The sequence below is a fragment of the Grus americana genome, chromosome 13 (genome assembly GCF_028858705.1).
Source record: "Grus americana isolate bGruAme1 chromosome 13, bGruAme1.mat, whole genome shotgun sequence".
In the NCBI taxonomy this organism is placed as follows: Eukaryota; Metazoa; Chordata; class Aves; order Gruiformes; family Gruidae; genus Grus; species Grus americana.
In genome coordinates, this window is record NC_072864.1 from 4,185,388 (window position 1) to 4,257,476 (window position 72,089).

The window sequence follows — 72,089 nt, forward strand, 5'->3', positions numbered from 1 at the left end:
ACTCTGGCCAAAAAGCAGCACTGAGGACTGCCAATATTTATGTGATTCTCTTATTTCATTCAGACAGCAAGAACAACCAGCCAAAAAGTCTTGGAGCACCCTGAACATAACAAGACAGCAAGAGCACTCCTTTCTCCTTTTCTGTTGAATAATCAAGCTTATACTACTTTTGGAAGTTCTCCTCTTCCAAGACGTGGTGGGTAACTCAAGCAGCTTCTAAGCTGAAGAAGGCTCTGCACAGAGCTTAGCCCTGCCAAAATTTATGCATAGGAATTGTCCCAAGGAACTGTATTTGCATGACTGAGTCTCCTGAGATAGCAGCAAAGCAGGTCTAGAGGAACAAGTACGAATGGAGGTTTTTCCTCAGGAAACCTGTGGGTTTGCCTGTAAGAAATTACTCCAATTTCCACAGCTCACTGGCTGACACAGATACGGTTTCCTCTTTCTTTCCATTCATGCCTTTTGTGCTGCGTGAGGGCAGTCCTTTCTTTATTTATAGGCTTTAGGAAGATCAGTAAATACACTGTGCCATGGCAGACAGTTTTTAAGCTAACATCTCCCCAGCTGTGACCTGCAGGTGCATGTCTGAGGAGTTAAGTATATCATTGAACACTGCATTGGCCTCCCTCCCAATACAGTCACTCGGTGTACTTTTACTGACTGAAGAAAATTATTGAAGAAGCATCCTAACATACATGCCAAATGTCCAGATGAGTGTAACTGAATCTGCAGGAACACTGCTTTGGTGTTGAGCCAATACTAAGACATTTTCTCCCACTCTTCCAGTCCATCAAGGAAGTGGAACACACATGGACAGATGATGTGCTCTCTCTTCAGGGGCTGCGTTCCAGCTCTGTTCCAGTGAGATCTGAGCCTAAGACCAGGGGCCAAACAGGACCCCTACAGTCAAGTCACTGTGCTGGTCCCCTTCTTATTTAAGATCTTCTCTGTTTTGGTACTGCCTTCTGAGACAAATGCTTTGTATTATCACAAGACAGCTTTAAGATACACTTCTAATGCTGTTAGATAAATTGTAACGCTAAGTTGAAAAAAGGAAAATGCTCCAGTTATTCAGCTCATTGTGTCTCTGGGACCTTCCATCTCTTCAACATATGAACTACCAAATCAGAGTTCACTTAACCTGACACACAGACACTGGTGGCTCATAGAGATGCCTCCAGCCTATGAAACACCATAGCAGACCATGAACACCCTGCCTCTGAATGATGCCAATGACTTCCAAGCCAAAACATGAGTTCATTTATAATTAACAGTAACAACTTGCATCATACAAACACGATTCAGCATGATTAAGTCTCTCCCCCCACCCTCCAAAAACTTCCTGATAGTTAAGACCCCACCTCAAAACCACTTTGTAGAGACTCTGCATTGAATCCCCATCTGCCCTGGACGCTCTCCAGAGGTCCTCACACCTTCTGTCTGACAGCCATCTAGTGGTACCTGCACCACCTAGCAGGGTAAAGGCGCAGCCAGCTCAGTGCTCGGACAGATGGGTCCTCTCCTGTTAGAGCAAGAAGCTGTTCAGGGAAGATGGAATGTATATCCTATACTTACATCACTTTATTTGCCATTATCCTATAAAAAATTACTGTGTATTTCTATACATTAGACACATTACCACAATGCTGTTTGTGGCTGCCAAGTTTTTATGGCTGCCAATGCGCCCTGCCTCTGAGGCAAGATAACAGGACTGGCACAGCCTCTTCCTTCAAACAAATGCTGGTGCAAGACCTCCCTCCTTCCTGCAACCAGGTGTCTCTTCCTCTCTATGGGGAAACTAAGTGTGGGGTATTCCTGCCTTCTTCCTGGGCTGCTGCCCAACAGATGATTACTCCAGGACGTATACAAGGTGTTCAAGTGGTTCAGCCACAGACACTGAAGGTACCACTCTAGTCTCTCCGAAAGCCTTGCCAAAAGGTTTTCGTTATGAAACACACACAGCAGGGATTCTAGTGGCTGCCTTTAGCTGCTGCCTACTCCTCCTCAGTGCCCCTCTTATCCCTCTCTCCTGCTTTCACGCATGCATCTTGTGCAACTCAAAGTTGTCAGGTTCCTTCAGCAGACTAAATTCCTTGCCACAGTAATTTCCAGTTGACTCAAAGCACATCCTGCCCACTGTAACAAATACAACCTGAGCTCTTCTAATTTCTTCCTCCATTCCCAACTGCATCCTTTGGTATTCTAAATGCTCAGATTTACGCCACCTGCCTAGAATCACCTGGAGATCTTTGTCATGCTTTTTGTCTTCACAGATCCCCTTCTGTAATCTCCTTTTACCTTAACCTCGGTCTGCATTGTCCCCAGCAGAAGCAATGAGAGCTAGAACAAATCTACAAGATACTTTGCACGTCAAAGTAACAGAAACCCATGTAATGCTGAGCACATTTCTAAGCTCAGTAGACCATTGCACTCATTTCTAACTATAGACATCGTTCACCAGGCTTGAGACTTCACAGGTGCTGCATTGCCTCGAGGTTCTGAGAACTGTGAAATTAACAGTAAAATATCTTGGGTAGTTTAGCATGAAGGCAAGAAGATTGCAAATTAACATTAAGTTTTATTCAGGTTTACCCAGAGGGCAGGAATGTATTCTAGTATTAAGGGAAGAAAAAAAAAAAGGAAAAAAGATTTAAAGAGTCAGCATGAGTATTCAGAGTCAGGTATGATTATTCCATATATTACAAGCAACCCAAAGAAAACCAACTGCCTCTGGTGTTTGCCTTTAGCTGTACGTGCAGGGGTTAGCTGATAGACTGACACAGTTCAGGGGAACACCTCATTGCCAGAAGCATGATTTGACCCCAGAATACAGTAGCTAGTCAAACTACCATCCAAGTGGCATCAGGCAGCTTACTCAGCCCAGGGCTCCTACTAGAAAGAAATGTTGTAATTAGGATTTGAAGGAACATTGAATTCTGGTCTGCTACAAAGATAGAGATATCAGCAGATCTCAGCATACTGGACTTCAAGCTTGCTTTTCCTCTACCTTCAATACATTCAAGCCCTAAGTTAATTATACCCCTCAGCTTATCTCAGCAGAGATGCTTCACAGAGAAATTGTATGCAATGTTTTCCTCCAGCACTCAGAAGAGATACATGAAACCCTACAACAAATAAATAATGCAAGAGAAACTAGTTCTCCCTTTAAAGATTGACAGAGAAAACCTCCCTTATTCCCTCCAGCCTGAATTCTCTACAGAAAAGAGGATACCTTTCCTTCTGGCTGCCAGCATGCTGACCCCCAAGCTGCCTGAACTTTCCATGAGGCCCAAACTGCTGCTGTTCCTGGCAATTTATAATGATCCCAGCTGGCCCTCATCCCCCAGCCTGATTAATTAACACAGAGATGTTTCTTCACTTGCTGTGGCTCTATCTCTCTTTGTAAAGTCCTGCTAGCCACCAAAAGGAAGAAGAGAAAGGGAAAAGCTGTAGCTGGCGCTCATCCAAACACACATCTTTATGTGGAAGATAATATCCTTAGGGAGGAAAAGTGACACAATAAGTTTCCCAGGACACGGTACAGCAAAAGAATGCTGTCTTATGCACTCTCAGAGAAATTCACTTTCAGCTTTTTTGCCGCTATTAAAAAAGGCAGCAGGTTTTGTCATAGACTTTATAGTAGCTCCTTTCACAGTTCAGAGGCCTCGATCACAGAGAAGTCTCAGGACCGGCCCTCCTTCCCAGAGAATTCTCACTGAACGAAGTTAAAGAGACCTGATTACTGATGGGTACCTTTCCAGAATGGAAGCTCCAACTAATAGCTCAAAAGCTACCTGGGAGCTCCTGGTGAAACAGATGACTTCTTTTTAATTTATCAGAGCGAGTGGAAGTATTAAAAACCAGGCTAGTATTTTGTAATTTACACATGCAAATACAATGTGTGCATACAGAAAGGCAAACAAATTACTCCCTACCCCTCTGAAACTTGAAAAGGTGGGTGGGAAGAAAACACAACAAAACTAATTGATCCTTAGACCTCGGCCTTTTCTCTGCAGATAAATCTCTGTTGAAATTAAACACAAGTAAACCAGCTTAAAAAAATCTAACCACAAAACCAAGAGCATTCATGTTAGTAATGTAAAAGCAATAGGACAATAGGGAATATTGAAAATGAACTCACATCTTTATATTGGCAAAATATTGAATGCCATGTTTAAAAGTTTTAAATTCCTTCATCATGTTTTTATATTTCATTAAATTTATTTAATCTGTAACTGCCATATTTTTGATAATGGTTGTTTTTACACCAAGTAGTGATATCCAATGCTATTTGAAGTACAGCATAAAATTCTTAAAACAATTATTCTTGAACATGGTGGTTATTACTGTACCACGTTATATTGACAAGCACCTACAAATGTGGTTCCATTGAACTGGAAACCCAAAAATGTGATTTTGATCACCCAGTCTGGCCTATAGACTTTTCCTTCACATGAATCGAAGTCTGACACAGGGTTACTCATCGCTAATTGTCTGCAGGTCCAGCAACGTTGTATACCGAGTGTATTACCTGTAGAGAGATATAAGATGTCTGCTCAAAAGAGTTCGCAGTGGATGCAAAAGGTAAAGGAGGGAGAGTGATTGATTGTACACATTTTCCATGTGTCTTAGTGGTTCAACATTTTTAGGTAATGTTCTTATTTTCAGCCATCTATTTTTATAACATCTCAGAAGGATGTGCTAGTGAGTGAGTCAGGGGAAGATCTGAAGGAGGCAAATTAAAAAGAGAAAAATGAAGCAGAGTGGACAAGGTTAAGAAGGCAAGTCCATGCACAGGTTCCTGGGCTGGAACACGTACAGTGGAGGAGAGCTGTCTCACTGTCATAAAAGCACATTTTGAAATGTGGCTTTAATTGTAGTCCTAAAGCTTGTCATCACCAGGTCTCACTGATTTTCACGGTACCACTGACCTGGCTGTGAAGTACTGTCAAGCCTGTATTTTGTGTGGCAGGCCCCCAACAATAAAAATGTGACTTTCCTCTCCCACAAGACAGCAGTAAATATGCAGTAAGGTTAACATTAGAAGCAGCATGTTCATTAGTATTATTTAACAAGTAGATTTTCCCTACTTCAAGAACAGTGCAAAATCATGAATTACATTATTGACAAGATGTGAAGATTAAAACGCTGGGAGAGCATCGCACAAGATTTTCACAAATTCCAGTTGAAAACCAAAGCTGACACCTGCCTTAAAGCTACAAAGCTCAATACTGACCCAATTCTCTACTCCTCTGCCCCTTACATCTCAATGTACTGAAAAAGCCCCTCGGCTGCGGAAGTATCGCATACTAAGCACGAAGCAGCACAGCAGGTCCGTGAAGAGTAGCTTAAAATGTACATCTCGGTCTGATCAGACATTTTGCTGTTGGACTGGCAGTTTTTAAACTTATAGTTAACTTGTTGCCACTTGTGTGATTGCTGCTGTGGAACCTGGAGTCTTAGGAAGGCTTTTTTATGCAGAAAATGAAGCAGAAAGTGGCAGATTAGGAATACATATCTTTTGAAATAGCATAATACTGTGGAAATGCCTTTAAAAGAAATTGTTGATACGACATTTTTGTCTCAAAATATCCTTTTAAAAAAAAAATTTTCCTCATATCAACAAAAAAAAAATCAACATTTTGAAGATCTTTTCTATTTATAGATTATTTTTTCTTTTTACCAAACAGCTGGTTTTCTTCCCAAGACAATTAAAATTGTTGATTCATGTGAAGCTAGATTAGATCTTTAGACATAAACACCACATGTAATTAACAGGTTTTCTTTTCTTACTTGTTTACTGATGAAGTGGAAAGGTGGACCTTTGGTCTCCTCTAAAAGAATATAAAATGAAACCCAATAAGAACTGACCATCTGTGATGAGGATGCCTGAAATAACTGAGAATATTGTGATTAGAGAGGTCACTGAAAAAAAAAAGAAAATCTAGGAGAAAAAAAAAAATCACATTTCTTTTTTTTTCTGTAAGAGCAGAAATTTTAACAGAAGCTTTTAGCTGGCAGCAGTAAAACATCAATTGTTTCTTAGCCTGAATTATCACTACATGTTTCATAAGGATTAACTAGTATGTTGTTATTAGAGTAGTCAGTGATTCAGTATGCCAGAAGATTGGAAGATTAAACAAAAGCTAATCTCTAGAAAAGTAGGGCAAAATCCTTTGTTTCTTTTTCAGGAAAAAGAATTCACAGCTTGCAGGTTCTCAAAAGCCGGCTTCCCCCTTGCTGTCTTGGTAAGACAAAGTTTTGCTCAACAGCAATATTTTCCCATCCACCTCTCCCAGAGGAATGCAGCTTCCAACAATTGTGGATTACAGAACATTAGGGATCAGGGAGCATTAGTGTTCATTTTTTTTGACAGCTTAGCACTAACAATAATGAATTTTTCTATAATTCGGGCAACTGTTTTGTTGCACTGGTGGCCAGAGTGACACGACTGGGAAAGGCTGACACACCAGACTGCCGCAAAGTTTGAAGAGGTATTCAGCAAACCACTGATAAACAAAATGCTGTGAAAAGTGTTTGTGTGTATTTTAAAGAAAACTTTTGACAGACTCAACATTTATTTTTAACTTGAATGCACAGTAGAAAGCATATTTCAAGTTCTCATCCCTGACTTATCAGCTGTAGGATCCATCTTTTAAGAGAACAATGAGATCAGTTCAACGCATCGTGTTCTACTGAAAATCCCTTACTACAGAGGGACTTTCACATGACTGCGAGTGCTGCCAACCTTTCATTATTTTCAAAAGAGAATAACAATCTGAGCTTTGGATGCAAAACCTGAAATCAAATTATTCTGGGTTATAAGCAATGCCTCTTTATTCTTTTCTTGTGTTCCGTGGTGGTCTGTAAATCTAATCCAAAGCAGATGCATGTTCAAGTCTCAGCTTTTGGCACTCTGTTTCTAAATGTAGAAACAATGTACTATTGACATATTGATGGAAAAGGTTATATCCAGTTCTTGACTAGGCAGCAATGCCCCATTCTTCAAGAGAACAGTGAAACAGATAAATGTTCATTCAGAATGATAATTAAATAACCTTAATTTTCTATATAAGAAAGATGGTGAATTTAGAGCCAACCTCCTAATACAATTCTACATCAGGCTTGCTTTTTATATGTAAGTATTACAGTTTCAACAGCACCTCTCACCAGGTTCTCCATTGGAATTATCAGTGGGATTCAGGACTGATAAACAGGTAAAAGATAACAATGATGGATACAGTTCTTGGTAACATAAGATACAAACAGAGAGCAACTGATATGGCTCCTACACAATACTTAAGATTTTCAAAGTTGGCTTAGGTTCTAAACTTTTTAAAGAGATTTTTAGTATTTAAGGGACCTTTGACAGCTATCAACAAAAAATCCAGGAGTTTAGCACTCAATTCATGCAGAAAATTATGAAAATGGTCTAAAATAGCCTTTGAAATGTCCAAATATCTTCAGTAGCTCTGGAAAATATTTAGTATCATGCTGTATGACAGCCACATATTAAGTAGATCTCTTGTATACTTCTATTAAATATTCTCCTGCACTGGAAGAAATTTCCCATCCAAGTGCAGGAGATTGGCCAGGAACAGCAGTAGCACAAATATCGCAGTTCCTGGGAGGATTTATCCAGGGGAGACTGACGTTTTAAAACATTTGCAATTCATACCCAAGTGATCTCTTTCTTTCCTCCAGGCTCCCTCTGCAGTCATGTTCTGCTGAGAGTCCCAATTAAACAGATGCAGCTGCTAAATTAGTTATCTTAACAGCGATGCATCGGTTCATGCCTCTCCTTGGGATCAAGGGCATCTCGGTGGGAGTGACTCTCTGACAGCTGGAAAGGTCACCTAGGAAGCTCCTGCTCATCTGCTCTGGGGTTGGATCTTTCCCACGGCAAGATCTGGACCCAGCAGTTGGTACTGGGCACTTTTTGCCTTCAAGAAAGGTCTGACATGGATGCAGTGATCTGCTAAGAAATTGGCAGCAGCAGGACTGGGGTCTTTGGTCTGCACAGTGCATCTCCTTCAGTTGACAAAGTAGGAAAATGTAAGAACCAACTTTGACTTCCTGAATGAATTAATTTCAGTATTTCTTGTCAGTCTTGCAGCATACAACTGTCTATCCTTCCAGACTGAAACTCAGCATAGATTGATATAGTGGTAATCTGCAGGAGAAAAATGTTCAGACTACTTATCAGAAATAAAGTACATAAAACATTCATCTCAACAGGATTAGGCAAATTACAACAAGCTTAAAAGTCCTTCCTCCTTTTATCTCTATTTTGCTTTGCTCTCCATCTCCTCCTACATATCCCACTTATAGTACCTCTCTCAGGAAACATGAACCAAATTCGTGTTCAGTGAACCCATGGGAGGCCTTGTACTGATCCGTAGTTTCACAATGAGGTCCGTGTGTTAAGCATAAACAAGTGACAGAGTGACCTAGCTTTAAACTCAGGATACTCTAGGCTAAGGGCTAGTATGGAATGTTTATTAATCAGATCATATATTCACTTACTAGCTTGCTCTGTTCCTGCAAGTTCCTCTATCGAATCCCTTAAAACTAGAGTAACCATTCCTCAGTAATGAATAACATTGCTAGAGTTTCAGATCTCACGGTAAAAAAATAACTGTTATCAGTGTTAGAATATTTAGCATCTGTTGGAAGTCACTCATGGCTAGATATTGGCTCTTCTGTGGCTCTCTAGTGATTTTCTTAGAGAGGGAGAGGCAAGGACCAACTACATTCGATCCACGGTGAGATGATTTAGCTCATGCTGGCAGGCAGATCTGGCAAAGGTTTCTCTTGAGTGACATTTCTGATGGACATTGCTGCAGTGACACTTGTCAGAGCAGCATCTGTAAAAGTGTAAGGGATGAGCACATCTATACCCGTATTCTGTGCAGGCCAGCTGAAAAAGGCTGTGAGAAAGAACTTCCCAGATGTTACTGTTTGCAAACAGCCATTTTGGAGGATTAATAGCTCCTGTAGCCTGAATAAAATGGTATAGTTAGGGTTTTTTCCACTGGAAAATAACTTTCCTAGCAGACTCAAAATCAGAAGGCAGAAGATCTGTTCAGAATTTTACATGCATCACTCTAATTTCAGTGAATGTTCCACTTTGAAATCAAAGGTATGAACAGCATCATTTCTGGGGTGTTTTGGCCAAAATGCACCTGCATATATTTGATAGGTAGGGCCTAGAGTCCTTCAGACACAACGTATCTCCAGAACCACACAGAAATTTTTATTCACATTCACAGATATGTATTGCCAAAATACTGTATGTGCAGTGATTTGTGGAAGATCCAAGGAAATATGCATCACATCCTCAGCTGATGTAAACCAACATAGGTCCACTTAAATAAATAAATAAATAAATAAATTCAGCTTCTAACAGATTCAGCTAATAATTTCCTAAATGAATTGTATGAGATGGCCTCAGTGCAGTTCATTTCTAAGGGACAAAATGACACAGTGATGTCTCATTTTTAACAGGCTACAAAATGAACATTGAAGGTAACAGTAAAGTTGGAGAATGCCTTGTCCAGTGCTCCCATTTAGCTAGGTAATCGGGGTCCCAAATTAACACCATTTCCACTAACACCCTGTATCCTTGGTATTAGAAAGGCTAAACTACTGTTTATGACTGTTACTCAGGGTGAGGTGGATTCATAAGGCTCAGAGTGAAAGGGCTTTAGAAATCAAGAAACCTTACTTTTATTCTTTGCATTTGCCAGAGGTCCTAACAACAGGATTATTCTATGCTCAGTCTGCTAAATGGATGTACAAAGAATTACAGTTCCCTAGTTGTGAATGATTGATTGCTCTCCTTGATTTCTAATTTTGCCTGAGTAAATATTTCAGGTTCTGGTCTTGAGGTTGTAAAATAAATCATAATATAATTATACCTTGCCAGTGTTTCAGAGGAAAAAAGTGCATGAATTTATTATTTCTGATAAGCAGTCTTATAATAACAGAAGCCTGAGGTTTACCAGCAAGACAAACAAATTAATTTATGTTATCCATGCATTTCATTCCAGATTAAAATGGCTAAACTCAGAATTTAAAACCAACCTACTTCATTCTGGAAGATGAGCAGGCTATTGCTTATAGACACAAGGATCATGCAGCAGGACAAACACTTGCACGTTTGGGAAAACAACTAGTTTCAAGCTATCAAATATGTCAAGCCAAACAGTGTGCACTGAAGCATTGTATCTACTGTCAATGGATATAAATTGCTTTATTTTACATAATGAAAGTGCAATTTGTAAAGCCAGTGTTTGGAACTCAAGATAGTGAATTTATGTTGTAAGCTACCTGATTTTTGGCTGTCAAGCTAAAAACCTGTCTGGAGAGGATGGAAGTCAAAGGCTGAGATTCACTCGAATTCCAGAGCAAGATTGCCATGCCAGATTGGACGTACACTGTGTAATAGAAGAGAAAAACGCTTAATTGTATGTGATAATTCTGTATGTTTGTAGTTGGGAGTGTCATTTCCTTGTAATCTCATCACTGTCTAGCTCCAGAGATGCCTGCTTCTTCCTTTCCTTTCCCTAGGCACACAGGTAGTAACTCTCCTCCAGTGCGTAAATAGGAGTTGGCCTCAGTCAGCATGCAGAAGCAGAAAACTGCAATTTGGAAAGGCTGAATTAGCTCAAACACTTTTGATTTCCCCAAGCAGAAGCACAGAGACTTGATCCTGAATTCAACCTCAGATGCAAGAGGCAAACACTTCTCTTGGATGCTTTCCTACGCACCCTGTTGCTAGAAAAACTGGGCCTTATTCAACAGCCATGACGGATAATAATCTAGCTATTTGAGTTAATATGTGCTCACTCAGCCAGAACAGGACTCTGCTTGGCAGTAATCATGACCCAGACCCATAACAGCACTTAATGTCACTGGTCATCTAAATTTACTGTGATAAATGGAATATTTCAGTGGATCCCTAATGATTTCTACTATGAGAGTATAAAAGGCAGAGACCTGAAAAACCTAAATCACACATCTCATTGCTATTTGAATGATAATAGCTCTGTTGCCTGTTTGCCTGGGAGGCAGGTTGAATCACACAGGGTAGAGCATGGCAAACTCCCACTGAATTTCTTTTCTCTAACCCATTTTTACCAAGCAACATCTGATCTGGGAGACATTCTTCTTACATCTGGCATATTATCAGGAAGCAAAGGGAACCGCAGCTTGAAGAAGCTGGAGTCCATTCTTCCTTTGGACAGCAGGTAGTCTCTCAATATGGATTAGTTTCAGCCTTCTAGTCTTTTAAATTTTTTTCTCTTTTGAGAAGTTCTGAATTATCTACCAGTATCTTTTTTAGCAATGGAAACTCATTTTAACCAATCTGCTTCCTAATCTCATTGCAACTGTAGCATTCAAGAATGAAAGGGTCTCAAATTACATTAAATTCATCAGGAGACACTGGGAAATGCTATGTTTTAAAAATCAGATAGCAACCTGAGCCATAAATTCAGAACAATCGACTGTTCTAACTAGATAAGGAAAAGAGAGTTAATTTCAAATTACCTGATTTAAAAAGACACTCAGCTGTAGTCTTCTCATAATCACCAGACTAATTCTTCAAGGACTCAGCTCAGTTAAAGCATGTCATCTACCTCGTGTGATTCCTGCTGTACTTTATTTCTTGCTCATTTCAAAGATATGGGTTTGTGAGAACAGCTCTGTGACATTTTTATCACCTACCATCGATGCTTCAAGAGAAGGGAAGGTATGCTAAAAACTAGGGGTATGGAGCCCTTTCACATCCTTCACAAACACAAGACATTGAATATCTCAGTTGATGGAAGGCAGGGGCACATTGACATGACCACTGTGGGATAGAAGGTGAACTTTTCCCTCTGTGCTGCAGGGAGTCTCACTTCTAGCTGCACTTAGAACTTATCAGAAGACATCACCTGGTGCGGGCAAGATCCAGAAGATCATACTGATCATAACAACAGATCTTGCGCTGCACTGGCATTAGCTCAACTGAAATGTCCTGGAAGGAAGACAGAAGTTTAGGAAAAGCATGATCTCTCAATAAAATAGGATCCAAATGTACTCAAAGTTCTAAAGCTCAAGTCTAATATCTGTTATATGAATATCTAAATTCAGATATAAAATAATGTGTTTTTCCAAATCCAGATATCTGGTGAAAACACTCTAGAGTTTTGGCTTAGGGTGCATCCAGTTTGAAAATGTATATACTTAAAAATAACCTTTCACAAAACTACGCAGTCGTATACCGGGAGACTGAAATTTACTCACAGTGGGCTGAAAACAGAACCTAGGAAGGACATTGATGGAGCAGAGCTTCAGGACAAGCCCTTGCTCACGGCTAAATTTCTCTCTGAATGCCTAATTCACTGTAGTGCACTCTGAAAAATTTCTACTCATCCAAGGCTTTTGAAACTCAAATGATCTCTGAAACTGGTGATTGGCCACCATATTCAAATGATTACCCAAATATAAATTCAAGTATCTCCTGTTTGCTTCAAAACTTCCTGTTCTGACGAAGACTGCCGATTTCAGAGCACCATCAATGATGTAGTGACTGTCATCATCTAAACCACAAATAGAAATGCTCATGTGGTGGTCAGACTGCTACAGTCATGCTGGATTAGAATACTGCTATGATTCATTATGGATATTTATCTGATTAATTAAAAGTTCTATAGAATGTATCTACACAGATTTAAAGCCAAGCGGTGACTGATGTGTGAATGGGTTTAACCTGAGGTTAACATTAAATGAAAAACAAAGGTAAATGTCACAGCATTTGAAGGGACAGTAATGCCAAGAAATAAAAGTTTACTACACGGAAAAGGAATTCTAGAACAAAATCTTGTATTAAAAAGCTATTGACTATTTGAGGATATTTAAAAAAAGATTTCATACAAGCCACTGCTAGGTAATGTAATTTTGTAGAAAAGCCACAGTGAATTGAAAGAGTTCATATAGTGGTCAATGGAAGATTAAAATAATGAAATTTTGACCCTGCAAGATATTTTAAAGCATATGATTGGGCTATGACAATCCCATTATCTGGTTCATCATCTGATATTATTGAGGAAAGTAGCTAAAAACATTTCAGAGAGTGGATTAGATGTTGTGAATAAGGACTTCAGTTGCTGTGAAAAAAGGCCAGGACATGGAAATCCATCCCTTAGTCTTTATAGCAAGTCAGAACACTGAAAATAACACAGTTGGGCTGACACTGAAACTCTTACATGCATGGAAGGATGGGAAATAGATGAGGATCCCTAAAGATTTCCTTAATGGTTTCCTGAGAACTTGGCATTCTATAAAAGCACTGGAAAACCCACAAGGACAAGGATATCTCTTTAGCAACAACCATCAATAAAAGCATGTAGAATAAATAATAAATGCTAGCTCCTATAAGCAATCAGACATTCAGAAGTCTTGTTTTCCCTTATGGGAACTATTAATGTAAAAAATCAAGATGGCATTACACAAATAGAATTTTACAAACATGCCTGCTACAGGGACCGATCCTATTGACTGCAGAGGATTCCCAAGGCGAGATACAAATGTATTCCTCCTCAGATCAGTATTCAGGAACACTTTGGTGACCAAAAGGCTTCATACTAGATGAATCTGAGGCCCATGATGCTCAGCACAAATTTTGCTATTGAATGAAGGCTCCTTCTACAGAATATCTCATTGAAGAGAAAAATTTTGCCCCAGACTGATGACTTTATTGCCATTGAAAACAGTCTTTTAATAACAAGAATGTTTTTATGACAAGAGGTTTCTAGTTCACAACCCAGGCCACTGAAGTGCTAGAGAAAAATGACTTTGCTAATTCCATGATTCAAATACTGACAAAAAAGGATTTCATGACAACCACCAGAACTACCTATGTTTTCCTGAAAGAGAAAGTTTGGAACATCACCTCATCCGTCTTGTTTTTCTTGCTTTGTTAGAAAAGCACCGATGCTAACTCTACCATACTAGTCACTTCTATTTAGCTTTTTATTTCAGATAAGACTTATCACCTCATTTACACATCTGTGGCTAGCATTGACAAAACATCTTCCTTTTCAATGCACACGCAAAGTCTGCAGCAAGCAGCATTGATCATTCTATTATCACTCTGTTATGCTTAATTTCCTCTTCATCTTTCAAGTCAAACTCCATCTCAGGCTACATCAATAGTGGTGGCAACACACTGATTGATTACCCTTGCCTTTGGCAGGCAGGCGTGCTGCAGGTACCTTCTAAGATTGCTTTTGTGTTACCCCAGCACAACCGAGCTCTCCTAAACTATTCAAAGAATCAAATTAACATGTGCATTGCGATCTTTAAGCACTCTGATATGACTTTGTAACAAGCAATTAACTGATGCAGCTAAACAGTTTGACAAAGCACTAGAAACCTCTGCCAAGAGGGGGACTCTGCTGCAAGTACAAACCAGCTTCAACACCCACCTGGGCAGCTCCTTGCCTCAGTTCTGCCCCAGACAGTACGAGGCAGGGCTCAGGGGATCTTACCCTTTCCTAGTCATGCCGAGGAAGCAGCATGACTGCAGTACGGAGAAGCAGGGATAGGCAGTCAGTATTCTTCATTCTGAACAAATGAAGGCTGAGCAGAAAATTAAACTCAAGAAACTTTGTGAAATGAAGCAACTCCTTCATCCTTCTAGAGCAAAGGAGCGTTTCGGAAGGAATATCCCTAGAGTTCCTCCTGACAGTAGCAGTAATATCCTGATGAAATCAATGGTTGCCACTGGCTATGATTTAAAGAATGAAAGAAGTGCTCTTCCTCTTCCTTCTCCTTTCCAGATCCAGCCAAAACATCAGCACTCACTTTGTCCATAGCCCAGCCAAAGGGTCCCATTGTCCTATGGCCCCAGAATTTAAATGACTGAACACAGTGGACATTGGGATTATGCCTGTAAGAAATGCCAATTAAAAAAAATAAAAATCTTAGCAGTCCATCTTTTCTGATACTTGAAGATCCTTTGAGCCTTTGGTATTTCCAGACATACCCAGGTTATTATCAGTAACTTGATTTCATAGTTTATCAACATAGTATCTTGCAAACTGTCCCGCATAACAGCAGTTCATAGATGTGCAACTGCAAGCAGAACAGACGCCGAACAGCAGGTCAGCAGCACAATCTGGTGACCCTTTCTTCTCTTGCTTTGTGAAGCATTTGACCCCTCGCATTTAGCTGTGCTAGCTAAAGCCCAGAGCAGTGGAAGTTTGCTTCCAACAGAAGGACAGATGTTACCCACAGACGCTGCTTTCAAACCTGTGTTGTAATCTGCAAACCAGTGGCAAAAAACAGAAACCACTCTATTCCAAGATTGACCAGCTCAAACAAGAATATTCCACAAGTTCCTGCTACCAGAGCAGAACCTTCCTCTCGCAGATTGTGATCAAGAAATAAGTCCTTTTTAATCGCTGTCATTTTAAAACATTTTTAGAACGTTTTAACCGATTTTCTTAAGACATCAACACCTAATGAGTGTGGTATTCCTCAGACTAGTACATGTAAAAACACAATGCCCGAACTGCTAACAGTACTTCAGCCATCATTTACCATTAAGTGCATCTCTCCAGTACCTGCCTTTTCTTTATCTGGCCTATCTCCATTCTATACAAACAAGTTACAAAAGCATTTGAGAAAATTAATTAACAAGAGAACTTTTGCTCCATTTTTTCTGCCAAGGTCAAGTTAGTAATTTGCAGTAATAATTACAGGGGCTGTGAGTCTACTACTGTTTGTGTTCCCCTGACACTACTGGTGCAGATCTGACCAGAAGTGATAACTAAACCAGCCAGCATACATTATTAACTCTGCACTAGTTTAATTTCAACAGTCTTTGATTATGGAAGGTGCAGGAAAATAACCACTAGCTTCAGAAAGAGTTTTATTCATGGCTGGCTGAATAATGAAATCACAATGTGCACAAATAACATGTTGACAAGTATTGATTCACAAGTATTTACTGGATTGTTTTCCAGATCCAATTTATTTTCAAAATGTGACTCCTCTCAGTTCCCAACTTTCTCTTACTTATATGACTATGCATTACTGACCCTGCTCAAGTTACGTATTTTGACAACTGAAAGTAGGAAACATAGCATATAACCTTACCTCTCCCCCAGCAGTCATGCATGCACACACAATTTTTGAAACAAGTTTTTCAGCCCATGTAGCCTTAAAGCAGGGAAATGAATGATGACCTTTTCATGTCCCTTTCAGGTTATGCTTCTAATGGATTTCTTCTATAGCTTAAGATACAGTAAAAGCATTTCTAAGTTAATGTAAACAGAATTATAGGAGTTGAATTTTATTGCCATGCAATTAGGGTGCTATTAAAGTTTAATTTCATTTCTTATTAAACTTCCTGGTTGTTTCTTCCAAATGGGTTATGACCCTATGATCCTTTCAATAACCTTCTGCTTAGCATAGGCTTCACATTTCTGCATGGAGCTAGACAAAACTATATTTGTGCAACAGGAGATTATAGCAGTAGTCTTGCATACACTTTTACAGCTTGATATCATATATTGTTAAGCGTTTTACTGCGTAAATAAGCACTTGCTATTGAATATCAAAGGAAATGCATAGAAATGTATTGCATCCAAGAACTGAAAATAATCATGTACTATCTATGCAGTCTAAAAATAGGCAGTGTTTCGAGACCCAAGAACAGACACGTTCTCTCACATGCAGACAAGTGTAATTCTCATTTATCATATGCTCTGAACGTCTTTATACAGTTTATAACAACATAAGAAAGAACTAGTTCTTTTCAATATTAGCCACTCATATTACGCATAAAGGGGAAAAGAGATCAAGGTGTTAAAACCTGGTCTTCATCATATCTGGCAAGGAAACAGCACCTATAACATATTCCTAGCACTGTGTTGCTGATATGACGACACACTGAATCCAGCATGAACAACACAGCTTCCCATAGGAAATGCTTACTTAGAAACGGAAGGAATTTGGCTCAGTGGACATATTTTCATAGCCACGCATTAACTGCTTTCCCTGCATTGAGAGCTTTATTTATCTTACCAGAGACCAAAGTCCAATGTTAGGGCCAATCTGCTAAGTTCACATGAGGTGACCTTGTTGCATTATGATGAACAGACAGAACAGCATTGACATAATCTGAAACTAAGATACAAATTGATGAGGTGTGGTAGCATAAAAGGCTAGCAGGATCTTTAAATGTATGTCTGTGGGACTAATAGGTCTAAGTAAGAGGGTTATTTTACAGCACAGCTGAGGCAGACTGAAAGACTGCATGCAGTTCTGGTAGCCACGTTTGAAAAGGATATTGAAAATCCATGAGATGATGGATGAGCTGTGTCTGGTACCCGGGGTTCTGTCTGACTGTTGCGTGGCAACAAGGGGTACAACGCTTTTGGCCCAGCTCTTGTTCTCAAAGGACTGCCTTCAAAGGGAACAGATCTGCCAGCTGCAACCTCTCCTACAATCTCTCCTGCTTCGTCTGACCTAGTACATGGATTGTCACAGGCTCAGGAAAATGGTGAAAAGTTGTCATTCCTCTCACAGATAAAGGGAAAGGGCCCAAAAAAGTGACAATCTAGGCATGTTATGCCAATATGAGCTATCACCTTGTGGTGGGTTGACTCTGTCTGGAGGCCAGGTGCCCACCAGAGCTGCTCTATCACTCCCCTCGTTCACTAAACGGGAGAAAAGGTATAATGAAACACTTGTGGGTCGAGACAAGGACAGGGAGAGATCATTCACTAGTTATCATCATGGGCAAAACAGACTGCACTTAGAGACAAAATTCACCTAATTTATTACTAAGCAAAACAGAGTAGAGGAATGAGAAATAAAATGAAATCTTGAAACACCTCCCCCCACCCCTCCCATCTTCCCAGGCTCAACTTCACTCCCAGTTTCAACCTCTGCCCCCCCTCAGCGGCACAGGGGGACGGGGAATGGGGGTTACGGTCAGTTCATCTCACGTTGTTTCTGCCGCTTCTTCATCCTCAGGGGGAGGACTCTTCTCATCGTTCCCCTGCTCCACATGGAGTCCCTCTCATGGGAGACAGTCCTTCATGAACTTCTCCAATGTGAGTCTCTCCCACGGGCTACAGTCCTTCATGAACTGCTCCAGCATGGGTCTCTCCCATGGGGTGCAGACCTTCAGGAGCAGACTGCTCCAGCGTGGGGTCTCTCCCACAGGGTCACAAGTCCTGCCAGCAAACCTGCTCTGGCGTGGGCTCCTCTCTCCACAGGTCCACAGGTCCTGCCAGGAACTTGCTCCAGCGTGGGCTTCCCACAGGCCACAGCCTCCTTCAGGTGCCTCCACCTGCTCTGGCGTGGGGTCCTCCACGGGCTGCAGGTGGAATCTCTACACCCCCTCATCCTTCCTCCATGGGCTGCAGGGGGACAGCCTGCTTCACCATGGCCTTCACCATGGGCTGCAGGGGGATCTCTGCTCCGGCGCCTGGAGCTCCTCCTCCCCCTCCATCTGCACTGACCTTGGTGTCTGCAGAGTTTCTTACATCTTCTCACTCCTCTCTCCGGCTGCAAAAGCTCTCTCTAACTGTTTTATTCCTTCTTAAATATATTATCACAGAGGCACCAATTGACTTGGCCTTGGCCAGCGATGGGTCCGTCTTGGAGCCGGCTGGCATTGGCTCTGTCAGACACAGGGGAAGCTTCTAGCAGCTGCTCGCAGAAGCCACCCCTGTAGCTCCCCCACTACCAAAACCTTCCCACGCAAACCCAATACACACCTATAATTAAAGCAGATTTTTTTTTTTTTACTTTGACGCACCTCATATTGCCAGTTACAATGTGCTTGAAGAAGCACCTATTTTTCACTAGTGGTATTTCTAGTTTGTTTGTGATAACAATTTTCTGTATTTTTTCTACTGAAGACAGTTCAAGCTTTTCTTGAACAGAAGGACTAAAATAAATGATACTTTTTTTCCCCCAGTACTGGAAGAATAAAAAATCCAATCTCCTTTGTGTTATCAGTTTTTGCTGTGTGGTAGAACAAATGATACATATGTGGCTTCCACGCCACATTTACAACTTGAGGAAATCTAAATCTCAATGCTTGAATTTTACAGTACCATTATGCCAGTTTTTAAACACATTCTTCCCTCCCTGTAGCAGGGGCAACTGACTGTTGCCCTGGGGTACAGAGTCCACCGCATTCCTCACTCCCTGACTATAGGGATGAAAAAATTAATCAGTCTCCCCCATTGAGTTAACTGATATGGTTAGTGTCCAGTGCCAGCTTGAAGACTCAAAAATCCACAGTCAGACTCCAGAACCTACACGACTGCCCCCAAACAAGACATATTTTACTAACAAAACATTGTGCTCATGTGCACAAATGTACTCTGTCCTTCTGCCCCGCTATCTGTGGAAAAGGATCCATGTAAGCCCCAAATCCCACCAGGGTTACTGGAGAGACCCCTTTCACTTCAGTGGTTTTGGGTGTGGATTCTTGTGAGCAAACTACCTTCTCCTTCTCTGATTCCTACTCATTCTCACCCCAACCTGATCTAAACTGGCCTAAGGGCAGGCACTGCACTACCATTAAACGATAAGGATCTTGCCTTCATTTCATTAATGCCTCCGTTCAGAGTGCTAAGGACAGACTGGGAGAAGATGATCACATTATCAAAGGCTCTATTCCTGAAAGAGACAAGTCTTGGAGAGTTTGTTTACATCAGATGTAGCGATTGAATTTCACTTGACATGTCACAAGCATCCAGTCTGTTGGCCATAGAATAAAGTGAATAATTTAGCAGGGAACTGCTGTAAGCCAAGCAAACAGGTTGTAAAACAGTTCTGCACAAAATCTGGGGAACCAGCTGTCTAGATCTGAGGCACAGAATAGTATTTAGTGCTTATGCATCATGCTGAATTGCTAACAACATGGCCCAAAATTAGGAAAAGCATGATGAACATGGAGGAATTCTTTTTTGTTGTCCATTTTCCAAATCTCTTTTAGCACATGGACAGTTACAGAGGTCACTCTTAAGGTTGCTAACATTTAAAGGACAGTGTATACTGAAGCAGATATATTCATGTGGCAAATGGGAATACTACAGTCTACCTACAACAGCTAAGATAAATGCAGATTGTTGTGTGCTGAGAAGCACTGATGCACAGTTTGGGCAGGAAATTAAGAAATCATTCTACTAATTTGGGAAGCTAAATGGAGAGCCACATTTGCCTGGATGTTGCACTTAGAAAACCTTTCCTTTCCTATTACGATAATGAACAAACAAATGCTGGTTTTATTCATTCCTTGGTGGGTGGATTTTGCAAAAGAGCTCAGCATTGACCTAATTGTGATTGCACCAGAATCAGATTCAGCCAGAGGAGGAATTGGCTATCACTGCCCTAAGATGTCCAGTGTTATAGATTTACATGTTCTGCAAAGCCTTTATAATTAGCCTGTTGTTCAGAGTGGCTGCACAACCATGTAATTGCCTCCTTTTCTGGTCTGGCTTCCCTGCTGGCTTCCACGGTTGTCCATTTGTTTCCAGGTGGCACCTCTGTCCATTTACAAATGACACCTTTCTCCTGGCTTTATAGAGTTGGAATTAGAAGGAAACATTTCAAATTTCAATGAGGAAAAAAATTTGACTGTCCCTAATTTTAGTCTAGGATATGTAGTTGCAAATTTGTGATTGATTTGCCAAACTTCTTTTAACTCAATAACAGAAGGAAAAAACATCTTAGTGGAGCAGAGACTGCAAATAATTACCTATTCTCTTCCACGAATGAAGTATTTATAATTAAATATATCCAGCTTTGTCTATACGAAGCCGCAGAAAAGCCAATGAATTCTTTAAGAAATATTCAAGGAAATGTCATCTTTTAAATTTTCAGCTAATTCTGGGTAGACTGTTAACATTCAAAACTTAAGGCATACCTAAACTTGACTGCTCATCCAGAAGAAAGCAAGACATAAAATAAAGGAACATTTTATTATTGTGCATAGGAAATAAATCATTATATTATCTTTGTGGAAAGAAATGAGGATTTCAGCAAACAAGTTGTACATGGAGATATGTTAAATAGAGACAACAGCTGTAATTCAAACAAAAATGTATAATCATTAGAGCAGAGAAGCTCTCTTAATAGAATGACAAATATAATGAATGGAGTTAGAAGACACGAGAATAACAGTATTGATGTCTCTCAGAAAACTCCAACAATTAACGACGACAACAATTTTTCAGGAAAACAAAGGTGAAATAATCTTACCATGTAGTTATAGTTGTTGTTTGGATATAGTTTACAGCACTCAAGCCTCAACAATCATTGGATGGAAATTCCCCCCTCACCCCACTGGAGTCTGTAACCTCCAAAGCACTTCTCTTCCCACACCTCACAAAGGATTTTTACACAAGAGTAAACCAACATAATGTGTCCTTTACTGAAGTTGCTATTATAACTTTGCATTAAATTTATTTTTTGCTCTTCAAACTTTCCAGCTGAGATTAAATATTATCACCTCAGTTGTAGCCCAAACATCTCTGAGAGCACTTTTAGTATTTCAGCCAGAAACCGGCCAACATTTAATTAGTGTCTGGCACACTCTATAACCTACAGTGTCTTCCCCAAGGAAATGACTGTAGTTTTGCAGGCTGTGATTTTGCCGGCTTCTGTGTGACACTGACCTAGCCCTGCAGAAGAAACATAGTACAATCCTGCAATGTCCTGAGGTGCTCAGCACCCGCAATTTCATGTGACAGCTGGGGATAATCAGTAACTTGCAGGATCGGACTCTTAGCACACATTCTTTTTTTGGCAAAGAAGTACATAGGGCTAATTAACAGGATAAAACTGTAAAGACACAGGCTTATCTGTCTGAGTTGAACTATAAAATAACTTCATTGTACTACACCCTTGTTAACCTTCAAGTAATTCCCTTGCTTGATTGATTAGACTCAAAATGCAAAGACTGCAAAAACAGCATTCAGTTGTTCTATTTGTCATGATTTCAATTTAAAGCTGCAAGTAAACTAGCCTGCTGCTCAGAAAAACTACTGCAAAACTAAATACCTTATTTGGCACTTACCAACTATTGTTTGCTTATTTTGGGAGCATTAACAGTAAGACTGCATGTTCAAAGTCGAGTTCAGAACAATTTGGCTACATCTTCAGAAACACCAAATTTTCGTTGAAGTGGGTCAGATGTTTGACCTCTACCCTTGAGCGCTCAGCGGTGACACTGTAATATCAACCCAATGTTTGTGGATAAGGCACTGAAATGTCTCTTAATGCATAAGTACATCTCTTTGTGGTTAAAAGCCCATTCTTCTCCCTGCAGTACAATCTACAAAACAGCTTGATCTGTCTCTGCTCTGGAGGTCCATCACCAGGAAATGCCAAAATTCAAGACAAAGGAAGATTCCTTCCAATGATCCTGGATACAAGTTTCATATCTCACTGTGGCCTTGCACCTCCTAGGTTAGGATGACGAGAGCCACTCAAGTACCTCTGAAAGCAGCACATCAGTGACTTTAACAGAGGTAGTGATCTGTACTAAAAAACATCAGCGACAACCACAACCTGCACCACAACCAGACCCAGCAAGGTACATTTCACTACCTGAAGAAATTGAATCTCCATTAAGAACTTCTCTCTTTCTGCACTGCAAATCTCCTTTTGCCATGGAAAATTCCAGCCAACATTCCTACTAATTACTTGATTGAAAAATCTGATCACTTACATTTAATTAGCACAATAAAATTATTCCTCATATCTGTGGCACGCTTGCTTTTTTTGGGAACCTTAATGAGATGCCCTCTGGAATACTTATAATTGAAGGAGAAAATGGACTTCAAGTTTCTAAAAATTAAGGTCTTCAGGCACTATAGGTCATAAACGTCAATGTATGTGAGAAGAAAATATTTCATTTTGGTGCATGGTCCACACTGCACACAGCTATGATGAAAGATTCATGTCTCCACATTAACATTTTACCTGTAAGGTACCAGGCATCCACAGAGCTCATTCCCTTCCACTAAAGTATTTGGTGCTAAGGGGCAACTAATCGGGACCAGACCCAAAATTGGCAGTGTAAGAGAGTGGTATCAGAGACTGTTGTCTCTAGAAATGCCCAGAGAAGCCCAAGAAAGCAATACTTTGCGTTACCAGAGTAGGGTCCTTTCTTTTCTCCTCATACTGCCTTGGCTGCAGTAGCATTGAGGCAAGGAGCAGCTCAGACAACTTCACACTAACAAAGACTTTCTCTTTTCAGTAGGAATTCCTCCTGGTCCTTTGGCATTCAACTGAAACAATCCCACAGCCCAACATTTCTGTCCTGTGCAGATGCCCATCAGAAATAATGAGATTCTGGATTCAGTGGTCCTCATGAAAATTTCATCAAGGCAGAGTTAGAATTGGAAGGTGAAGTTTTAAAGTCAAGTTTCTTTGTGAGCTCTACCCTTCCTTACCTCTGCCATCTCGCAGTCTTTCCTCATTCTCAATTTAAAATGTCCCCATGTATAAAATATCAAAATTCAAATAGCTTTATAAAGTTACTACACTTTTTTGCTCTCGTACGATCATGCATTTCTTTTGGTGAATTTAATTATTGTATTTAATGGACTGCTACCAAGTGAATTGTACACATGCTGATCATGCGGATCACGTACATATTTTTATACATGTGCTAATCATGGAGTCTTTGACCAACATCTCCAAAGACTAAATCTACCTAAGGACAGACGGCCATGTGAAGCAAAACATATCTTAGTAATTTTTTTTAAGGCTCACCTGTTGACAATGAGAGTATCTATATTTAGTTGACTTTTCTACTAGTAAAATGTCTAGTTTTGTATCTATGATTTGCCCTTTTCCTTACAGAACCACTGGTTCCACTAAAGATAACAAAGTATAATCTTATAATCTCTTCATTGTCCTCTTAGAGGTTGTTCCCTGAGCACAGTTCCTCTTGTCCTGGCCCTAGAGATGCCAGTAAGCAACACAATACATTACCATGAATTACAAAGCAGTTATTATTAGGCCACTGATATTGCCATGCACTGTCACAGTTTGGCATTGTTTCTGAGCCCTTTCTGCTGCTGAAAGCTTAGAAAATCTAAAGGAAGAACACAGTAACATCTTTCTCCTTCCAGCACCTCAGCAGGAGTTATGGAAAGGGCTTTTGGCTTTGTGGTCATTGACAGTCAGCAAGCCGTTCCCTTCTAAAGTATAGATTACAAAAGCTTTTCTTCTCTCAGCCACAGAGGGTTTAAGTGGCAATGCTAAGCAAGTAACATTCTGAAGTGTCTGTGTACAAGAATGAAGTGGGAGAGTGAGGAGGAATGAGATAGTGAAAGAATTATACATGAAATATGGCAATTTCCCTCGTATCTCCATCTCTTACCTTCCTCTGGTCTGACCTCCTAAATGCAATCTGTCTACTCCTAATGAATCCCTGCTTGTCCTTCTCTTCCCTCGTGTGGCCCAAAAGAGCTGAAGCGCCCAGGGAAGTACTCCTTGATCAGTTCTCATGGCAGGTACAGCAAGCTAATCACAGACTGAAAATGCAAAATATAGGATAAGTTACTAGAGGGGAATAACTACTGCAAAAATAATTTCATTTTGTAACAGGAGTTAACTTCATGTGATAACTACTCATACAAAAGCAATTTGGTTTGGTTGCTGAAAAGTAATCTGCAAACAGCACAGTGAATTGCTTCTGGTTTAATACAAATCACTTTCACATTTATTCTAGACCTGGTTTTGCTGTTTCCATAATTTGTGCTTTATCCAGTTAAATATTCACAGGAGTCATGATATTGAGCATTTATTTTTCCCTTGACAGTTGTTTTCTAAGCACAGTTCTTTATTTAATATGTTCTGACCTCATGTATATTTGACAGCCTCTGAGTGTTATTCTTCTGGAAGTAATAAATGAGTTCTATTTGTTATATTTATATTTTCTCAAGAATTTCTGCCACAAGCAACTCAGGTTGCAATTGAGATATTAAAATTTCATTCTTAAGATTGCATCGTAAGTCTTTGGCTTGAATAAAAAAAAAAGATATCTGTGATTTTACGTGCTAAGTGTCTTAAGATCCATAAACTCAGCACACTCAAATGAGGGAGCGGGCGAGAACATTGGAACAGTTTGAGTGCACAGTCATTGTATGAATAATACTCAGAACTACCACAATTATCTGAAAGTCATCAGGGAGCCCAAAGAAGATCTGATGGTCAAAGCAATTAAAGTATAGTTGCTATTTATTGCTTCACAGAATACAGAGACATAATAATATAATCTTTTCTAAACTGCTACCACTGAGCTAATACACCAGAATTCTATCAGGAACATGGTCCTTATGGAACAGCTGCTATTTAAAAGATGCAAATATCGGACCACAACTCTTTGAGGTCATTACAGAATCCGCAACAGTGGTTTTGGTAAGAACAGGATCTTTTGCAAAAACATCTGGCTTTGTAAAAATTGCCTTTGGGAAATTTTATTCTGCCTTTTTAAACTTACATTTCATTAGATGCCTCCCAAGCCCTGCATTATGATTACAGCAAAGGAGGCCTAACAACAAACATACAATTAATTCTGCAGCATTAACTACTTAAGGTGATTTTGGCATTAACTGGCACAAAACCCAAGCTGTTAATTTAACAGCCTTTTTTTCAAGTGGTTACTTAATGAGAATTATATTGAGCCCTAATCCTACATCACCAAAGGAATCAGGAACTGAATCAGACCTAAAGACGCCAGTACCAGAAATCTCAATCATGTTTCCCCAAAGTTCATTCTGAGTTCTCTGGACGACAGAAAACATGCCTGCTTTTGCACAAAGCCTGACCATGACTTACTGCTATATGAGGACCAATCATTCTGCTTTGGAATTACATATCCCTGCATTTTAAGGGAGTTTCGTGAACTGGTTTTAAATTAATCTTTGTAAATTTCCCTTGATTTTAAAGAAAACAACAGGCCCTTTGTAAATTTTTATGGTCCTCCTTCTCTGTATACTTTAAATTAAGACTTCGTCAGTAAAAAGCTAGCAAGAGAATTCAGCCTTCTACAGCTCCATTCATTTTAGTAATCTCTGAACATTAGTGTGAAAGGATCATTAATCCTACCAGTCCTCCTTGCATAGCATTTTCTTTCAGTCCAGTCTCAAAAAGGAGACAAAACCCTGCAAATTTTAAGTCAGTCATTGTTTAACTATGCCATGCTAGGAAGCAAATGAATAACGAAAATGTTTTATCCTGCCACGCAAAAAAATTCCTAAAGTTATGAGAACAAGTGTGCAGCCATTTGGCACTTACTAAAATTCTTAATGGCCTGAGGAATCGTTTTGTTACTCTGATCTGACTCCCTGCATAACGAGGACTGTTATAGCAGTTTAGTGGACACGCATTTTAAGTGATATGTCAAAACCATCCAGGACTTGTCCCTACCCTAAGATAGAATACGGTACAGGCACCCACTGATTCTATAAAGCACCTTGTCTCAACTTGCCACAGTTGGTAACAGTATGGTGACAGAGGGGTGAAGTCAAATTGGTAATGTCTCATTCTCAAGGTCAAGGTGCAACGAAACCATCTCCAAGAAAAAAGCTGGAGAATCAGGCCAATCCATAATGTTTTCTTGTTAAATGATGGAGAACCAACAAAGGCATGCGCATTGTCATCTGCTGAAACCTGGAGGACTGCTGCAGGGAGAGGGCTTTGGGCCATATTTCTTTTCCTGGTAGGCATCTACTCTATGGCTGGAGCCCTGACACCCTGGTCAGGAAGCTCGAAAAGGCCTCCAATGGCTTGACAGGTCAAGCAGCTTCCTGAGAGCTCCCTCCATTTCTGCACTACCTAAGAAAAGCAAATACCAAGAAGATAATGGGACACAGCAATTTAATTTCACCAGAAGAACACGTAATAGAATAGAGATCACCCTCAGCTTGGAGCAAGAAGACACAACCATCCACGTCAGACCTCTGGGTTTGTGCACGTCTCTGCCCGCTGCATTTGCATCTGCTGGACCCATTGCAGAGAACCCCAGTTGCCTGACTGAGCAACACACGGTGCACAGGGGAGACAGTCCGCGTCGGTGAGCACCATGTCGTCTGCCTGTACAGTTCAAATGGGTGCTGGGGAAGACACGGTCCCTGGACAGACACTGCCATGCCACATCCTTTGGGGTCTGGAGCAGGCGGGTAGCAGCCACAGCCCGACCCCGTAAGCGCCACTTCTCACACCAGCATTCAGGGGAGCAGAGAGATCTGCACTCTGACGGGCACCAAGAGACCCGATACAATGACCTTTTCAAAACCATAGTTTATGTGATTCAGAATAGCAGTTATAAAAACAACCACCTTTCGTAAACAAATGAAACGAATAAATGGGAGCTAATTTCCTAGCATTTTTTAGAACTAGAAGCCGTATTTACTTTTAAACGCACAGCCAATTTCCCCAAACTGGCACTTAGTAGGTTTTTTTATTCCTACTGCAGTGCTCCAAAAGGGACATTAATAATGCAAACACCCTGCATCTCACATTTGTTAGTAGTTATGGGATAAGGCAGTGTGTCAGCACATTGTATTGGCTTTCAGGCGAAATGAGACATTTGAGAATCATCTGCTGCTAATGGGAAACATTCGTCATTTACAAATTCATATTCAATGTGTTTGTTAACTTCAGTGTAGCGCTTATCTCAGTACACAATAACCAAGCCGTGTAAATGCTGACTCAATTCACAAACAAAAACTACAAATGAGTAGTTTTGGTCTAAAAGGGTTATAAACTTACACTTAGGAAATGCTTCTCCTACGTCCATCCCCACCGCAAAAATCCAGTCTACGAAGCTTTAGAGTATCTTAAAGACCGTGTCACTAATCCGTGGCAGACATGAATTTAATCTAATCTAATGCACGCAAGTTTGTTATTTGTACTTTCTTTCATGAAGACAATATGCCGCAATAATACATTCCCTTTAATCGTCAATCCACTTACGTAACATTCCCGACCTCCGGCGCTAATCCCTAATGCCGCCCTTCGCACAGCGAGCCCCGTCCTGAGGCAGATCACCTGCCCATGTCCGCAGCTGGCCTTAACTGCTCATTCCCTCTTAAATTAAACGATAGAACAGGAGACGGCCTCTCCAGACAGCACTGTTTCTCAGTCTAGAAAAAAGACATTTATAATCACCTCAACTTGCAAAGTTATTTTTTAAGAGTGTAAGCAAAACTATTAAATCTCACTGTGAGGAACGCTTTTATTCCAAGTGTAAGATTACATGTAAGCTTAATGCTTTGGGAGGAAAAAAGATGGTTTTGTGCTGTCCCTTCCCGTGCAGCTGTGCCAGTGCTCTGTTCACACCACGCCGAGTTAGCGCTACAGGGGAGGCCCACAACCTCCTTACTTTTCACATCGCGCTGCCAGCGGGGCCAACAACGGCCGTGAAGGCGGCGGACGGGGAAGAGCCCGGAGTCCTGGTCGGCAGCTGCCCAGAAGACACGGCCCCCACCGCCATGGGCAACTGGCAAGGTGTGAGCGGGCTCCCGCAGGCTGCCGGGGGACGCTCTCCCCGCCAGAAGGGCGGCTGAGGCCGGGGCGGCGGGCTGGGGCCGGGCTTTGCGGTGCCTTCTCCCCGCCGCCGCCCGGCGCTCCCCCGCGCCCGCCCTCAAGCCCTGGGGCAGCGCGGACTACACTTCCCAGCGTGCCCCTCGGCGCGTCCCCTCTCGCGAGAGGCGGTGGAAGCGGAAGTGGTGAGGCGCAGCCCGGAAGCGCCGCTGCCCTGGAGACGGGAGCCGGGAGCTGAGCGCCCGCCGAACCGCCCGCGCCGACCATGGCCGAGACCGACCCGAAGACCGTGCAGGATCTCACCGTCGTGGTGAGGCCGCCAGGCCCGGACCCACCGGCTCGGGGGGGCGGGGAGCGGGGAACGCCGCCCCGGGGCGGCCGCAGAGCGCGGAACGGGCGGGCCGCGGCCTCCCTGAGGAGAGGTCCCCGCAGAAGGCGGTAGAAGCCTCCGGCCTCGCCCCGTTCGCGGGCCCCGGCGTTACCTCCTGGGGCCCGGCGCGGCCGAGCTTGCATGACCCGCGTCTGGCTGCTGTTGGAGGGGCTGCTGGGCTGCGGTGGGGCCTGGGCCTTCCCCGGGACTCACGATAAACCGCTTCCCCGGTAGAGTTGTTTCTGCCGGGTCCCTCAGGGACGGCTCGGGTCAGAGCGCAGTTACAGTTGTGTTTCCCGGCGCTAAAGCCCCTCGCTTACCTGAAGTGCTCAGCTGTGCTGCCAGCCAAGGCAGCTGGGGCCTCCCTGCGTAAGGAGTTATCCGTGTCTGGGAGGGATGTGCTGAAGAGCGAGGGTTTGGGAGTGTGGGGAGAAAAGCTGCTGCTCTGGCATCGAAAACAGTGCTGTCATGCGATTAACACAGGATGCTGGAAGCAGCTGTTGTGGGTTTAATCCGGGTTGTGGAATGCAGGCATTTTCTAGATCTTAAAACTGCTTACTGTGAACCACAGCTCTCCTGTGTGTACGTTCATATATATGTAAAAATATGATACTTAAACATGGACGTGTACTGCAGAGTTTGAGTACAGTTGAGCTCAGCAATGAAAGAAAGCATTGTACTTGCCTCATTGCATGAGATTAAATACTGTAACAAGCTCTTTAATGAAAACAAAGCAGACTCTTTTTTTTTTTCCTTTCTATTAGGTGCAGACATTGCTTCAGCAAATGCAGGACAAATTTCAAACCATGTCTGACCAAATAATTGGAAGAAATATCCTTTTTTTAAAGCCAGATAGATACTATACGCTATAGATGCACAAGTACTTTTATGTATATTTACCAGTGGGATTTGGAAGATTAAATTTAAAGTGACCATAAGTGTTTGAGCAAAGCTGTAATCAAAAACTCAAAACAACAATAACAAACAAATAATCCTAAAAACCAACCCAAGCACCAGCAGACCGCAGTCATAGTCCTTAACTCCACTGAACTTGATGACATGAGCTGTCGCATTGATGACCTGGAGAAGAACATAGCAGACCTCATGACACAAGCAGGAGTGGAAGAATTGGAAGGCGAGAACAAGACCCCTGCTACTAACAAGAGTTAAAGTGAGACAATTGCCTGCCAGCCTTGAGACAAATCCTCGAGTCACTTGAAATTACTGACTTTAACGTAGATGGAATTTTTCGTTTGATTTGTGAGGTAGTCAGAAATTCATTCAGAGCAGCTCTGTACGCTATAATACAAGAAGTTTTAAGAAGCTCTCCTCAGCATGCTCCTAATAGACCCTTCAGCAAGGGTTTCCCTCACCAATATTGAGAGGAGAGTTATTCATGTCTTGTTAGTTTTGAGGAAGTGCAGTAACTGTTACACACTCATGCTGCTACTCTTACTAAGGTCTGAAGTAATGACTTATTGCAGCATGGGAAGGAGAAGAGGTGGGAAAAAATACCAATGACACAGCAAGCTGTTCTTTTCCCTTCTTTCATCGTATCTGAGCTTTCTGAAAAGGGCCATATATAATCTCATGCTTGTTACCAACATCCGCTCTGGTTTCTGTAGCTGGAAAGCTACTGTGAGCGTGGTGCTGCTCTTCCATCTTCCACTGCGTCCTGTAGACTTCAGCTCCCAGGAAGCTCCCAAAGACCGTAGGTTGCTGCTGTGCACAGGGGCTAGTGAGTGAGTTACTGTCCATCAGCTGTGAATTCCTCCTGTGTAAGTTGGGAGCTTGCTGGGAGTACCTGACTCACACGTACCACTGCATGTCCTGACTGACAGTGTGAGACAACACTCAGGCATGAGGCAGGGCGTATTCTAGGGCAACACTCCCTGGAAGAAGAAATTTCTTACTGAAAGAGAAATGTGATGATAATATTATTTCTTAATTGATAACCTGCCCCTGTATTGCACAAAAACATTGGAGAAGCAGATGTTTCATCTGCTTGACACGCAGCAGTTCAAAATCTAGTACAAAACCATGGAAATTCAAGTGATCAGGTAGCACTGCACACAGCGTTTACAACAGTTGCTAAAGGCATTTAAGAAGATGGGGCACTGCAAGGGTGCCAAAACTGTTACAGCGTAAACAAGGGAAGGTGTGGTGCTTAATTATAGTAAGTGAGCACTATGATGTCACTTCAGTTTGTATAGAATTTGATTTTTGTAACCATGGAAGGCAACTTATAAATAAACTGCTAGATTTATCTTGTTAGATTAGCTTTTTTTTTTTTGTTTTGTTTTATTACGGTGCCTAAGTAATGTCTCAGCCTCTTGTAGGCTTGAAATTCTGAGGTCACATCTAGAATACTATGCAGCCTGTATAATAGACGCGTGTTTGAAGCAGGTATACTTCTTGCATGTTAAGGTACCTATTTTTTGTGATATTTTGACAGAAATACAAATTATTATGAGCTTCATTGCCCCTAGTGTCAGTTCCTTTAGCCTGAATCCCACAGATGAAAATTTCTGATGAGCATGATTCTCTTAATTCTTCTCAGTAACATTTTTTTTTTAATTATTTTCCCCCAACAGGTTGCCAGTAACTTAAGATGAATCCTGGAAGACTTCTTTTTTTTTTTCTTTTTTCTACAAATCCTTGGAATTACAGAACAGCTTTTTGCAACTACTGTGTGTAAAAGCATTTTTATATTGTTACAGAGCTTGCATTCCTAATGTATAGTTAGGGATAGGTTAGTTTATATTTTGATTTGTGTACTGTAATTTCACTTTTTGAATTCTTGTTATGAGGATCAATTAGTTGTGTTATTAAAACACAGATCTTATGGATCTCAACTACTGGGTGTATTTTTTTGTGAAGTCACTTTTGTCTCTTTCTTATACTTTTTCTAGACATTTCATTTTTGATAGCTGAATATCTAGTGACTGCCATCAAGTGGAAATCTTAACTTGTCCTACGTAACTTTGTGGAGTGAAGCACAAGATTGAAACTTAGCATTAATCTTAGCTCTAAGCATCAGTCACTCAACTAGTTGAGGATTATATGTTGTTTTCTCATAAGCGTAGTAAGGTGATTTTGGAAATATAAGACACTGAACATCAAAATCGCATCTCCTGCTCCTGGTATTACCTTACCTGTGTGTTTTTAGAATATAAACCAGAAGTAGAGATTTAACACTAGAGACATTTGCGCACAGTTGAGCAACCACTGCCATTCAAATCTGTTAGATTTAGACAGACAAGGAACTATTAACTATGAAAAATCTCACTATGGGATTTAAATTTTTTAACCCTGTAAAACTACTTTGAAACCGACAATGTGTCATTTACCATCACCTTTGGACAATAATTATGGTTACAGTAGTGACACTGAGCAGAAAAAGATGGGATTGTGGGAGAGTCTGTATGTGGTCTTTGTCTTTAAATCACTGGCTCAGTGTACTAAACAGTTTGCTAACGAAGCGATGAGTCACTGAGTGACAAGGAGAGAACCCAGTCAGAATTGTAAAGCCTTGCTTCTCTTGGAATCACTATTAGCCAGAACTGTTAAAAATATTTGGTTCAGAAAGGTGTTAGCTTTTATAATCATCTCCACATTGATAGGCCTGGAGTTTAATGGATTACATTAGAGTATTTTGGTGATGAAAAGTGTATTTTGAAGAGTCTGTACTATGTCATTTGTGAAGAAAAATGACCAGTGTCGGATATTACTGACAATCACTGCAATGCTCCTCCAGCTTGAGGTACAAATTTAAGAGAGCACTCGTGGTGGTCAGTAGTTATCTGTGGACCCCACTTAAGAGTACTCTTGGAACACCACCAGATTAGCAGCTCTGTATTATGATGACAATATGACAGGTCATTTTTCAAAACAGGAGAAATTGTAATAAAAGCTCATAATAATAGGGGAATTTTGTGAACATAGGAAATGTATCAATATACCTTGTAATATCAGCCTTAGGCTCTTTGTAATGTCATTGAAAAAAAAATCTAATAAACTACTATGTGGTAACAAATATTCAGGTCATATATATTAAAGCAAAATCTAGTGAAAGTATATCATTATATGTGAAGTTGTATTTAGTTATAAGTTACGAAAAGACTTTAGCACAGCTTTTGCTTATAGACTATAGTCTAAAATACAGATTTGTTCTGTATAATAAACAGGTGAGCACGATTCATGCCCTGTCAAATCTGGATTTTACTAGGTAATGACAATGAAGACCAAATTCCTAGGAAAGCATACTAAAGTGGAGGCTCATTTTCTGTGATGTTTATACAACTATAAATTCTCATCTGGCTGCCTTCTTCCTGTAGGAGAAATGGGCGTTCTTGAATTTGGCTGCGCTGTCCTGCACACAGCAGCAGTAGGCTTGCTTTCCTGAGGTTCATTTGGTCAGAGTAACTTACTGGAAAATTACTTCAGCTTTAAGATTCAAAACACTTTTCAGTAGGGGTACTTTTCCCTCATAAATTTAACACTTTAACAGTTCAATTCAAAACACGCCTTTCAGACAGGAAGGTAGTGCTTGTAGTTCTTTAAATACTGCGTATTTTTGAGAAACATTTTTTTTATTCTTACTCCAAACCAGCCACAGAGTTTCTACATATAAACAGCACGTGTGGGCCAAAGCAGAATCCCTTTTGGCCACAATTTCCTTAAGTGCAGCTAGTTTAATACACAAAGCAAAGTGGAAGATGACTGTTGTGTTATTTTATATGGATTTGATAACACTTAAAAAATAGTGTCCTCTATTTATTTTTTTCTCAATATGCTGGTTCACATCTGACAAATATTTGCCCTTTCTGCTGGGCAGTCTCACTTGCAAAGAAAAAAAAAAGTCTGAGGATCAAGCTCACGAATAGGGACTGTTCCTTATTAGAATATAAAGCAAGCTGTTCCATATATTCATTTAAATCAAACTGTGGTGCTGTGTTTTGTTTAAGACCATCCGTCGAGACTGCAGCTTGCATTTTTTAGTTATTTATGTCTATGCCAAGCACCTTAAGAGAAATTTTCTGCTACCTGTCATCGTGGTAACATACGCCTGGATTTTATCATTGACCTATTTACCTCTTACAGTTTATTTGTACAAAGAGTTACAGATTAGACACACCCTGCTCTGATTTCCTCGTATGAGCAAGCGTGGCAGATGCCGCATTTTCCAGTTTGCAATCCAAAGCTGGTGTAACTTTGAGCAGACTTGCTGTAATTCGCAGGCGCAGCAGCCCCATGCCGTGGCAGCAAAATGGTCCGCTCTGCCTGCGTGGGCGAGCACAGGCACCCGCTCGGGTGCCTGCTCAGGTCTGGCTCCTGCCTGCCTGCAAGGGGAGGAGGGTTCCTGGGCCAAGAGGTGCCATCTAGGAGGAGGTGCCATAGATGGGAAATGCTCTCTTGAACTTACCGCTTCCTTCATTCTTTCCCATCCTAGCCCAAACAGCAAGTAAGGGGATAGCAAAGCTTTTTGTAAGTGAGCCTGAGGTACAGAGCTACACACAACAAGTAGAGTCTATGGGTCCTGCAGGCTGAATATCACAGGAGCTGGGTGGCCGGTGTATTTTACACTGAGCAACAGAAATAAATTTGAAACTCCTGTCTCGTCTCGTCTGGTGTTTTAATTCCTATCTTTATAGCAGGAATGATACTCTCTCAGTACAGAGGAACAGTGTTATAATAAATCCATGGTTTGAAACACTTAGGCCCACTGAAAAGTGATCCAGAATTACAGTTTCCTTAAGAGGATTTTTCATTTAATCTCTGCCCTAAAGACAACGTATGGTAAATAAGACTGCACGCAGATAGCTCCTCAACTTCTCCCATCTGGCCCGTGCACTAAATGAAGCTGGTACAGACCAGAGACACACACTAAACTACGAGACCGGCTCGTTCCGAAGCCCTCCTTTCCCTGAGCGGAACGCCCAGGTGCCGGGCAGGGACCGCTGCCTGCACTGCTGCCCGCTTTGGGACAGAGCGCCGGAGAAACTGCTCGGACTTCACCTTGCAATTCTCGCAGCCTGTGGTTGGCAGCGGAGACAGGGAACAGTTGTGCAAGTTCATGTCATCTGGCCTCCTCTAGACTTCTTATCCCAATGCTCCCGGTAAAGCAGCGTTGGTTCCTTTCCTCAGACGGGATGAGGCCTTCAACCCGGGCGAGTGCTGAAGTCGCTCACCAGTTCTTCCTCCAGACTTGAAAGCTCACAAAATTAATTCCCTCACATCATAAACAGATTTGACACTGTGCCTTCAAAACAAAAATGATTTTAATTCTGTACAGTTTTGCTGTGGAACGCCTGTAACCAAGGCCAGAGGCACTGTCCATCCACGCTCTAAAATTACACCCGAGTCCGCAGCTTTCCTGGAGGTATTTGCGTGGAATTATTTAATGAAGCTTTTTACTTTTCCTCGAGGTTATAACTCCCTAGCAGACACTGCCTTCTAGTGGGCACGCTCTCACTAATAGGAGGAACGCTACTCGGATTAATTATTTAGTTACCTTTAATGTGCAAGTTCAGATGTTAGGACGTTAATGAGCCACATGCTGTTTTGAAATGTGGTTATTACACAAAACACCGAGGCTTTGTTTACAATTAAGAAAATTAATAGGATACACAAATCCCTTCCTGAGCTTTAAGCCTTATTGTGTTTTGAAAAGACCTGATGCTCACTGAGAGTTTTTTTTTTCTGACTCCGATGTAGAGTTAATGAAATTAGGTCATTAGGAAAATAAAGCATGAGAATAGAGATTTTGCATCGTATGAGCACTCCGAGATCAGAACGGTTAAACAGGCACTGTGTCTCTGAAAAATGCACATGTATTAATAGAATGTGTTCTTTTATGTCATTTTGCTACAGATGTAGCAAACGTTTTTTTTTATGAAGCTCTTGCAGTTAGATCCATACATAAAAATACACAATCCTTACTCATCCTGTTGGAAATAGTGACTGGAGAAGTGAAGAGTTAAGTGTTTCTCAGCTCTCAGGTTCGTAGGTGTTGGTATGACAAGTCTGGATGGAAGGCCCGTGACCCTTTTGTGCAAGCCTCCATACAGATATGGAAAATACAGCAAAATAATCTGCATTTTTAAGGGCAAAATGGAGAAAACAGGCAGGGAGCGACCTGAAAATTGGAGGCAAAAGAGGTGAGACAAATTAATTAAGGCTTCACAGCAGATCGGTGGCTGAGCCAGGCCTTAGATTTAAATCTTTCTTAAGTGACCTGCAAAAAACTCGAGACAGAGTATGTCTCCCAAAACAGGCAGGCAGGCACGGGTACTTGCAAAATAAGGATCTGCTCCTTCACATCTGAATTCCCTTAAGAGTTTAGATCAGGAAAATACCACGTGCTGCATAGTCTGCTTGTCTTCAGCAAAAGATATCCCAAATTTTGATGCAGCATAGCGTTCTGTTCTACGTAGGTGTCAAGTGGAGAAATGTTTGTTCAAACGCTGTCTCAAGGCACGCAGGAATATCATCAGCTCAGGCTAGGTGGATTACTGACAGAGACCTGTCTGGGATTCTGCCCCCTGACATTTCCAGTTGCTTGGGCTCAAAGTAATTCACCTGCAGGACACCTCAGTTTTTACTTATAATATTCCTCCTCAGTCCAATTCCTCCTTCTCTAAGACTATGAATTTCCCAACGGATAAAAGTTTCTGATTCCCACACAGCTCTAATAAATATTTCACTTATTTCTGTTGCAGACGCATTTGGTTTTGAAGACCAGATCCCTGTCTCTGTAAAACCTATTAGGGAAGCTTTTTGCATTTATAACCTGCACCACCAAGACTGGAGGAAATCACTGAATTCAGCTGTTCTCTGTCCACTGGTATAGAACTGTCAGGTCCTTAGGTGCAACACAGGCAGGTTTCCAGGAAGTTTTTGTTTGTTCATTTATTTTTACATGCACTTTGAGAAGTCAGGAGGCCAAGGGTATCCAGGACAGACATTGTGTAGTTTGGGAGAATTAAAGCAACCGGTTACACGGAGGAAAAAGAGACAAACTTTAAGACATGAGGCTAGCTGCTGGTTTCTAGGCATATAAGACCCCACGCGTGAAGGCTGTGTGTGATGAAGTGTCCACCATGGTCTGAGCTCTGACACAGGACACAGCGCAGTGGCAATAACGAAGGAGCATTCGTTAGCTTCCTGAGAGGCTGCTCAGCAGCAGAACAGCAATTCATTTCCTTTGCCAACTGCTAGAAAACAGGTGAAGTTTTGTATCATACAACAGGTGCCCAATTCGGTTAGACTGTAGGAGGCTGAGCCTCAGCCAAATCCTCTCTTCAAAACACGTTCACTCTAAAAAGTATTCTTTAGAGCTAGAAGGCAATAAGGAAAAAAAAAAATCAAAGAGCATTGCAGTAGTTAAATATCTACAGCCCCAAAGTGCAAATGTCATTGATCTTTGCAAACAGATTGATTCTGCAAGGATTTTGTTCACTCGTAAAGTACCAGAAAGACAACCCTTCAAGGCTCATCACCAGATCTTTTACAAAAAAAGTATGTGAATTTGCTCTATAGAGCAGTAAATTTTTAATACAAATGGCTGGTCACCAAAGATAAAACAACCCAAGTGCCTGCTTGCCTAAATTCACGCTGAGAAACAGAAGTACAGGACCTCAGACATGTTGTTATCTTTTATAAAAAATACCTAGTTCCAACAACTGAAAGACTGATTGTTAATGAATGTTCATGTGATATAAGGGGGGAAAAGCCAAACCAAAACCTTACACTTTTTTCAGTGAAGCCAGCCCTCCTGCTATGGACACACAAAACATACCATAAATCAGACCAAGTCTTCTTAAAAAAATTAACGGGACTGCAAATATTAAAATTAATAACAAATGCAATCGACATTTATTAGAAGGGACATCACTGGGATCTCCAACAAGTCAGGCAAAAAATTTAATCAGGTTCTTATCAGAGGGTTACAAATAGATGTGTCATTTTAATAAATTCGACAAGTGTATTATACAGCTGAGAACTGGGCGCATCTTAAAAGACAATTAACCATAAATCCTTGAACAGGAGTCACTGCTCTGGAAATTCTTTGCAAGTCCTTTTTCCAAATTATTAGTGTTACCCCGTCATATGAGAAGGTACAGAATTGTGCTGTTCTTCATGAATAACCCCGATTCTCACCTTTTAACTGAACATTTTAATAAAAAATATATTTAGAACCAGTACAGAATCCATAAGCAAGAGCTCTTCAATTCTTTGAGTGTTGCAGGTGGCAGTGGAGGAGATGAGCGGGCTACCTGTGATAATCTGGTTTTAAACGTCCTTAATTTTATTTTTATACAAGGTCTTCAAATTAACATTGCTTTTCTTTCAGGTCAGAACCACTTTTAAATGAAAATCAAGAGGGCAGTTTAAGACTTTACTACTGAGCAACTGTGGAAGCGAATATGACCATGAAGTTTTAATTGCTTCAGAGATCTCAGACATGATCAAGGCCTTCCCCCCTATATCCCCACTGAAGACACTCTTTGGGATTCACGGTGATTGACAAGTTAGATTATTAGTGCCACTCATTTGCAAGAAATGTAGTAAATTAAAGCCTTTGAAGGAAAGGTCTGTCACTTGCACAATAAAGCTCTTGTTTAAATTCCATTTTCAGCGCTTCTAAAACAACAGGCAACAGTAAACAATATTTAGCAGAATGACACCATCTGCCTTTTTTTTTTTTGTATCATCTTTCCAGTGTTTTAAGCAAGGACTTGGTTATAAATACTGACAAGTGGCACTATAAATTATGATTTTCTGCTCTCTGAATAGTGAGGAGCACAAACAAATAAAATGCAGATTTAAATCTCAGTTTTCATACATTATTGAGTTTGTGAGATATGTTTCCAGATTAACCCGCTCCTGCCACACGTTCATGGGAGGAGATATGGACACTGCTGAAGCACATTCACTGAGGTTTGCTTTCGGTTGGGCCACCTGGAACCGGGGATAGAGTTCTGCTTCGTGGAGATAACGACGAGATGAACGGCTGAAGGAGTGGAGCAGGACACATCAGTCATCTTTGCATCTTTCTTTGGAGGCCCTTTATGTCCCAGTGTTGTTCCTTCTAAGGCTCGGAGTAGCAGAAGTGTCCTTTTCTTCCAAACACTGTGAAATTTATAGGAGCTCTGTGTTCTTCCAGTGATACAAGACAACAAACAGAATGGAAATTTCTACTGTCTTTACACATTTGTAGCTTCGTTGATCCAGAGTGTTTTAGGAAATCCTGCTCCTCCACCCCCCCAAAAGCACTGAACAGAATCACTGTTTCACACATCACACAAAATTAAAAACAAATTTACTGAACCTGAGGCGTATTTAAAAATCAGGAGGCTTTTCATGCCGCAAGTTATTTTAAAACATCTTTGAAACTACTCCGTAGACTGAAGTTAAACAATTAAAATGCATAATCACATTTAAAAAGCAGCACCAAAAATGTAAGTCATTTTGTCACAGAGGCTGCTCCAGCATGGTTTGATTATTTAACATTATGCTCTAAAACCAATTTATACCCTATACCCTTGATCTCTATTTCAATTTCAGGATGTTAATGCATGCACCATTCCTGTATTAGCTGATAGGGCAGAACAAATACTTCAGGAAAAGTCACAATTAGAATTTGAAATGTCTCTCAGCCATGTTTAATACCCAAACGTACTCACCTCGCTGGCTTTTCCTGCAGATTTCCCCCACTGGACCCCCGTGTTTGATACCTGGAAAGAATGATTGTTTAGCATCAGTAACAGGTGAACGTAGAGCTCTACAGGGAGTATATAGGTGCAGTCACTCCTGCCATGAATGCTAAAATTATCAGGCATCAACTAAATCTCTTCAAACAGAACCGTTCCACAGACAAACAGCCTGTCTCTCCAGGCAGGGAGAGCAAGCAGGCGTCACGTACCATGCTACGGAAATCTTAGAATCCAGATAGCGGAGTCTGAAGGTGCCAGAGGCTATTCACTCATTTTCCTCTTCGCATTACCTGTGCTTCCAGTTTCTGCAAGCTTGCCTCTATGCTTTGCACTTTGTTTCACTGTGTACAACCCTGCAATAAGAAGATATTAGGGGTTTGGATCACTGATGCACCTCTAACACAGCCCCAAGTTCCATTCATTCACTCCTAAAGGAAACAAGATGCTACATAAACAAAGAGACAGAATCACTGTTGCAGGATAAATAATTTTGTATTCCAAGCATTGGCAAAGAATGAGTGATATTTGAGGAGAAGCTTATTTATAGGAATTTAGCCAGCAGGCAACATTAACACAGGGGCTACCATCCCCTGTATTATTAATGCTTTATTAATTGCATGCATAGAGCCGGTAAAGTGATTTATTACCTTTTCTTATCCAAGATATATTGTGTATAAATATAGTCCACTATTGGAACAAGCATTCCTAAGCATCTCAGACTAACTACTTGTGTAGCAGGAGGATATAACACATACTTGCGCTCTTTGTAGCGGGCACAGCGTGGCAACTGCTCGCATCCTTCCCAAACTCCTCCAAGAAAGGAAGATATTGCAGATGATTGCTTGAAAGGCACAGAGAGATGGGGGCAGCGGAGAGCACGTGTATCCATGTCTCAAAAACCAGTTGGCATAGATACAAGTCTTTGACCCTTCAAATGAACATGTAGGTACGATTTGGTGCCAGTTACCCAAAGGCAGTTGCCGTTTCAGGTAGCAGAGGGACTTGCACTGGAACTGGGATTTACAAGGCTGCTGACTGCCTTGGAGAAGGCAGAAGTGCAGAGCCATGCTTCATAGTGGCACAGCAAAGACTGTAGGAACCTTTCCTATGTCTGCAACAGGGCTGTCTCAAAAACTCTGCTAAATAAGTCTGGTTCCTATAAAAAGGAGCAGATAATTTGAAGGAGACAGCTTTGCCTAGAACTAAGTGAACAGTTATTTTCACTGCATACTCCAGATTCACTCTTAAAGATCTGCCTGGTGTTTGTGTAATGAATCTTCATTCTGAGGACAGAAAGCTTTCATTTTTGGGATCAGTTAGTCTTTTTCTTACTGTTTTACAGCCTGTCTCAGAAAAGGATGGAAATTTCTCCCTATAGCAACCTCTTAAAAACCACAGAAACGAGGGCTCGTTCTTGATAGCAACACCCATATATTTTCCGAGGAAGGTTTACTAAGCAAAGGGGCTGTGACACTTTGCAAAAGTTCTGCAGTTTTTCTTGTACAAGGTAGGAAGGAACGGTAAAAGTTGAGAGTTGTCCTTCAAATGCCCTTGCCTAAACAGAATGAACAGCTTGAGTGCCTATCATTAGCAGGCAGAACACCTCTGCAGGAGGCACATGGCTAGAAACCCAGAGAATTCTGCATGATTATAGCTAAGTAACTTGACAAAAAATCAAGCAGGAAGTTTTCCTGAGGGAATTTATCTATGAAAAACTGTTTACACTAAGGTTAGCATGTATTAACTGGGTCTGAGTAGAAAAATTGTTATTTGGAGATAAACAGGGAATTTCAGCTCTCAGAGGGAGAAAGGGTCGAGGGCGCGTGCCCTCACTGCAAGGACGCAGATGATATATGCTTCACCTCAGGGTACTGCGAACAGTATCTCCAACTCCAAGGTGATGGGTGAACGCACACTCACAGCATAGCATAAATATACAATTATTGGAAATTTTCTTTAAAGATGGGAAAGGCTATGTGCCACACAACGCAGGTCTACTTGAAAACTGTCTGTTTCTGTTAAATGAGAAATTGGAACTGCTAACCGCAATTATGCCATACCAAGGTTTTTCTAGCTCTGTTTGCTCTGATTCTGTCTTTAGAATCATGGAAAAAACTAGAAAGTACCTTCACAAGTCAGCTATCTCTCATAACTATGCTATGAAGTAGGACAGATTCAGTTTAACTGTTCTTACAGATGCTCAGTGACAGAAATTTCAGTAAGGTTTTGTGATTCTGGAGCACTCCCACTTGACCATCCTCTTGGGCCAGCCTCAAGGATGATGCTCAACCTGTAACTCTTCTGGCTTTGGATGATGCATGCCAAGGTAGAAGACCAGAAACAGTAAGAACAGGTCAAGCAGGTCAACTTTTTTTTTTTTTTTTTTTTTATGATGAACAAGGCTCTTGTACTTCTGTAGCAGGAGATCCTACAGGTTAAGCTTTATCATAAACTAAATACAGTATAATTCCTCAGAATTATTGCACAAATGTCACTAGAATTTTTATTTAACTAAGGAATTTGGATCCATGGCTAAAAATCCTCTAATCGTCACCCAAATAACTACTGCTATTTAAACATCAGCCGTTCTTACTTGTTACAATGACCATTTGTTCAATCCTAGCCGTATGGTAATGTTAACTGATTACATTCCTACTGTTCTCTAGTGTATAGAACTGAATTGTCAGCTGGGTGGCAAAAATCTTGCTAACAGAGGAAATACTTCTGTAGGTTCAGCAGCAGGAATAATTTTTTTTCTGAGCAGATATCTTTGGACTGGTGCTACATTTCTCTATAGGAGCTTATTACAGCTGAAGTTTTGCTTCAGTGTGAAATTAGTCCAGATTTTTGAGAGTCCAGGTAAGCTAGCTTGTACAGAAAACATATAAATCTACTTTAGCCATTGCTTGGATTTTACCACTTTCCAGGTATAGTTGTTGGAACTGATTAGCTTCTGAAGAGATCACATCAGCGAGCAGACGCATAGGCCAGACCCAACACAGCCCATGAATTTTGGTAAGGTTCAGAGCCAAACTTCCTTTCCACAGCCTTCAGCAAGATAGTTCAACAACCTACAAATCAGTACTTGTCACACTGGAGTCAGAGCCTCATGATGACAGCAAGAACAATCCCTTGATTTTTTCCTATTCCAAAGAGCAGGAACAGATTTATTGCCTGAAGGGAAGGAATGAAGCAGCACTAAAGCATTTACAACCTAGAGCCCGTGGGATAGCAAACCTCCCAGGTTACATGAAAAGAGCAGCTCTCATCCATTTTCCCCTTTAGATGACAGGTGTGTACAGCCTTTAAAAACACCCAAGACAGTACTATTTAATTCATTAATTATAGAAAACCACAATGTTCATTTAAGAATCAATCTCCATTTACTGCAGGATTCTGGGCCACCAAGTAGATCCCATATTCCTTTCCCCTCTCAGAACAGCCGTGTTCTGTGTATGTTTGTCAGGAAAGCTTTCGACTAAGTGGTGTATACAATAATTGTTCACAGCTAATTGCTCAGGAGCTATACAACCGCAAGAGTCTAAAAGCTGATAGAAATATATGTGATTTGGATAAGGATTAGACATTTTCTATGAAACCTGTCAAATAGTCTTCAAATTGACACAAAACCATAAAGGAAAGTGGCTGGAATAGTGCGATTTCAAAATTGCTTGTGTGACTCTTCTGTACTACTGACACGAAGTTGTTGACCATTACTTATCGTTAGTGTATTCAGCTCTAGACAGAACATATAGGAAGAGTCAGACGGAACTGAAGGAGCAGAGCGCGCTATCTTAAATGAATAGTCAGCAGAGAGCACTAGGATAAATCGATACATGTACAAGATCGTTTCACATTTTTGAGGAAGGTACAGAAAACCTTTGTCAGCCTGCTTCAGTAGATGGCACTCTACCCTCTGTAATGAAGCCATACTTCAGCACGGTGCTAAGGGAAGAATCGGGTTCTGGATGAGAAGTACAGCGGACATCCTTACTCCTTGTAGTCATTAGATGCTCAGACACTGTGGCAGTAAGTGCCACTGATAGGCCTTAACAGATGGCAGGATCCAGGGTGCTTTTCAACTCCAGGCTTGATAGCCCAATGACCCAGTTGTAGATTGGGTATTGACAATCTGCCTCCCAAAATTCCTGTGAAGTTGAAATCAGGTATAATGGCATCATTCTTTTCCTGTCCTAAACTCCTTGGTCATTTCAGAGCCACTTCCCAACCCAGCAGTGAATTGCAGTCCAGCCTGTGCTGGATGATTTCTGGATGTGTAAGCGTAGCATTTGATAATCCACTGGGGATGAAGACACGTCTCAAACAGTAAAGATATTTTGCTTAGGCTTAGGGGAGGCGCTTTACAAGTTACATAATTAAGCAAATGAAGACATAGTCCTTCCATTTTCACAGCCAGCCTCCTTCATGGTGTACTTCCCTTTTTTTTTTTTTTTTGCTCTTTCTTTGATAAGGGAAGTCATTCTCTGACCTCAGTCTAAAAGAGATAGACAGACCCTTTTCAATAGTAGTACCTTTATGAACATGACCTCTTGTTGCAGTACAGGGTCAGACTGCAACCAAATTCCCCATAGTCTTAAAACTGGACAGAATGGTATCCTTTATATCATGTCTTAAATCACTGCTGATAGCAGTACTCCAGTCTGGTACACAGGCTGCATATCAACTATGAATAAACCCATGTGGGCATACATATACAGCATTTTAGGGATATAATGGGGGTAGGAAGGTACCACAAAATTAAACACAAGCAGTACAACAATCAGAAGGTATTTTACTTACCATAAATTTGGTGACTGAAAAATGAAACGGGTCAGAAACTTAGCAATGAGATTGTGTTGGTGACCAAATAGGAAGCAGCATTTCTGGCCCACTTCTGCCTATAAAAATAGATAAAGAAGGTTTCAAACTTCTTTCTAAGCAAAGCAAGAATCTGTAGAATCTCTGTGTTCCTCTGCAAAAATCTTACTCTCTTATTATCCCAGCACAAATCAGAAACAACTCACTTCAGTGAGGCAGAATCAGAATGGGGCGAGGAAATAAATCTTTGCTCCTGAGGGCTGGCACCATGAGTGAGGTGGGAGGAATGGGTGTATTACTGATGTCCTCCTCCTCCCCCCAGCTCAGGTGACACTTTGGAATATTAAAGACCCAGGACTGGAGGGATGGTGCAGCAGGGAATCCACAGACAAAAGCCACAGATCACACTGTTATCTCACTTTTAGATGAAAATAACAACCTTCTCTCTTATATTCACTTGAATTTCAATCCCCATGTTGACAAACACAGGATAAGCACAATTTCTGATTACAGTGAAAGTCAAATTTATGTTGTACTTTTATGCCTGCACTGTTCCACTCTCATAAGAGAATACATGATCAAGAGAGATGATGTCCCACCCATCATGCTACTCCCATCTCCCCAGGCAAAAAGAGCAAAGAATGGCAGATTCAGCGTTCTTCTGCTGGGAATTCATCCCTGTCCCTCAGTGTTTTGGTGTTTCAGACCAAAAAAAAGCAAGCTTCCACTTTAGTTTTGAAGAGTGATTTTTTAAAATGAACTCATTCTGCCATGATTCTTCTCATGACACTTTCCATGTTTTTTCCACATCAGCAGTTTTCTAATAGCAGCAGAGAAGGAAAGAAGAGCTCCATAAAATAGTATTAAACAAGGGGGCTCATTGGTAATTAAAGTGAGAATGGAGATAAAGGAACAGTGGGTAAAGCCTGCTGGAATGCCTCTTTGGGATATTTCAAACAGTTTCTTGAAATAACATTTCTGTCTTTCTAGAGCTTAGTATACATTTGCTGCACACTAAGCAGAAGGCTAAATTAATTGGAAGAACAAAGGTAATTTGTTGCGGGTTGGAACGAGGCCATGGATGCTTGTTTCACTTGTGGGAGAAGAACTGATGACCTATCCTAGGTTTGTCATCAACAAAAGATGGGATGCAGGACCAGAATGTGCATCCCACCCAACCCATCATGTAGCAGTACTACCCTCCAGCCTCCTCGTCATCCCCTAGCTGTGCCAGCCACTGTGACTACTGACTGGGTAGCAGCAGGTGGAAAGTCCCTCTGCCTCTCCTTCCAGCCTCCCTCCATTCTTTCACCATCTGGCAGTAGATTACTTCAGTAAGAGCTGCCAAATTCAACATGTCAATATTAATCACCAGAGTCACAATGGAGTATTTGAGAGGCCCAAACTCACATTCTGCCTGTCAAATAGATCATCTCCTTTGCGCTGGTTCTTCATAAACAGCTGGAGATTTTTAAACACCTTACTAAAATAGAATAGATCATCAGCATCTGGAGCATTTCAAAGATGTATGGGCTTTATGCCAGTAAATATGGTACTTGCCAAAAAACAGGTGGCAACTATAACTGCAATGCTCTACCAGACTGCTGCCCTTCCTGTTGTATATATTGATTTGGACAGGCTATAGCATGTGGGACAGGTATTGAATACCTACTCCTTTTCCCAGGTTGGCAAAAGTTGCAGATATAAAACATACATTCTCTCAGACTTCCAGAGTGTCTGCTTAAATATGAAGCAATTCAGTAGCTCCTTTTTTTCTGATTAAAAAAATATGATAAAAAAATCTGCTGAACATTTGCAGAAAATCAACTTCTCTAAGGTACAAGAGCCTATATTGCCAAAATTGGAAGCCGTTCAAAAATATACATTTCAGTTTGAGGTGCTAGTGCTTTCATGGCAAAACATACACATGCAGTTGGCATCTTTAAACTCAATTTTATTCCCCCGTGAGAAGTATTTAATTGGCTTCAAATAGGAAATCACTGTTTTACATAGTACAGTCTTTCACTTAATACCCAAGAATCCATGTCATGTATTTAAATTACAAGTAAAATACTTACTAATGAGCTAATGTTTTGCAAACACCCACAGAAATATTTGAACTTAACCACTTTCCTTTTAAACAGGACAAGGTGTAGAGAGGGAGGTAGCTTTCTGGGGTAACCATGGCGTTGGTGAGAGAACAGGGCTGTTAAACAGAATTGTGGCCCTTCGTTTTACTCCTAGCATTTCCCTCTAATTCACTGTTTAACTTCGGGAAAGACACTTAACCTCTATGCGCCTCAGTTCACCCATCTGTAAAATAGTAGATAAGTCACCTAATTCACAGGGATGTTATGGAGATTAATTAACTAACGTCCGGAAAATGTCTCGAGATCCTTCTGTGAAAGGCATTATAAGGGCAAAGGATAGTAGCATAACCATATGCAAAAGGTTTTATCACTTGGCACAAGACAGTTCGGTTTTATCCTCTCTCCCTCTGCAACATCACTGAGTATTTTTACAGGGACCATTACTAATAGCAGACTCACTCAGCTTTGCAAAGTACCATTATCTTAAGTCAAAGGACATGTTGTTTCAACCGAAGTAAAATCGTATTTAGTCAGCTCCCAATACTGCTTCAAGATCCCCAATAAGATCAGAGCCCTGGCAGGCTAGATGCTGTACACACAGTCCTTGAAAAACAGTCCTTGAATATGTAAGAAAGCTGCATCTATTTAAGAGGAGAGATCTTTTTAAGCTAATTTAATTGAACTGACAAATGTGCTATGCGGGCTGTCTTTAACAGCGGTGTATTTTCACGGCCAGCTCTAGGTAGAGGCAAAGCAGGCAGTCGCCTTGAGCAGCAGACTGCTGTGAGGAACAAAATGGCCGTGGGCTTCCTGCCAGCTTTGCCCGTGCCATGAAAAGTCTGACTTGCTATTGCTGCTTCCTGACAAAAGAAGGGTTGGGATGGGCTGGGGTGTTAGTTAATAACACCTCCTACCCCAAAAATCAGCGGCAGCAGGCTCCCACCCCTGCCCTTGCTTTTCATTTGCCATTCTGAATATGCTGTTTCACTCCAACTGAAGGAACAGATTGCCACTCTCTGACATGAGTTTGAGTCAATCAGTTGATTTGAAGTCAGACCTTACATTAATCCAACTTTGCAGTATCCACAGACGCTGCGCTCTGGTGCTTGCCACACGAATGGGAAACAAAAAAGCGGAGCAGAACAGCGACAAAGTGGGGAAACGATATGCCCTTCAATGGCAGTCAGAAATAATTCCCAGAGTTGCCCATGCCTAGTGTCCTAACTCCCAGATCCAGCTGGTTCCTAATACGTATTAGTGATTTGTCTTGGTCTACCTGCTTTTCCATCAACACTTTCTTGTATTATCTGATAGAGCTTTTACCCAGGAAACTGAATTCCACCAAGTCTTCTTCTTCACTGAGCTCTGCATGCAGCTTGACATGGTCTACTCCCCTTCACTTGTTACCTGCTCTACAAGCCAATTTTAAAATAGAAAAGTATCTGTCACAACCATGTTGCTTTCAACTGCAGCACAGCACGTTACAGTATTTTTTTATATTAGGAAGAGAACTGAAAAAAACTTTGTTTTAAAGCAGCTGTTTATCTTCCTGAGCTATTCTTCAAACAGCAGACCTGTAAGGGCAAGGGAATGGGGAGAAAGAAAGGTTTGGTTGCAATTTAGAGTCATTTGTTCCTGTCAGAATTTATATGAGCTAAATCTCAAGCCTGGACAAGCCTTAATAACTATCATATTTAAAGTTCAACTTTACAGGGGAAGACTGCATGGCCCAAGGGGATACGTAATAGAATATAGAATAGTTCACCTTTCATATGCCCATTCATACCCAATCCAGCAAGGACAGGCTGGTGCTGGCCTTTCAGAGGCATACATGACAGGAATTTAGCAGTCTCTAGCTAATCCCATCGGACTAAACTACTGCTAATTGGTGTCCTTGCTGGATAAAGTCACTCAGTAGGTCACTGACAAAGTCAAAAGAGCTAGCTTTACTGCTAGTCCTGTGCTGGAGGGATGGGAAACTACTTTCTCATGATAAACTGACCCACCCAAACAATTTTTAATGTTCCTATACATACTTCATCTTTACAATCACGCAAGGTTTGTTTCAAGAGAATGTACCCTACTGAGACAGTAATCTAAAAATGAGAAAAAGCAATGTGTGGGCAGATGGGTTTTCTGTGGAATGAGGTACACTGTGGATAGTAAAGACAAGAAACAGAGCCAAAGATTCCCCTCCACTGAGGTGTCACAGAGCACAAATGGAAGCATCCTGACAGAAAACTCAGGAATGGCTTTTACCATATTTTTACACCTGCAGACTGCTCAGAAATGAATGATGGCAGAGCAAAGCAATAATCTGCCAATTACCTTTTCAGAAATTGGCCATAAACAAAGATGTGCCTCCCATTATCGGCCTCAAGTTCAGAGCTTCCCTCCTCAAGATTATAATATGTTCTTATTCCAGAACAGAGGAGAACTAACACAAGCAGTAGGCCTTTACTAGAAATATTTCTATTTTAGTTGATAGAGGCCAGTGCTTTCTGCATGGAAGGTCCCAGAGTTGGTCTCCGCTGATCTGTTGCTGTGAGGTTTACAAACAAGAGGCACGAATAATGCTGCTAAGAAATCCCCCTTGCCAAAATCACTTCTGACCCTAAAGCAGAATTCAAAGCTAGCACGTTCGGCAGTAAATTATTTCTTGTTAGCAGTTGAGTCATGCAAGGTATCCACAGCAGCAGTCAGCGTTCCCCATGGAACTTAATGGAAAAGATAGTTGGTACGGATGGGTGTCTTTTCAAGAAGGGAGTAAGGTAGAGTAAAAGAGAACAAGAAGAGGGGAAAAAAGGTAGTTAGGAATAAGTTCAGTTGGGCAACAACCTTGGTGGGGATGTGGATGAATGCTAGTGGGCTTGAATTATTCACATGTAATCTGGTGAGAAGACGTTCAGCCCAGTAGCCTTTTGTGGTATCTATCTGGAGCAAGAAATCTCATTAAAAACAAGACCTGAGAGAGACTGATCTGGTGAGAAAATAAGAGGAAGAGGATCCTCCCATAACAGCTGTAGCTAGAAAAGACATATTTCTCCAGAACTAGAAGCTGACAGCTTTCTCCAGCACTAAATTTGTTTTGACAAAAGGACAAACACAAAGAAAAGGTCTGACATTCTCCAGCGAGTCTTTAACCTCTCTCCCCGTATCCCCAGCTTCTGCATGTCAGGCGGTACAGAAAAAGATCAGGTGAATCCTGACAGCAGCTTCCACACGCAAGTTCACCTCACCACACCACACTCTGGACACAGCCCCAGCCCAGCAGTGCAAAGGCTTGGTATTTCTTATTGATGACTGGAGCGATTCCTGCTCTTCAGTGCTGCCAACCAGCTCTGTCGAGGGGCAGCCACAAAGTCTGAGGTCTGCAGACCACTGAACCTTGTGAGTCATTACAGCCACGAGACTGTCCCAGGGTATCGGTCACACAAAATCCTTACTTGAGGGGACCCCCTTTGTATCTCCTCACATAATATCCTTCAGGTGGAAGTGGGGACTTTGTGAGGAGCTTTAATCCATAATGTGCTTACTATTAGTGTAAATCCAGAGTGAGAAATATGCGTGCAAGAAAGATAAGGTAGGGGAAAAGAATATTTCCTTATTTTTTAAAATTGATCTCAATTTTTTTTAAAATTCTGTAAGTTGAAGCTGAGGCCAGTTTACAATTGGTAACACCAGGTTTGCATAGAAGAGAGAAAGAAACAGGTCTAAGATTAGAAGACTAAATAATCTTGGGTTTAAAAGCATCACAAATGCTGGTCTTGTAAACACTCTCATCAAGAGAAATACAAGTATGCTTGCCATGTAATTGCATATTCAAAAATAATATGGAGAGAACATTCTGTAAAGAAATGCAAATTTAGCACTCATGAAAGGTCCTGTCTGGACAGCCTACACAATGAAGCTGCTCTGCAGCAAATCGCACTAAGGAGACATGGCAGGTCAGTGTCCCTTCAGTTCTGCTCACGAAGGAACAAAATTACTACAAACTACAAATAGCTCCGTGTTTACACTTGGTGTTCCTGTAGTTCACTCTTCCTGTTCCAGAGAAAGTTTCCAGCCTCTTGTTACACCGTCACAGACAGCAGATCTGTAAGGATACAAGTTTGCTGATGGTCCTTAGCCATTTTACCTCAAGAGATAGCTTGTCAATGAAAGACAGAAAACTACTTGCTGGCGTAGCTTCGTTTCCTTAAACCTCCCAGCTTACAATGTTCAGACAAAATCCTCGCTATGCCTCTCTGACTTCTGGTAACTCGATATTTTTCCAAATCCTTTTCTCCTTGAAGAAAAAAGAATAGGGATAGGGAAAAGAGATTTCAAGATGAGAGGAAAAAAGGGAGTTAAAATAACATCCATTTTCAAACACTTCAGAGGTCTGGAGATAGATTTAGCCTACACCAAAGATCTCTAAGGCTTCTGGGATGTTCAAGATCCAAATATGAATCTAAGTAACAGTCACTCCCATCTCTTCAAACTGGAATACATTTCGATTTTTATGTAACAGAGATGCTGCTGTTCCAATGATCTAAGCCCAGACACTCCTACCGGTGGCTGCTCAACCTTCAGACCCAAATATTGCAAATTTGAATTACCTTCAGTTTTCTCACACTTACATGTAATGTTGAGTAGGGGATGGATGTGCAGACCTGCTGCTAAGCACTGAACAGAGGCATATTAGAATGTGTCTTCGAAAACTTTACTCTGCAGCTTCAATGTCAAAAGCGTATTTGCTAAAATAAACCAAAATGTCACAATTTTAAACCTCTGCTCATGGCTTTCACACAGGTCTAGGACTGGCACAGAACTACCAGACGGTGTCATATGCACTTACTGAGCTGCAACTCAGGGACCGGACCAAATTGGCTTAAAAAGCAATGGAAGAAAACCCCTGTATCTGGTGTAAATAACAGATTTGCAACTCTTGCAGCACATTCACAGGGACATGTTCTTCAAATAAAAACTGAATCTCTGCTATAATCAAAGGATATTGAGCAGTACATTATGCAGCTTAAAAATAGACCCAGAGATTGGTTGTACCAGTTACTGTAACTTTAATCTGCAAGAAACTTTTTTACTGAGGCATAAATAGTGCCTGTCGAGAGCATAATACAAATCCTATCTGGTAAACCTTAGCATTTAGATCCCTTTGGAATATATGACCCCTCATTTATAGTGTGTAAGACCCAAAGTGAGCCCTGCTGAACAACGTTTTCCGTGTTAAACTTGAGCACTATTCTTTCAGACTCATTCTAGTGAAATACTGGTTTATCAAAGGAAACTACAAAAAGGGATGGGTGCATTGCATTCTCATTGACTTTATTCACATACTTTGGTGGAGACATTTTTAGTAAGAGCTAGATGGAAGTGGGGTGGAAAGCAGTATGCTTTGAAAAGGCACTTTGAAAATACTTCAGTGGGCACTTTTTAATGAGATTCATGCAATAAGATCACTTGTAACTCTGTCTCTGCAGCTGTGTCAGGCAGAAGTGATAGGGACTGATAACTGCAGCAATGGAGGTCTCCAAGTGTTTCCAAAAGAAATTCTCCATTTTATCACTTCCTGTGTAATTTTATGTGCTTGTAATAGTGCCCAAAGACTTCAAAAAAGCTGCCCGGAGGGCCTGCCATGCTAAATTCTCTAGATTTACCTAGGAAGATATGCCCCACAGCTCAGTCTTATTTAGCCTTGCTAGTACCTGTATCGGGAACAGTAACACAGGGTGAATGAAGATTTTACTGGCACGAATATGAGTTGACCATCTTTTTGAACAAAACAGCAAGGTTATATGTAGCTGAGAGAGTTTAGCAGAACCTACCATGATAAGTCAGGGCATGAAGAAGGGGCATTCTCCTGCCTCTGGTAGAGGTTAACACCATCCATCCAATTATGACAGAGAACTTCCCAGTGAGTTCAGCCACCTCACCCTTAAGGCTCTTCCATTAAGACAAATAAAACCAGCTTCCCATTCTGCAATACAGACACCTGAAGCAAAATTTATGAGTGATGTTCAGCCAGAGTGTTTGTTTTGCACTAACAACCAACATGCTTACATCCTAGCTTAGATCAAATGTAGCACAGAGTATATGCACTCCCTCTGAGGATTAATCAAAACAGGACTAGAAGAGAACCTCAAAGGTCATTCAGTCTATCTTCCTGCCTAAGGCAGGCTCAGCTACACAAACTATTCTTGACAGACGTTTCTCTAATCTGTTCTTGAAAGCCTCTAAGGATAAGAACTTCACCACCCCCAAGGAAATCTCTTCCATGCTTAACCACCCTTGCAATTCCAAAGTTTCTCCTACTAAATAAAATCTCCCCTGGTTTAAGTGACTCATGAAATAGCAAAACAGTGCAAAATGAGGTCAGAGAGACCTTCTTGTCTCCATCTCACACATTTCATGGCAGTGATTATTTATTTTTCTTAGCAGAGCACATGGCCATGATGTATGTGATAGATCACTGTATCTTGTCTGTCCAAGATGCCAGCCAAGTGATAGGATCGTCACGATGAACTTCTTTCCAGTTGTGACTTTACCTTTCAGATTGTAATGGAACAATAGAAAAAAGCTTAAAGTAGCGCCTGTAAAAAGAGTGCATCTATGAACCGAAAAAAATTAAATTTTATCTCAACCTGATTGTTAATTGGGCCCTTCGCTGTGTTTCCACCTGTTTTTACTGTGACACAGGAAGAAGAGAGCATTGATTCAAAAGAGATTCTTTTGGTAATCATGCTTATATGCACTCAGTTTTTAAAGACAGGCTTTTCATAAGGAATCCCTTGACCTGAACCAGCATCAGTTCCATCCACAAATCTCTCTCAAATCTCAAGGCAATGATATAATCTCATATTGGACCAAAATGAAGTCCTTAAGACAATTTCTTCTCTACATGTTCAGAGTGTTTCAGAGGGACTTGCCATTTGGTCAAGATACACAGATTTTAATGGTCAGGAAGCAGCCCAGAAGAATGAAATTAAGGCCAGAGCAACTAAATAAGAACCCAGAAGAGGGAACAAACTGCAAGAATACAATGAGTAGCAGGACCATGCAGAGAAGTACTCAAAGCGAGCCAAGAAATGCAAGGAATTCTGAAGACCCTCCCCAGCTCTGCCACTAATGAACGGGTCAGAAGGCCATGCCTGCAAAAGCAAGTGAAAAAAGTCCAGAGAGAGCTTTTGCATTTGCTAAGTAGAAAGTGACAGCGGTTCCCCACCAGGCACAGGTTCACGAGCTTTCACTTCTCCATAGCAAGCTTCCCCTTCAAGCAGAATTGAACTCAACCGCAGTACTCCCAGCAACGGAGAGACATGACATCCAGAAGATGGTGCTCTTGGGTAAAGCACAACTTCTGGACCAAAAAAAAAAAAGTTTCTTTACGATTCCCTTCGCTTTCATGGTATAGCAAGGATTCCTGCACATTTTGTTCTTAATTCAGAGAGGAAGCCCGTGTAATAATCACCAAGCAGCAGAAAGGAAGGCATAAGGAGGCAGACAGATTAATGGAAATAGCACTGTGCCATTGAGAAATGCCCCTCACCCCTTGCGAGTATATACACACAAACCATAAAATAGCAAAAATAAACAATTTTGCCAGCAGTTTGATCAAGATCTGTTTGGGATTAAGGGACTACTTGGAGTCCTTCTCTAAAAGCCAGAGCAGAAAATATACCAGAAATTGTGTAGGGAAGGGAAAAAAAGTAAAACATGAAGACCATGTCTAACAATTCCTGGAGGTCACCACATAGTCTTTCCTGGGATATTCATCAGGGACTCTGGTGTGCAAACAGCATCACCTCTGACTATTCTCTACAGAGGAGGAGTGGTGACTCCCAAGGAACCAGCTGCATTATGAAGCCTCATGAATCAGTATTATTTAGCCAGTATTTCATTTTTAAATGCATCTATCAAATAAACAGCATCTTCTCTCAAGGATCTCCAAGTATTTTACATAAGAAAATAAATATAATTATCTACATAACAGAGATTGAAATGGAATTATTTTCACTGCCAAGGAAATCTGTTTTCCTTCCCTTTTAAAAGGGCAAAACAACTATTGTACTGTGGAGACGATGCTACTGTGCCTTGTTCCTAGATTTCAATACAATATATGCACACACCAGAAAGAAAATAAAAGATACATTTATGTAGATAGATATCTAACAGCTTGATTCGCAAGAGATCAAGTTGTGCTTGCATCTGAGGCACAGCAAAATCAAAAGCAGATAGAAGACTTAATGGATATTAAGGTAAGCTTCGAGTGACTTCCAAGGCTGGAGACTGAATCTGTGGCAGCACCCAGGTAGGGCATCTCTGGCTTTCAGCTGAGCCCCCACTGTCACCTTCTTTAAGCCCTTTGTTTCCAAACAGGCAACCACCTCAGCCAGCCTTATCATGGACATGCAATGAAGAGCCCAGGCTGCCGTTTTCTAGAATTGGGCCACCTAGTGAGATGCTGAAAGCAGAGTTTGTCTTTCTATTCATCTAAAAAGAAGTTAATAACTCTTGTCTTTATATTTCTTTTGCAGGTTTTTTTTGTTTATTTTTATTTGGGGTTTTTTTTTGTGATGTTGGGTTTTGGGGGGGTTGCTTTTTTTTAAAAAAAAAAAAAAAAAAAAGAATAACCTTGTACCTCAGTCCTGGGCTGGAAGAAAAAGACTTCACCAAAAATAAATTAAGACCAGACCAGCAGGCTCAGAAACCTCTATTCCCTAAACTGAGAGTCAATTAGTTATAATCAATTAAATAAAATTAAGGAAAACAAAGTCACATGGGCTTGGGAAAGGAAAAATGATAAATGAACTACCATTGTAGCCACTTGGGGGAAAAAATGTCACCATCAAGGAGAAAAAAAATGGAAGCAATTAAAAAAGTTAAAGACTTTCCTTATTGCAGGGAGACAAGGGAATGTGCCAGCCCCCCAAGGTTTTCATCAAGACTTTTCAACTCATCTCATTTTTGTGCCTTTGCTGACAGTTTCTGGTGGGCCGTGGGAAGTGCTTAAGCCATGGGGCCCAGAGCCTTGCAGAGTGCCCTACTTTTCAAACCCAAGCGTAGCTGCCATCACTTGTGCTAACACAGGGGAGATGCTTACAGCTGCCTTCAACACAAATGTTTTGTCCCCATTACATTTTAAGAATGCCCTGCATGGGCAAAGAACAATCCTAGACTCTACACAACTGTCAACTTGAGAAAAATGGATATTCACAGCCAAGAAAATGACTAATTACTAATGACTGCTCTACTAGCTGCATTTAGCAGCCTCCAGATAAGACCCCCAAGAGAAAATATTTTAGATGAGGCATGCAGATTACAGTAAAAATAAACTCAGAAAAGTCCCAAACTGCCCAGGACATAGGGCATCTTCTTGATGATACCTTTGAAGCCTGCACTGTCTGGATTTGAGTCCAGACAAATCTGACAAGTCTAGTATTAATACATCTCACTTTTAACATAGATGGAGCTTCCATGACACACTGCCAACAAGAATGTCAATGAATAGCAGCCTTGGTGGTAGGTTTCAAAATCAATATAATCAGTGCAGTGTTCTATTCACAGCTTATAAATTGCTGTCACAGTGGCTAACTTCACAGTCCTATCAGTTCCAGAAGCCTTGTTAAAACCGCCTGTGAAGTTTGCTGGACATAGTTTTGTCAAAAGGTAGTCTGCCTGCAGCTTAACACGGACACAGTATTCAGTCTCTACCCAGAAACTCCCCACGTGGCAATAGCAGAGAGGCCACAGAAGAGAAAAAAACCCATGCTGACAAAATTTCAAGACATAAGGTAGAAACAGAAGTGGCGTATTTGGAAATATAAGCTGTTTCCCCTGCCCCCCAAAGGGGCATTCTTAAAGGCCACGAATTTGGGAATCTTCAAACAGAAACAAAAGGTAGAAAAATAAAGGAAAGATCATGTAGTGTTTTCTACTCCAGCAGTTCACATTAACACCACAGACTTCCAGGCATCTAAAAGCACATGAAGGCTGAAATGCTATTTTTCACCACAGGACAATCCTACACCGCCCACAAGGCATATATCCTTTCAACACAAATTCACATCATTATCAACCAACTAATTTAGTCTTTTACCTATCAGGTAATCAGGTGAAGGTCTCACCACCCACTTTCAGTAAGCTCAAATATTATTTCAGGATTCCTGTGTTATGTGCCTTGAATCTGAATTTTACAGTATTTCCTAATCTTTCAGTCACTACTCCAGAAGTATGTCATTTTTCAACCAATTTGAATAAATCAATTTTGGTATAGCTCCCTTGACTTCAGTTGAGTTCTACCTTTCAGTTTCAAACTTGTCAACATATTCTTAGAGTTTTGAAGAATAAAGTGTAGTTCTTCCCCTAGACAATCCCTTAAGGCAATAATGTTTCATCGTGACCCTTCGTGGTGAAGTGCCATTTATTAAAATATTTTTCCTCTGTTGTGTGCTTTATGCTGCTACTGTTAACATCTTGAGAAATCAAACCACCACCCATAGAAGGTGGAAAAGTACTAGTGCAAATCTACAGAGAGGGAAATAGATACAGACATTAAGTGATTTGCCTGAGACAGTTGAGGAAAACTGCATCAGGGCTGGGAAATGAAGTGATGCCCCTTGGCTCTTCATTCAGTACTTTATTCTTGGGATCACTCTTATCTTTCTCCAACTTCAATAGCCTGGAAAGACAACATTGACGTGCCTTGGGTGGTGTCATCCTCTTTCATTCAGCCCTGCAGCTCCTACAGCAATGACAAGCTCAGAAAGCATGAGTCACTTTCACGGACAAAGCAAGTTTTTGCTTTTTAACAAGAACACTTGCCTCAGTAATAAGTTTTAGTTTCTTTCTTACCAAATGATTTCAGGAAGTTTAAACCACAGAGATTAGCCATTTTTCTTTGGAATGTCTCTTTTCTTCACAGCATTGTTGTGAAACAGATTAAATCTGTTGTTGTCAAACTCATGATGCCAAAACACCAAATTGCTACAGCTATGAGCTTTATTAGGTAACTTGGTAGTTCTGCTGAAAGAAGATCATATCGACCATATAGGAAATATCCAGTATATTTAAAAAAACCCAATATATATATTAAAAATATCATATGTATAAAAATATCAATATAGTTTAAATTCTTAGTATATGAATTTGGAACTGAACTGTTTTTTCTCCATTTCTATAGATAGAAGTCCTTGGAGAAGTTGTATAGAAGTACAAATGCAGCTTGCTGGAAAAAGGAATCACAGATCACTATCACCTGTCCATCATCTTTCCTTCCCTAAAGGACTGTAAACATACATAGTCCTTATTGGTGATATGCTACTCAAAATGCAGGAACATCTCCTCACTTTCTTTCCCCCTGCTGATTTGTTTACAGGCATCTCTCACCTGCAAGAGATGGACAAATACTACCCCTTTTGTACTTAACTAAGTGGAAAGATAGAAAGCATCTGCCATACAACCTGACTAGAAAGCTGAAAACCATAGTTCTCATTTTCACCTCTTTCATCTCACTTCTGCACCATCTCTTATGAGCCATCACATATCTACTGTGAATTTGCTTGTATACATCTGCCTGAACATTCTCTACTTTTTCTGGAATATTTTACCTCATTCAGAATGAGAGTTACATGGGTGCGTTTTGCTCAGATCCTTCTGTATCTATTATCTCATGTAACATCACAAACATTAGTGATAGACTCAATACAAATGCTTTCAAACATCAGCTGTCACTGTTAGGAATACTAAATCAGATGAAAAAGCAAATCTTCCTAGATTTTTACCACTCCTTTTCTATACTATCCCCCCTACTTGCTCACAGATTTGCAGCAAGATAGAACTATTTAAAGATAAACCTTCACAATTTCTGCCATAATTATCCCCACCCTTCCCAAAAAAATACAAGTTCTTGATAATTCAAGGTGGATTGCTGCTCATTTTCGGTGTGCTGGAAATAGCTGCCTTTGAGGTCTTTCAAACAGGCCTGGTGTTATTACGGACCAAATGACATCTATATTTCAGCCTTACATCACATCTGCAGTCACTATACAGGTAGACTCAAAGGCTTCTCTCACAGAAGGACCATACCTTTTCAACAGGAATGCAGGACTTTTTTTTCCTGCTATTATCAACCTGGCTGAGTTACTTGTACTGTCCAGCTACAAATAATTAACTTCAAGTGTACCATATTGCACGTTTGAAACCAAAACCATGGCTTTTGGCAAGCAATCCTTCTGACCCCTGCCCCTGCCAGCAGTGATGGATGCTCCTTACAGAGTGATGTTAGGGATCAGACTTTGCAGGGAGGTAGAGCTGGAATTGCTATTTTTCAGTCACATGGGACCCAGACTTGTCAAAACATTCTCCTCTGTTTATGCTCACAAGAAAAGCTCATATACATCCTCCTACTCTCACCTAAGGTATCACCTTCAGCACTGTTAGTCACTACATGCTTGTGAGCCTGCATTCATACAGTCTTAGTTGCTTGTAAAACAAGAGAGGTACTAAGATATCCGCTTTTCCTACAGTGTACACCTCCAAGGCAGCTTCTAAGCATTCTCAGAAGGGATGCCAGAACTGGGCACAAGACCGAAATATTTGAAAGCTCAGTGGAACTGAATTCTACCTTAAATGTTGGCTTGATTAACTTACTGGGAGCCTTTTTTCACTAGACTTCAAAAAGAGTATAAAGACCTTCAGTGTCTCCTTTGGGTGAGATTCAACTCATCTACTCCACTCACCCAAGTTGGTGTCCAGCCTATGCTAGTCATCTGCAGAGATCTCACAGCAAGAGATACAGAGGCGCCTCCAGGAAGCAAGTGAGACACTCTCTTGGCATGGAACAATCACCTTCTGGGCATGCCCATCTTCCCATTTGCCTGTAGAGAGCGAGCTTGAAGATGACACCTATCTGAGGACAACTAAAGTTAGCTGAATGACTCCACCCTTAACTTCACTTTCACAGAGCATACTATATATAGTACATACCTGCCTGCAGTACTGAATACAGAAGATACCATACACTGACACAGTATAAAGATTTGTTTTTCCAAGGGAGCAATTGAGGTAAAAAAATTCTGTGTTCTTTGCCTGGCTTGTGCCAGTGACTGCGTATGTCACTCTGGGCAAGTCACTTTATTTCTCTTAGCTAAGTTAGTTTCTCAAATGTTTCATATAAGTGAAAGTAATAAGAGTGCCTCACAATAGCAGTGCCCAGTGTAAAATTAATGTCTACAGAGAACATTCAATCCTCCCATGAAAAGAGGCAAGATGAAGACAAGGTATCACTTACGTGGATATTTTTAAAGAGGCAAAGGCTATAATGCATCTTACTCCATTTGACAGGTATCACGGATTCAGATGAAGTTACCGTGAGTTCCAGGACAGTACTTTTCTATAATTATGTAAATTACTCCGGTTACAACCACTGGATATGTTCACATAAATGACCCTGATTTTTCAGAAACATTCCTCTTTCAGGTGTAATTTTGCATGCACAATAAACTGTGGATTTCAGAGAAGCACTTTAAGCATCTAAATATCAGACTGTGCCTACAAATTGTTTAGACAGACATTTTAATACTGTAATTTGTCAGTGCAATTATTTAAGTAGGCAAGACCCTATGCAAGGAGGCAGTAAATAATTAAGACCACCAAACTGGAGCCTAGGGCACCATTTTAAAATCTTTTATCTAATATCTGAATTCGGCAAGTGGAGGGAAAGGTGCTTAAGGAGAACACACAGACAACGAGCACATAAGCCTCCCATTGCACCGTACAATCTAGTTGCACTTATTGCTGAAGATTATTTTTGAATGCTCCGATTCTAAAGTTATCAAAATTGGCTATTGTAAGTAGTTGATGCTGCTTGGCTTTTCAAAGCCTCATCAAGTTTTTAAAAACACAGATGGCTGTTCTACAATAAAAAAGAATCTACCTGCAGTGATGCATTTACACCAGAATAATCAGGCTGTAACGAGAGAAAGAGCAAGCCGTATATTCAATATGGAAAGTTACATCCATGAACTCTAGTGCTAACTGTCAGTATAAACAGGTGCTATACTGAAAACGTAAAGCCTTATTAATGCATCATTTAATAAAATGCCCCATTTTCCTATCTTCCAGGTCTCTCTACATATTCCATAAAGACTCGCTTTTCTAAGTTACTCATCTCAACCCAATGATGTGATAGATCTCGAATCTCAGAAGTGGTTCTGACTACAGCAGTTGACAACATAAAACGCCATACAAAAGAAATAGTAAAGCCTTTATGTATGCGATTAAGGCTACTCAGAACGCTCCTTCTATAGCCCTGAAAATAAAAAAGCTTCTTGCTGCTTGAAAACATTGTTCCAGCAGCATTTTAACTCAACAACGTTGTAGGAAAAACAAGTGACAAAAAGCCTTCAACAATCCCCCTTGCAGAAAACCCATTAAACACAACAAATTTCACAATGTCAAATCAGTAGCTGGCAGCTTTTTCGCAGGCTCAGTATTTGTAGTGGGGAAACTGTCCAAGCCAACAGAGCATGGTATGAGCAGGACAGAAAAACCTTGCAGAATCAATGCAGGAGGCATCCTGGAGCCAAAGAAAATGAGAGGCAGTGGGGTGGAGATAAAACCACCATTTGGAAAGTCATTTCTCTGTGGCCAGCAGAGAAATCCCTTTAGAGTCAGCAAGCTGACAAAACACTGTCTTCTCTATCAAGAGGAGGTGGCCAGTGTGGCCTCTGCCTGTGTACGGGCACGGTAACAGACTTTCAGCCTCTGAACATGAGGAGGAAAAAGACGACAGGGTTGCTCTGACTGAGACTGGGTTTCTGGGAAACAACTGATCTACCCAAAAAGAAGTGAATAGCAGCTTTAAAACCTTAATTTTTCCTCACCTCCTCAGGTTAAAATAAGCTTCTGAACTGCTTCTAGATTTCTCAGCTTGAAAAGCTTACACCCTGTAAAGCTCAAGAACTCTGGGTTTGAGATGCAACGATCCCCAAGGATTTCAGATCTTTAAACAGGAATTTTCCCAGGAAGTCTTAACCTTTTGCAGTTTCCACTAAATCCTTGTATCATGATGATCAGTAACTTTCTCTAAATACATTTTTGTTTCACAATGCTTGGATTTAATTGCCTGGTAGAAAATTCAAACTTAAATCCTGCTTCCAGATCAGCTCCATTTTCCTACCGAGGTGCAACACCTAAACAGGACCTCCTCTTCGGTTGTCTTTCTACGTTCCTCTCGGTGGGCTAGCCTGACACATGACAAAGTTGGACTTCCCTAAATTCTCACTGCCATCATGTCTCTTTTCCCACCAAAGTCAGAAGCCATATTCCCCTAACTTCCTGGAAAAGTAATACTAGGGACATCTTCAAATTCACAGAAAGGCAAAAAGTGACCAGCCCAAGGAAAGTGAACTATTTCAGAGATAAGTTCAAAATGTAGTGCAATAGCAGATACCTATTTTGGCAAGATAGTATAGAATGTCCATAGAAGTAAAAGGAGTAGCAGATACATCTATTGTATCTGCATAAAAATACCCTTTATCTTGTTATCATCAACAGTAATTGTTTCATTATGGGACTTCATAAATCTAGGTTACCTATACTGCCTTGTGTAGATTCACTGATGTCTGATAACGTGGCTGAACTTAGGTTGCCACTCTAAGGCCAGCCACTTGACTTTCTTCTCCCTGCCCAACTGCCTGCTTTCACAGAAATTTTAACAGAAAATATCATTGATGCCACTATATCTCTATCAAGTTTCACTGAAAATAGCTAATAGGATCAAAAGTTCTTAGAGGAAAAAGAAGAGACAGTGAATTAATAAATCTTGTTTCTTTAAGAAATCAAAATAAAAGCACTAATGTGCTGTATTAAATAAAAAAATCCTATACTGTAAATTGAATATTTCACCTGTTGATGATAAGATGTATTTTAAGAAGTGCCTTTCAGTCAATTTCCATGAGGAGGTGGATTCTCATTGCTTAAAGTTACAATGTTAAGTTGTGGTGTCCTAATAATCTCTTAGAGAGCAGCTTCTGATTTAATGAGCTAGGAATCGTTCATTGAAATGAGGATAAATAGATGGATCAAAATGAAGAAATCTTTTGTTTAAACAGAGATCATAATCATCTAGCAGGTACAGTAGAAATGTTCAGGCACTCATTGCAGCTGGGCACATATTTGAAGTCATGTTGCATAGCTCCCTCTAGCAGATGAGAATGTTCCTTCTATTAACTCCTTGTGTGCTGCACCCTTATACATAAGCAAAGACGGATGTTTAAACTGCATTCTTGTAAGAAAAATTCTGAAGACTTCTAGAAACAAACACACCATTAACTCATACCCTAATACTTAATTGAAGCATCAATTAAATAATATTGTATTAAAGGAGGGAGGAAACCCAGAGAGCTATCATTTGCAAAACATTCAGAGATCTTAAGATGAGATCTAAAGTGGTACTGCATTACTACAAATTTTGCTAGCCAAATCCACACCTACCCTTATGTAGCATCGATAGTATTAATTGTCCGACTACCTAAAAGTTGTCAGATTTTGTACAGTGTGCTTGACATGTTTCTTTATCTTAAAGTTTACCATTCCCTTTTATCCTCACACCTCAAGGTAAAAATAAACAGAATTCATATACCACTCGCACAACCTTTACTTCTCTGTTAGACCAGGTGTCCTTGGAATGTTAGCACCTACTCGCAGTAGCTGATGAAAATATCTTCAGGCGGTTTGCTGGGTTTGGTGTCTTCCCCCCCCCCCCCCCATTTTTGTTGTTGGGTTTGGGGTTTTTATTTGGGTAGGGTTTTTAGCATCATTTATTTAAGGTTATCTCCTTGTCCTCAAAATAAGCTAGGAACATTTTATGTTGAAGTTACCAATATTTTCCTGATAATGATCCAGGACAAGTTCCTGCACAGTTTTTTCATTTGCTTCCTTCATTTCCTTAAAGAAAAAAAAGGAGCATCTGTAACGCAACTGAAGACAGTCCATGCCTGGCTGTTCTACGCGTTCTAACGTATACAAGACTCAGTCAGAATCAAGTCACATCATGTTAACAAAGCCTCATGAGAGAATCCGTAGCCCCAAGGAGCCTGCCATATCAGAGGGAAAACATGAAGAGGAGGGGGGAAGTGAACGCACTCCAGAAAGATATAACAAGCTTGAAGGAGGAGAAAACAACACCATACAAGAGCTTTAGGGTCCCTACAAGTATTTCTGGGAAATTCTTTTTCGTTAGACAATCCACAAACTGTTTGCATCTATATTTCACCTTGTAAGAATTGCTTCAGTCTTAAAGCACCAGAAATGCTTCACACCATTACCTCTGCAGGGACTTTCTGTCACGTCACCGCTGACTGAAAAGGAAAAGAGAGGCAAGTACATGCTATGCAAAACCCATTACTTTATCTAAAGTAGCAATTCTATTTTAGTGTGAACCATTCATATTTTTCAAATAGAAGAAAAGATGTTTCCTCGAAAATAACGCTCTTAAAAACAGATAGCTGACATACATTTTGGTTCAGCGTGTGACATTTCCTGGCAAATTTCGTAACAGACATAATTTTTACCTTTTAGCTGAAGTATTTGGGGATGGGGGGAAGGCAATGAAGTGTCCTTAATCCCTTCAAGTAACAGTAGCATGAGCAGAGCTGCAGACAGACTTTAGCACAAAGATGAGACCCACGACCAGAACAATTCTTGCTAAAGTGCAATGTTTGATAATAACTATTAACAGCAAATAAACCAAACACATCGTAAAAGGTTAATGCCGCCTTTGCTAGCATTTTCCTAAAGTTTATTCTTTTGTGCAAAATGCTTAAATCTTTCTGAATGCTATTTTTACTTTAAATATAATCAAGGAGAATGAGAAACTAATATTCTCAAACTGCAATTATGAAAGAAAGTATGTAACATTTCAGGTGCTTCATTTAGAGAACACTCCAGGTTAATTACATGATTTTTCTAATGAAGATATTTCTATGAATACTTAGGATTGTTGCATTCATCTCATTTGGTAATGAATAGATTGATACGCAGATGATTTCAGCATTTCATTAAAGTAGCTGCAGAATAAATGCTGAAATTCATTCAAGTGAATTGAGAATGCTAGTTTCAATTATGCTGCTTCCCAAGTTTAATTAATAAGTTGTATTGTTACAATTAATCATAGTCAGATGGTGAGTTTTTATGATCCAAATGCTTTCTAAATGCACACTGTGATACATCTATGTCATTCAAGTCCACATGCAGTAAATCAAGCAATATTTTCAATAATATCTAAGTACCTGGTATAACCACCATGAAGCTGCTGTGAAACTCTTTATGTTGGACTATATGCTAACCTGCTTTTTGGAACAGCTTTATCTAGATGCCCACCTTAACAATGTCATTTACTGTAATAAATGTAAAACAAGCAGGATTGGGGCCCGAGGCTCATCTCCTGCCAAAGCAGGATCCGACAAAACAGAAAGCAAAGTTTGAAGGATCAAGGGGTAGATTAATTGAATGGCATTTATATTGGGTTGCTGAGTTTGCCCATATACACAAACAAGCAGGGGAACAATGACAGATGGATGACCCTAGTGTCTCATCAAAGGGAACACCTTGCCCCTGCTCTTCCCTGGGCTATCAGAGGATGGTGGCAGGTCACAATCCACCTGTGTTCCTCACCACGTAAATCAATAGTAGAGGCTCTCACCAGTCAGCTGTAAGCAGGTGCCTGGTCAGTATACTCATGTGGCCGTGCCACTGTGCGCTGCGCCTCAGCACAGCAAACTCATGTCTCTTGCTCAGCTCCGTTTCCATTTATTTTCCTGGGTGAGGGGCTCTCAAATCTGTAGGCATATGCAATTTTAAGTGTCAGCCACTGAAGATGGAGCCATGGGTCATACAGGTCCATGTGCTTTGGATACCAGCAACTGGAGAGACTAGAGTACATACACGCATGCAACATGCACACCTACACAATGTGTTTACTACTGAGCATCAAGCTAGACAAGCCAGCAAGTGAGATAAGAGGCTCAAGAACCAAGTATTGGAGTGGCCATAAGTCTGGGCTGGATACTGGAGAAAACAGGTGACCTAAGAGTAATTGGTGACATGCCTTTGCATATCTGTGTGTGTCTCTGCAGGGGGCAATGGGGAGACCAGGGGATCCAGGGGCTATCTACTGGATAGACTGCCTAAGACCAGCTACTGAAGGTATGGTCAGCCACATGCACAGCATTGTCTACATCCACGTCTAGTGGGAAAAGAGGCTCAGCAGCACTCCTGGCTGGTCCTGGGACACAGAGCCCCTATTAGGCTATTGCATTTGGCAACTCCTAACACCTCTTATTTCAACCGGCCCTGTTCAAAACAGATGTAACTGTGTCTAGGGGAGCAGGCAACTTGTATGGATAGTATTTGCAAAAGGAAAACAGGAACTCTCCCTGCACCCCAGGGTTCTTTTCTGTTATTTTCTCCACATGCATGAGGAAGCAGGGAATTTGTCATCTTCTCCCAGCATCTGCTAAAAATCCTGGCTAACCAACTGTGCACACAGCCTGGCCATTTCCAGGCACCCCCACAACTGCTGCTTCTGTCCTCCTGTCTGTCTTAAAACCAGCTCTTCTCACTGATTTTCACCTGTCTGATTTCTCCCCTCCCTTTAATTTATGTCATAGCCATCAGAGGAGCAAAAGCGCTTCAGAATACAGTTTATACTGATACCCGTTACTTTGCTTGAGCTGGAATAGTAAGTCTTACTGTCACTCTCAACTGAGGGCTTATTTCTAACTGTAAAACAAGTGACCTTCTTTTGACCTGCTAAGAAAGCATTGCTACTTTACCTGGTCATTCTGCAGCTTTCTAACTCTCCGTCCTTTATGGTGTATTAAAAGAAAGCCTCCTTTTGACACTGCATCTGAAAATGAGTTTTAAGAACTTTTCACTGATAATAAACCAAAGGCCTGATCTAAGGGCCAGAGATGTCAATAGAAAGATCTCCATTTGTCCGTTTTGGTGAGCTTTAGATCACAACTTTGGCTTACCAATAGGTTTTTAATCCTTTCCATGTGTACTTTTGTCACAGTTCTGCATAACTAAAGGACTTGCATTGTGAAGGAAGAACATTATCAAAATCAGAAGTAAAAATTTGCTTTTTCTTTTTTTTTTTTTAAGAGTGGAATCTCCAAGAGTAATACAATTGAAAGTGATTATTTCAGATTCCCTTCCTTTATTTCCAATTACAGTTAAGATATTAAATAACACTGAACTGCAGGCTCTTCTCAGAAGATCAAAGATAAATTGTTTTCATTGGATTCTGACTGGTTGAACACAAAACCTGTCCTAATGTTTACACATACCTTTATCTGCAAAGAACGTTGAGGTTTCATTTCTACACCACAGTGATACATGGTTTTCTAATAATATTCCTTGAAAGAGTGTAGTTTGTTCTGCATTTGAAAGTGCTATAATGTGGGAGCTCCTGGTCCTGTAATTTCTTGAAGGATGATCTGTTAGCAATGTGTTATTTTGACATGCTATTTATTTTGGAGTGGACTTGGAAAAGCAAAGATGACTTGAATAACTAAGCCGAAGTTATTATCTGGTAATGATTTTTGTTTGAAGGTTTAGGCCAAATTAATTTTAACACCACTGTGATTTATTTCTGGATGCCTTTGTGCTAAATGTGACCATGTTATTGCTGAATTATTGGTGATGAAAAATATATTTATTTTTAATAAATCAAACTATCATTGGCAGCTTTTCATTCTGGTCAGAAATAACTTGATATGTATATATTTTAAATATTCTTAATTTTTGCCTCAAACCTGACTATTGAAAAAGAAATGGAGACTACAGATGGGTTACTGTTTTCATAATTATGAAAACAAAAAAATTACATAGGAAAAATACTGATTCTTTTATGCAAAACCTTAAAGAGGAGGAAGAGCAGAAAAAAATCCCTCCCTCCTTTCCCCAAGCTTGGCTGGATATACACTTTTTATCTACCTTCTTGTTAAACTCCTCAAGGGGCTGAGATTTTTGGCCCATGTATCATGACTCCTGACAATACTTTGCGAACCATGATGTAATCATCATCTTAAGGTCTTCCCAGAAATGCTGCCCGGCGAACCAGTGTGCAAAGCAAGATTTTTAGTCTTGCTACCCTCACAATTCCCTTTGATCTTTTCTGGAATCCTTACATCAGACAAGTTAAAGTGACCCAGCCGAAGCAAGGCTTTGGTACATGGCACGCTACTTCAGTCCCGCATCGCTTCTACAGCCTTTTAGAAGTAAATGCTTGCTTTAAAGTTGTTAGCATATAATTTAAGTTCCCAGCATGTAATTTAAGTTCCCATTATCAGATTTGCTACTTGAACATTCCTAATAGGTATCTGGTTTTGATATTTCACACACTGGTGTGCTGAAGGTCAAAGTAGAATATTTTAGAACAACTTTAATATAGTCCAAAGACCTGACTGTAAAAGAATTCCTTGGCTAAAGTATCCCTACCAGGATTTCTAGATTTAAATGTTCATTCGCAGGAGACTCTAGATGAAGCATTAAGTAAGGGCTGAGAAGGCAGAAGACGTTACACTTCAATAAGACCTCAGTTTAAACAGCTATTCAGTCATAACAATATGAGGCAGGAACTAAAAGGACTTCACTCCTAAGAGGTGTCTTTTAAGACAGTTGGGAAACAAGCGTTCTGCAGAACACACACTGCACTCAGTCTTGCCTAGGCACATTTTTAGATACACAAAGTACAAGTAGTTTGGCAACAATGCAAGCTTGCTTTAAACATTTTTCACTCATAGGAAGGAAACTGGACAGTACAAAGTTTGATGGTATTGCCTGATTCAATGCTTCTCTGTAATAAGCAAGGGCAGTACAGCAAAACCCTCATTGGCTACGATGACTGGTCTTTAAGAACCACTTCTCTACATTTTATACTAGGTATTGGTGACCTAAGATTCACAGTCAAGTTCCAGAAACACTCAATCAAGTCCAGGAAGCATAGCACCTTGGTCATACCAAAATGATATAAACTCAGAATTTACTTTCTACAGCAGTTCCTGCAGGTCATTTATGCTAAAATGCATTCCAAACCATTAGTATGGTATACGAGAGGAGACCTACATTTCTGGGAAGCTCCATTATAAAAAATAATAATAAAAAGTGATAGTTTTGTGATGGCTCTCCACGTTAATTGGTTGATGTAGAAAAGGATGGTGCAATCAAAGCACATCACAGCACTATGATTTTTTAATTAAACAATAAATTAACAGTGTGGAGATCAATACTCAATTCCACTTGAAAATGCCAGATGGGTCCAAAATCAGAAAAGGTCACACACATTGTAGATTAGCTCTCCTGAAATAATTAGTAAAAGAAGATGCAGTCTAGCCTCTTAATTTAGAGTACATTTTGAAAAATGTGAGTAATTACTTATTTTCAGTATTAGGAAATTAATACAAAGATTATTGAAAGGTTGGAAATTTTATAACAGCTTGAAAAATGTGAACTGAGGGTTGCAAGATAGATGCTACATTGAAAGGAAAAATTTAAAACTAGCTGGGCAGAAGCGGGAGAGGGATGAGGTGTTTGCAGTTTTTTTCTGATCACCTTTAAAAACTGTCCAGCATACACATGCAATTTCAAGCCCTACAGAATTCCGTCTTTTCAGAAATGAATAGTCAAAATCAAGCTTATCTATTTAAGCAAAAGAATAGGTAAATAGAAAAATGGAAGGAAGGAAGCTAAATAAAATTATAAACAAATACCATCCATGGGATCTCGAGTGAACTGGCTACCTTAGTTTTATAAATATTGAGATTGAAAATGCAATTCTCCTAGATGCTACAGTGTTTGATACACTATATTTTACTACATATATAATGGCTACAAGGAAAATCATACTACTAACACCAGTTTTCCCATCTACCTGTGTGCCCAGCATTCTAACAAAGCTGAGATGCAAACTAAAGATAATTCGATCCAGAGATGCCAAAAGCACCAGGGGAAACTTGTACCAGATAAGAATTTACTGAAGTACCTTCTGACCATCAAAACTGTGTGCGACATATTGCAGCTTTTTTGATTTTTTTGATTGCTTGCGGACAGCTAAGCTCACCTCTTCCTGGAATAGGCCAAGCAAGACTAAGCCCTGCAGGATTGTTCTTTGGGAGGTTAGGCTCAGCTGCAGCAGTAGGCAGAAGCAGCACTCGGGTAGTGCTACAGGGGAGAAACAGATGAGTATCCATCCCACGCCAGTCAAACCAACGTAGTGAGGTTTCCCATGTTCAACAGCCAGTTCAATGTTACTGCTCTTTTCTTCAAAATCTTGAGCAAATCAGTAAGTTGCTCTTTAAAAGGGGACAAAAGGGAGAGACCAAACCGTCTACGCCAAGAACTCAAGTCTGGATTCCAGTTCCCTGGAAGAGAGGTAGGTTCCTACATTAGGCTTTTCAGAGCATGAGCTTAACTTCAGAGTCCTGCTCTCTATTTATCATATTAGGAGATTAGGTTCTCTAAGCTTCTAAATATATTACTAAAATTAGGCAGTACTAATCTCTCTGCCTTTCCCCATTCTCCCAACTTTTCCCTGCTAAGGTCTCGTATTACTTAAGCCTCATGGATTACAGACAAGAAAGAGTCTCAGGCTAGTGAAAAGTTCCCTAGCATAACTGACAGAAAAAGGAGATGTCTAATTATTTGAAGCAGCTGTATTAATGGGACTACACTCCAGGATACAGGCAGACTTCTGAAGCTCAAGCTAACCTGGGAGGACTTCAATTTACTCATATTAAGAACCTAGCTCAGAAGCACTGAACATAGATTAGCTTTGTTACTTGAGATTCCTTATGTTATCGATGAAGAAGAAACTATATTCTTCAACAGAGCTTAATAACGGCAATAAATGGAAATGGACACCCTGTAGAGGATTTCTTGTGTTCCAGCAAGCTAGAAACACACCTTCCACCTCTCAAGCATCATTCTCTCAAAATGTGTATGAGCCTGCAATAGTCAGGAAACAGTCTCTGCAGATAATTAGAGAAGTATCAAGCTGGAATCACTCCTCAAAAAGGAAATGACTAACTTAACAATAACTCCATCATTAGTACCCTGGTAGCTGCAGGTCCTAATTACATCTAATATTTTGTAGTCTATTAAGTATCTGATGCATTGTTGAAAGAAAAGTGCAGAGGACACTGAAGCCAAAGAGCAAATGCACAAATGAAGCATGCGTCTTTTATGAGATTTTTTTTTCTTCCTCTTTACAAAGCAAACTCTGTTCTACAACAGATTGGAAGACTGATTTCACACAGCAGATGATACCCTTTTTTTTTTTCTCCTTGTCAAAAAAGAAAGTGCTATTCGACCAAGAAGTAGGGTGCCAGTCTGTCTGACACCTTTGGCAGAATAAGCACTCTTGCTCTCTCTTGTACCCTTTAATGGCCTAAAAGGAAACACAACTCTCAGGTGGGAGAAAACTAGAAGGAAAATGCATGCACTCACCTAGAAGGAACGCAGACTTCAGTCTAAAAATGTGTACTATACTGCCAGTTCTTTAATTTGTACTGATATAACTAGGTCTTGAAAGAAAAAACACTGTTCCATGGGGCATCTTATCACAGTATATGAAGGAGCTGAAACCTTTCTTAAATAGAATTAGTGTTTAAGAAAAAAAAAAAAAAACAAAAAGACTAGAATTCAGGTCCTAACAAACTAAAAGAACTAGACACTCCTCTGTCAATCACAGAAAATGCAGGCTTCTCCCTCACCTTCCTTGTATTCAGTGGCATTTAATGGAAAAATCCGTGTTGGAAATTGCTGCATCTTTAAGGATAATAAAAATGTAAGTAGCTGAGCAAACAGGAATGTTTGGGAAGGGGCAGAATCTGAAACAGGATGTGTCAGATGTTACATTTCAGCTCAAGCTCGTGAAAGGCCAGTTTTCCCTTACAGTTCTGTTCCTAGGTAACCGAATCCCTGTCACACACGGCTTCCCACATTCTCACAGAGGACACTGACATGAGCAGCACAGAGACCACTGCTATCAATAGGTAATGCTATATCTTTATCTTTTTATAAAATGTCACAAAAATATAACATTACATTGTCACCTGTGACTGGGGATAGAACAGAGCAGAGGCCGGGCTGCATCCGTTCAAATGGTTGTGTGTGCGCTGCAGTAAACGATGACATTTCTGTAAAAGCACTTCACAGGGCTGGAAGGCAGCAACCTCAAGATCTGCAAAAGCATTCTTGGTTGAGAACTGTGCTGTCACAAGGATTAGCCTGAAAGCTGTGAATGCCTGGCAGACTTTGAGCTATTGCCATCTGCAGAATGAGTGGACTGATGAGAAAGCAGCGCGGAAGCTAGCAGTCACTTTGTACGGCGATGCCAAAGTCTTGTAGTAGCAGCTTTCTAGAAGGCATGACAATTCTTACAGACAGTTACTCCAAAACAGACTAGCATAGGGACTGGCCCATAAACAGCAGATAAGGCAAGTC

General features: G+C 40.7%; 1 protein-coding gene across 1 annotated transcript; it reads left to right on the forward strand.

Moving 5' to 3' along the window:
* The first annotated feature begins 28,760 nt into the window (after positions 1-28,760).
* HSBP1 (heat shock factor binding protein 1) lies at positions 28,761-33,031 on the forward strand. The gene is made up of 4 exons (XM_054840864.1): positions 28,761-28,894; positions 29,719-29,785; positions 30,006-30,125; positions 31,549-33,031. The coding sequence occupies exons 1-3, from the start codon at positions 28,850-28,852 to the stop codon at positions 30,122-30,124; spliced, it is 231 nt and encodes a 76-aa protein (XP_054696839.1). The 5' UTR covers positions 28,761-28,849; the 3' UTR covers position 30,125; positions 31,549-33,031.
* Positions 33,032-72,089: the final 39,058 nt, after the last annotated feature.

Excerpts from the sequence above, each read along its gene's own strand:
- HSBP1 (XM_054840864.1), top strand. The coding sequence starts at position 28,850 with ATGGCCGAGACCGACCCGAAGACCGTGCAGGATCTCACCGTCGTG. Across the intron at positions 28,895-29,718 it reads TGCAGGATCTCACCGTCGTG|GTGCAGACATTGCTTCAGCA; the intron begins GTGAGGCCGCCA and ends CCTTTCTATTAG. Across the intron at positions 29,786-30,005 it reads TGACCAAATAATTGGAAGAA|TTGATGACATGAGCTGTCGC; the intron begins ATATCCTTTTTT and ends ACTCCACTGAAC.